Here is a 72,089-nt window from a genome sequence, read left to right as displayed (position 1 = left end):
GGGGGCTGACACGGGTGCCCGTGTCAGCAAGGGATGAAGTTTGGAAGTTTACAGAGGGCCAACACAGGCAGCCGTGTCACCTGACATGGCCCTTGTTGGCCATTTCGCCCAGTTTGTTGATTTTTCGTGTATTGACCCATGTGTACATCCGGAGGGCAGTTTGGGTATTTTGCGATGCTTTTAGTTGATTGGAAGCTATTTAGTCTGGATTTTGGCATAGAGAAAAGAACTTTTTGATCGTACAAGAAAAGAGACAGAAAGAAGAAGAGAGCGTGCAAGGTGTTTAGAGGATAAGAGATCTTCAAGATCGGAAGAGATTAAAGATCAACCTTCATCCACAACAAATTGTAATGTCTCTAATTTGTAATTTACTGTCTTTGAATATTATGAGAAGCTAAAACCCCCCAATGCTATGGGGTGTCCCTGAATTGCTACTGTATGAATACTTTTTCTATGTTTTTATGATCATCGATGTTTTCTTCATTCAAATTATTATACAACGTTCTTAATGCTTTATTTTATCGAACAAATGAAATTCTGATCTCTGGTTAAGGTTTAGGTCGGACAAACCGCCTTATCGCTTGTTGTATAATAAAACTTCGGTTTAATCACTTAGGAATGAGGATCAAACTGTAGTAACCGTTAATTCTTGATTAATTACATATTTCGTAACGTCAATTTGAATAACTAAGGAATTAGGATTGAAATTGGCTCTTAATGGTTTTTGACTAAGGAATTAGAGAAAACAATTCTTGAGAATCGGTTTTGAATATTTACAACGTATATGTTATATAATATGGAAGAAGTGTATTATAAAGCAACTCACACATCTGGCCCTAGCATGCTTTCTCATATCGGTTAAACAGTTTTTATACGCTTAATATTTGTATTTCTAGTTCTTATTATTTTTGAAAACACTCATCAAACCCCCTATGATCTTTTGTTCAATTGAATTATTATAAAGATTGGTACTTATTACGTAGTCCTCGAGATCGATACTCGAGATAACTCCCATTTTATTACTACATTGGTGCAAATAGTACAGTTGCTATTTTACCGATCAGGCCCCTAGTGCAATTGTTCTCCCAAGCCAATGAGAGAACCTAAGCTAACCTAATAACGATCTAAGTTTCTCCAAGCAAGATCTTCAATGTTGTCCTCCTTTTATATTGAATTCTTCTCTTTCTTCATAACATTACGTTACATAAAAGAAACTCGTTTTACATACGAGGGAGTGAGATGAGAAAAGAAGTTACATTAAGAGATTAAAAGAGAGGCACAACACGCAGGTCGTATTTTAAAAACCCAAAAAAAAATAAAGGAAAACTAAGGCCATAACCGATCACTACAAGATAATAATAATAAACACATTATTATTATTAATTTTAATTCTTTTAATTAATTAAAACCAAATTAAATTTCGGCGACCGATCACACTATGCAGAGTTAGCCGGGGTCCGCTCCTCGGTCACAAAACAGAAAAATAGAGAATACAGAGTTTGTGAATGTGACAACCGTCACAAAGCATGTCACGATCGTCATGTCCAGCTTGTCACGACCGTCACAGGCCCATGACGAATGTCACGCGGCCAAAATCAACGCTTTGAAACAGTCAACAGACGTGATCCAACAAGCCCTCAATTCATAACTCTTTGACAGCACAACCCTTGTGCCGTCACTAACCCTAATGCACAAATTTCAGACCGTCAAACACACCTCGATTTTTGATTCAGTATGATTGATCAACAGGTCATTGCTTCACCATACTAATGTCAGATCAAGGAGCAAACGACCATTGATCGCTCAAAGGAAAACAACCATTAAGTGTTTGAATGAACGAAATAGTAACAGTATATCATATATACCGTATTTTGCATCAGGATTACTTATATCATATGGATGATTGATGTATAGCTGTATCACTGCTTTACCTATGGACGATCGATGTATCGCTGCTTCACCATACTAATGTCGGATTTCGAAGCATTGTCAACATCAATCATCCAAATGGTACACACATGATGCCAAATTTAATTACTCGTTTATTCTTTGATTCATTCTGTCTTTTAATCATATTAATACAGAAAATAAAAAACTATCAGATGCATGGTTTCGTAAGTGGCTCTGATACCACTAAAGGAGAATAGCGATCCAAAACACAGCGGAATTTAAAATTTTCTCCTTTAGTGATCCTTACGAATGGGCATGATCAGTGATAGAATCGTTACCTCTTGTGACGATTGAAACCTTTGATGAAGATCTACGGAGCGATCACGAACGTTGAACGATGACAACGCCTCTACTCAGTCCACACGAACGGATTCCTTCAATCTCAGTGCTAGCTGCTACGAATGAAGGCTTTGAGTGAGAGAAAGAGAAACGAAATTACAACTGCACAAAATGCTTCTGCACAAGGGTTCTATTTATAAAACCACTTGTGTGTGCTGCAAGCTAAAAAGCCCACTTAAGTGTATGTGGCCCATATCTTATAATATGTCAAAATCACTTAAGTGTGTGGTACCTTACCATATTTCGTATTCTACTTAAGTACATCATATCTTACGATGTTCTACAATTCACTTAAGTGCATTGTACCTTATGGTGTTCCTTAGTTACTCTATCTCTCATCAATCCGTCCTTTTGTGTGTGACCCTGTAGGTTTTCGCGGCATTGGCAATTATATTAAATCACGTATTTAACATAACAAACAGTAAGCGGTATCTAGCAACACATCACTGCCACCCAAGACACGAAAATGTCATGTGATCTGACAAATCTTTTTGTGATAATACTTATGTGTACAATTACCCTTTTGCCCTTATGTCTATATTGAACACAAGGCATAGACCGTGTCATCCTTGTCCAGTTCAATATTGGGCCCATAGACATTTATCCTGTTACACAGGATGGGCAAATTCCATCTAGGTCACTCATGTCCCCTAGCATGCTTCGTGGAGTACCTATCAACTGTCTTTATGGTTATCCAGTTACCGACAATGTTTGATCAGCAATAAGGCATTCGACTCTACATCTAGGGTCCATAGTGGTTTTAGGTCGAAGGGTGGTATACACCATTATCACCATGAGAATAACTTATGACACTTTGCATAACATTCTATATAGTATTCTCATAGCGGGTCAATCCAGTATAAATATTACTCTTAATATTCATACCTATGTTTAAGACTTGATAACTCTTTATCCATAATCCATGAGATGTGATCATCAGTCTATATACATAATAGTCTTAATGCTTTAATGTTATCCCACTTCATAATAAAGGTTGACTATGGATACTTTAAGAATAATGTCCTTATGTTTAATGTGATCTCACGATTAAGTCACACTTGATACATTAAACGGACTAGCTATTCTAGGGACTTTATTAAACAAACATAATAAACAAAAAGCCTTTTATTAATAATAAATCATTCGATACAAGTACCAAAATTATTGGCCTTTAGGGCTTACACCAACACTTATGAGTGAGGTAAACCTAGGTGAATACTAGGTAAATGACTTAGAAAGATAACTTAAGTCATGAAATGAGTTAGATAGTGATGCTTGGATGTAATTGTACTGTGGTGTGTACAACTGACAAGTAGCCACAAGAATGATACATTAACCTGCTTTGTATGGAACATGTGTGATTTATGTAATGAGAATGGATCATGTTATGATGTCATGAGAATTGATATGATGACATGGGAATTGAGTTGATATTTTTGGTGAGGAACCTTTGTTCCAAAAGTCCTATTTTTGGTGAGGAACCTTTGTTCCAAAAGTCCTATTTGTTATTGAGAACTAATCACGTATTCAGAATTACTTATGATTGTGCACATACCATTTGAGAGGCTTATGTAAAGCATAAAATGGTGATGTGGCACCAATGATTCGTGCCTCAATTGGGTTAGAGTCCCATACGGTGAAAGATACTCAAAGTGGGTTTGAGTCCCATACGAGTGATGGTTCTTAAAAGTGGGTTTGAGTCACATAGGGGAAACTGATATCCATCGTGAAAGTCGAATCATACGGGCATGCGAGAACCAAGCCTTGGCCTAGACGTAGGTCCGGTAGGGGATCGATGTTGTGTGAATCCGAATAGTGATTTATTGAGTTACGTGAACTCAAGTGACATGTTTCCATACATTGCAAATATCCCTTAGTTGCTCAAGTACTAGTTACATTATGTGACATGATGCACAAGTAACGAAAGGTGAATACTTGAGTTAGAAATCAGGTAGCAACCCTGTAGAGTTGAGCGGACCCATAGGATAGGGGAACTCACTGATATTATCATCTCATCCCATTATTGTTGTTATTTTTCACGTATTCCTTGCAGGTTGAATTCAAGAGAGGTTGTCTACTGATGTTTCAAGAGATACAGTTATTGTGATCTTCCGCTGTGGAGTTGTGTACAGTGAAGATATTGTACAGAGTTCTTAGATTTTTATTTTTAGGTTTTATTATATGACATGTGTGATTCATATTTTTAGTTTGGACATGTGTATATAATGATGCCAATAGGCACTTATGATTGTGTCAATACCAAATAATGACACTTGTATGATATTATTCTAGATATATATTATACGGGTTGTTACACTTATCACACTTACTACATAACATTATTTTTTAAAAATTGTTATTTTTGATGTAATCCTTCATATTCTCATGCTACTTTTTTTTAGGAGAGTCGATCTAAAATCCTGATAAAATAAGATGGTTGTGTTAGATATTTGATAGTTGATAGTTGATGTAAAATTTGGTCAAATTTCTATAACATAGATCAATTACGAACTAATGTGAATGCTAGGTCGTTTTCTATATGAACTGTGCTGTATAGCTCGAGTATAGTGTCAAAAGATTAATGATCACTACATCGGGTGCTTGAATAGCAGACAAGGAGAAAGATCGATCTCATGTGCCTACGAGATACTAAGTAGACAGGCGAAAAGGCGAAAAAATTAGATAATTTGGGATTTCAATTGTGGTACACCAAAAAAATAGATCAAGAAATATGGTGGAGTTATTATGGACAATGAGTGGAAGAAGAATATTGTGGATGTAAAAAGAGTAGAAGATCAAATCACAATCTTATAATTTATAATGGAATAAGATATCTTTAATGTTATTAGTGCTTACGCACCTCAGGTTGGGTTAGCATAACACTTTAAGGTAAAATATTGGGAGAAATAAGAAGACTTACTTCAGAATATACCCTAAGGATATAAGTTTTTTCTATGAGGGGATCTAAATGGACATGTCGGGAGCGTAGCAAGAGGTCTTAAGGGTGTGCATGAGGGTATGGTTTCGAATGTGGAAGGTAAGTCCATCTTAGAGTTTTTTCCAGTTGTATATCTTACTATAATTAATACCTGGTTTAGAAAAATAGATGAGCATTTTATCACATATAAGACTAGGATGACATGTTCTCAAATAGATTTCTTTCTTATTAGGAAGTCAGATAGAAAAAATTGACGGGATTGTAAAGTTATTCCGTGAGAAAGCTTGACCATCCAACATAGAGTATTGGTTATGGATGTAAGAGTTAAGAGGGGAGCAAAAAGAAAAAGTCACATGGTATCACCACATATAAAATGGTGACATTTGAAAGGTGAAAAATAAAGAAGTTTTCAACACAAGATCTTGGAGGGAGGATTTGGAGGACCACTAGGAATTGCAAATGGTATGTGAAATAAAATGATTTGAAAGACTAGAAAATTAGTAAAAGAGACATTGGGAAAATCAAGAGGTTTTGGACCTAGCAATAAAGAATCCTGGTGATGGAATGAAAGTGTTCAGAGCAAAGTTAGAACAAAAATATTTGTTTTAAAGAATGGTCTATGTGTAAAAATGTCGAAACTTGGGAAAAATACAAGAAAGGTAAGAAAAAGACAAAAAAGCGGTGAATGAAACAAAAACCCAAGCTTTTGACGAATTATATCAATCTTTAGGAACTAAGAAGGGAGAAAAGTCTATATATAAGCTTGTTAAAGGAAGAGAAAGAAAGAAAAGAGATTTGGATCGAGTGAAGTGTGTCAAAGATGAACACTGTGAAGTCTTGGTTCAAGAAAAGGATATAAGTGATATGTGAAAGACGTATTTCTACAATTTATTTAATGAATGATATGATATCTCATCAGACTGTAGCATGCTCAACATTATAGAAGAGGATCGAAACTATAATTACTACCGTCGAATTAAAAAACAATAGGTAAAAAAAGCTTTAAAAATGATGAGTATTGAAGGTGTGAAAAACACAAGAAAGGGGGGGTTTGAATTGGGTTTTACAAGCAAAAACTTTTTCCAAAATAAAAAAACCACTAACAAGTTTAACAATGAAGAGATAAAAACACAGAGATTTTTATCCTGACTCACTTGAAACTCAGAGCTAATCCAGTCCACCCGCCAAGGTGATTTGCCTTATACACAAGGACTTAATCCACTATAATCAACATATTATAATAAACATAAAGAATAACCTTCTTTGTCTTCTCAAGGATCCAACTAAACCTTAGTCTCCTTAATGACTCACAAAGAACAACTTTCTTTGTCTTCTCAAGGATAACCTCCTTAAGGATTCAAACAAATCGTTTGAAGAATATTTAGTGTGTTACAAGATGCTTCTGCACAAACAGATTTTACATAAATAAATAACAAATACTTAAAGAACATTGTATACAAAAGATGATAACTTTTTACAAAGAAAAATAGCTTGTCAAAATACTTGTGTAGATCGACGTTTTCTTCAAGTCTCCAATGCATGCTTATATAGAGAAGCATGTGGCCGTTGGAGGGCAAAATAGGGAAAGCTCATGGAGCGGCTATCCACTGTTGGATGAGAAAGGAATGATACCATGTACTTGTTGGTGTAAGCCCTAGAGGCCAATACTTTTGGTACTTGTATCGATTATTTATTAATAATAAAAGGCTTTTTCTTTATTATGTTTGTTTAATAAAGTCCCTAGAGTAGCTAGTCCGTTTAATGTATCAAGTATGACTTAATCATGAGATCACATTAAACATAAGGACACTATTCTTAAAGTATCCGTAGTCAAGCTTTATTATGAAGTGGGATAACATTAAAGCATGAAGACTATTATGTTTATAGACTGATGATCACATCTCATGGATCATGGATAAAGAGTTATCAAGTCTTAAACATATGTATGAATATTAAGAGTAATATTTATACTGGATTGACCCTCTATGAGAATACTATATAGAATGTTATGCAAAGTGTCATAAGTTATTCTCATGGTGATAATGGTGTATACCACCCTTCGACCTGAAACCACTATGGACCCTAGATGTAGAGTCGAGTGCCTTATTGTTGATCAAACGTTGTTCGTAATTGGATGACCATAAAGACAGTTGATGGGTACTCCACAAAGCATGCTAAGGGACATGAGTGACCTAGATGAAATTTTCCCAGCCTGCATAACAGGATAAATGTTTATGGGCCCAATATTGAACTGGACAAGGATGACACGGTCTATGCCTTGTGTTCACTATAGACATAAGGGCAAAAGGGTAATTATACACATAATTATTATCACAGAAGGATTTGTCAGATCACATGACATTTTCGTGTCTTGGGTAGCAGTGATGTGTTGCTAGATACCGCTCACTGTTTAATACAATTGTCAATGCCGCGGAAACCTATAGAGTCACACACAAAGGACGGATTGATGAGAGATAGAGTAATTAAGGAATACCGTAATGTATGGTGCCCTTAAGTGAATTATAGAACATCGTAAGGTACGGTATACTTAAGTAGAATATGAAATATGGTAAGGTACCACGCGCTTAAGTGATTTTGGCATATTATAATTATGGGCCATATACACTTGAGTGGGCTTTTTAGCTTGCAGCCCACACAAGTGGTTCTATAAATAGAACCCTTGTGTAGAAGCATTGTGGCAGTTGCAATTTCGTTTCTCTCTCTCTCTCTCACTCACTCAAAGCCTTCATTCGTAGCAGCTAGCACTGAGATTGAAGGAATCCGTTCGTGTGGACTGAGTAGAGGCGTTGTCATTGTTCAACATTCGTGATCGCTCCGTAGGTCTGCATCAAAGGTTATAATCGCCACAAGAGGTAACGATTCTATCACTGATCATGCCCATTCTTAAGGATCATTAAAGGAGAAATTTTAAATTCCGTTGCGTTTTGGATCGCTCTTCTCCTTCAGTGGTATCAGAGCCACTTACGAAACCATGCATCTGATAGCTGTTTATTTTCTGTATTAATACGATTAAAAGACAAAATGAATCAAAGAATAAACGAGTAATTAAATTGAGATCGATCAAGTTATATATATGATATAAGTAATCCTGATGCAAAATACGGTATATATGATATACTGTTTCTGTTTCATTCATTCAAACATTTAATGGTTGTTTTCCTTTGAACGATCAATGGTCGTTTGCTTCTTGATGCGGCATTAGTATGGTGAAGCAATGACGTGTTGATAAATCATACTGAATCAACAATCGAGATGTGTTTGACGGTCTGAAATTGGTGCATTAGGGTTAATGACGGCACAAGGGTTGTGTTGTCAAAGAGTTATGCATTAGGATTAATGACGGCACAAGGGTTGTGTTGTCAAAGAGTTATGCGATTAGGGTTGTGACTGCGCAAGAGTTGTACTTTAAAGTATCAAGTGTTGATGCGAAAAATGACGTCGATTTCAAATGAATTGTTCATTAAAATTTTTGGCCAGGGGCGTTGCCCCTACAACCCCGCAAGGGGCGCTGCCCCCTTGACCCCCGTCCGCTGACCGGGCAGCGGACCCCCGGCTAACTCTGCGTAGTGTGATCGGTCGCCAAAATTTAATTTGGTTTTAATTAATTAAAAGAAATTAAAATTAATAATAATAATAATAATGTGTTTATTATTATTGTCTTGTGGTGATCGGTTTATGGCCTTAGTTTTCCTTTATTTTGTTTTGGGTTTTAAAATACGACCTGCGTGTCGTGCCTCTCTTTTAATCTTTTAATGTAACTTCTTTTCTCATCTCACTCCCTCGTATGTAAAACGAGTTTCTTTTATGTAATTTAATGTTATGAAGAAAGAGAAGAATTCAATATCAAAGGAGGACAACCTTGAAGATCTTGCTTGGAGAAGCTTAGATCGTTATTAGGTTAACTTACGTTCTCTCATTGGCTTGGGAGAACAATTGCGCTAGGGGCCATAACTGTTTCATTATGTATGTATGTTGATGCTTGTGACTGCATGTTGGTGCATGTGAGAGACGATTTATATGATAAATAAGCCTGTGAGATCAGAATAATTGCAAATTCTCTCAAATTAAATATTAAGTTTATGCTTTCCAAGTTTTAGCACTCATCAAGACTAGTATCGGATAATGTAGGTTTCGCCTACATGAGGTGCATGTCCTATATTAGTAAGGTGCGATGGGATAATTGTAATATCCAATTGTTAAAACAATGGGTCAAACTTAACTAAACAAATTATAATAAGATTATATATGTTTAGAAGCAAGAGTTGGAAATGATCCATGTGATGGATTGGAATAAGGAGTTATTCACCCAACTAAAATATTCGAGAGTTGTATTAGATACAATTGAAAGGAGTTCCTACATAAATAACCTAGTTTTGTGTAATCCGCCTACGCGGACTTAAAACAAAGTGAAATATGGATCTCGACCCACTAGAAAATCTTCCAACGGGATTTTCCGAATCAAATGGTGAGGGTCATTTGTTTTGAGTAAAATAGTGGGAGCATATTTAATTAAAGGCCTAATTAAATATGTTATTAATACTTAAATTTTCATTATTTTCATATAGATTACCATGACAACAAACACCTCTAACAACATTTTGCGATCAATCCTTGACAAGGAAAAATTGTCCGGGACAAATTTTATGGATTGACACTGAAATCTGAGGATTGTCCTTAAACATGATAGAAAGTTGTACGTCTTGGAGAAACCTGTTCCTGAAGAGGAACCTCCTAGTTCTGCACCTAAGGCAGAAAGAGATGCTTATAAGAAGCATGTCGATGATGCCAATGAAATTGCTTGTCTCATGCTAGCTACCATGAACTCAGAGTGGCAAAAGCAACATGAGAACATGCCAGCGTTCGATATGATCGAACACCTGAAGATGATCTATGAAGAGCAAGCAAGGCATGAAAGGTTTGAGGTTTTAAAAGCCCTTTTTCAAGGCAAGTTAGCTGAGGGAGCCCCTGTAGGTCCCCATGTGCTCAAGATGATTGGGTATGTGGAAAACCTTGAGAGGTTGGGTTTTCCCCTCGGAAAGGAACTTGCGACATATTTGATCTTGCAATCGTTGCCAGATACATTCAGTCAATTTGTCCTAAATTTCAATGTGAATGATATGGACAAATCTCTTCCTGAACTGCTAGCCATGTTAAGAACTGCTGAGCAGAATCTGAAGTCAAAAGGGAAGTCCATTCTGATGATCGGAAATGGAAAGAGACAGAATAAAAGGCCCACCAAGTAGGGTGATAAAGGGAAAGGCAAGGAAGTTGCCAAACCCAAACCCACTGTTGCTGCTTTGAAGCCTAGTTGAGGCATAGCAAAAGAAGGCACCTGCTTCCATTGCGGTAAGACCGGACACTGGAAGAGAAATTGCCCAAAGTACCTGGAAGAAAAGAAGAATGGAGTAGAGACTTCAACTTCAGGTATTTTTGTTATTGAAATTAATTTATCTACTTCTGCATCATGGGTATTAGATACAGGATGCGGTTCTCACATTTGTACCAATGTGCAGGGACTAAAAAGGAGTAGAGATTTGGCAAAAGGTGAAGTCGACCTACGAGTTGGCAATGGAGCAAAGGTTGTTGCTTTAGCCGTAGGAACTTATGTATTGACTTTACCTAGTGGTTTAATAATTCAGTTAGAGAACTGTTATTATGTACCTACAATTAGCAGGAATATTATTTCCCTTTCTTGTTTGGACAAGTTAGGTTTTTCATTTATAATAAAGAACAATTGTTGCTCAATTTATTTGAATGATATATTCTATGCTACTGCACAAATGAACAATGGACTATATGTCCTTGATCTTAAAATGCCTATTTATAACATTAATACTAAAAGGATGAAACCTAATGAGTTAAATCCAACTTATCTTTGGCATTGTCGATTAGGCCACATAAATGAGAAACACATTTCCAAACTCCATAAAGATGAACTGTTGGACTCTTTTGATTATGAATCATATGAGACATGCAGATCTTGTTTAATTGGAAAGATGACAAAGTCTCCATTCACAGGAAAAGGTGAAAGAGCTAATGATCTTTTGGCCCTCATACATACTGATGTATGTGGACCACTGAACATACCAGCCAGAGGAGGTTTTCAGTACTTCATCACATTTATTGATGATTTCAGTAGATATGGTTATGTGTATTTAATAAGACACAAATCAAAGTCCTTTGAAAAGTTCAAGGAATTCAAGAATAAAGTACAAAACCAACTAGGAAAGAATATTAAAACTCTTCGATCAGATCGAGGTGGTGAGTATTTAAGCCTAGAGTTTGATGACCATCTGAAAGAGTGTGGGATCATATCCCAACTTACTCCTCCTGGAACACCCCAATGGAATGGTGTATCTGAGAGAAGGAATCGAACCCTGTCAGACATGGTCTGATCCATGACGAGTCACGCTGACCTTCCAAACTCCTTTTAGGGACATAAACTATTGACAGAAGCTTACACACTTAACCGTGTTCCATCCAAAAAGGTTGAGAAGACACCATATGAGATATGGAGTGGTAAGAAACCACATATGTCTTACATGAAGATTTGGGGTTGCGAAGTTTATGTGAAACGACAAATTTCAACTAAGCTTGAGCCCAAATCTGACAAAGGCTTATTTGTGGGGTATCCTAAAGAAACAAGAGGGTATTACTTCTACAATCCTTCTGAGGGTAAAGTGTTTGTCGTTCAAACTGGAGTTTTCCTAGAAAAGGATTTTATTTCCAAAGGAATCAGTGGGAGGAAATTAGAGCTTGAAGAAATTCAAGAATCACAAAGCATCAATACACCTATGGAGAAATTAGAGCAGGAAACACAAGTAGTTGTGGAAGAGAAACCTGCTCAAGTAGAACAAGACCAGCGTAGGTCAAGCAGGATATGTCACCAACCTGAGAGATATGGATATCTCATAACTGATCAAGGTGATGTATTACTCATGGATCAAGATGAGCCTGTGACCTACCAAGAGGCCATAACTGGTCCCGAGTCTGAGAAGTGACTAGAAAACATGAAATCTGAAATGGATTCCATGTACACAAACCAAGTTTGGACCTTGGTAGAGCCTCCTGTAGGAGTCAACCTTATAGGATGCAAGTGGGTCTTCAAAAAGAAGACTGACATGGATGGTAAGGTACATACCTATAAGGCAAGACTGGTTGCAAAAGGATATAAACAAATTCATGGGGTTTGATAACATGAAATAATATCACATTCTAGGACTCGATTTAATTAAATTATATTATTATTCACTTCAATTTATTTCATTTTATTCGATACTACTTGGTATTTTGCTTTCTATTTATCTCAGGTAGTCTATTTGAAGCACAAGTGAAAAAGGAAGAAAAGGAGGTGCAAAAAGAAATGAAAAAAGCAAATTCCACCAAGCCAAAGCCCAGCCCAAAAGCACAGGCGCTACGCCTGTGACGAGCGCCACACAAGGTGTGACGAGCGTCACGCCCTGCTGCCTTGTGTTACGAACGTAACACATGGTGTGACGGACGTCACACCATTCTCCTATATTTTTGGCTTCAGAAGCGCAACAGAGGCACGTTGAAGCCTATTGTTACGCTTGACTATTGGAACGTGAAGATTTTTACACACGGAAAGCTTTTGGAAACGGTTGCAAAAAGTGAGTAATATAAATAGTGGCTTTTGGTAAACCCTGGAGCTCTCTCTCCCCCGTCTCTCTGCTTCGTTCAATTTTTCTCTTCCAGCCGTGCAAGCATACCTTACAGCATTATTTTTACAGTTTTTACTTTTATTTGCAATTGTTATTTTTCCTTTCCAGCAATTCCTTTAAGCACTTAATTAATTTTTCACACAATAGTTTCTACACCGGAAATTATTGTGTACCTTTTACTAGATCTAACCTTACGTTAGATCCTAGATTTTTATTCCTTCACTTTTTATTTTCCTGTCCGATTGAAGAATTCAAGAACAAATCCAACCGGTCTGTGGTGGAGTGTTCAAGACTGCTATTAATTACTCAGGTTCTTTAATTATTGTTTGAATTTATATATGCCCTGCTTTATTGTTTATTTATATTATTTGCCTGAGATGGATTTATTTAAGCATTGTTTAGGTCTGTTTAACATGTCCGGCTAATTTATTTAGGTATCGGTATGTAAAGTAAGCGGAATGAAGGAATCAAAACTAAGTTGGTTAAATTACGTTTAAAAATAAAGTCACTCTTTTTATGGTCTCAATTTACAGGTTTAATAACAAAGTTTTTGTACGAGAGTAAAAGACATAAAGAAGTTAAATTCAATAGAACGAGAGTTTGAGTTTTTAACTGGACATAGTAAATTGAGCATTAATTCTAAATCAGGGCGAAAGCAATTTTTAGAGTTAATTAAATTCTAATCTTTTTCAAAAAGTATTTTTAAAAGTTAAATGTGAGGACGAGAGTTAAGCATTTGAAATTAATTATATAATCTAAGTCAACAGAGCGAGAGTTTGAGACGAGGGTGTTTAAACGATTAGTGTTTTCTTAAAAAGAGTTTCTATAGATTCTGTTGTTTTCAAAAAGTGATTTTGGACTTAACCAATAAGTGACAACTGCGTTAATATAAAGTCATAGTCTATTCAACAGAGCGAGAGTTTGAGAAAAGACTTTTAAGCAATAGTATTTACTGAAAAGATTTATTTTAAAAAACCAAGAAACCAACGAAGATTTGATTCCCTAATTACGACGAACTACATACCGATATCCGCTTAATTGATATTTAATCTAGATCTTATTTTAGTTTTAATTTTTCCCCCGAACAATCAAAGTATCATCCGCCTTAGCTTTACGAAGTAACCTTAGAAAACGGTATATCGATTCATAAGTCCCTGTGGGATCGATATCTTTTAAAACTACACGATAGAACTGTGCACTTGCAGTTTGTACCCCAAATTCGACTCATAAAGTCGTGATCAAGTTTTTGGCGCCGTTGCCGGGGACTTTTATTTAGTCGATATCGTAACTCTTCTGTTATGCTGTAGAGACTAAGGCTTATTTTTATTTTTATTTCTTTCATTGATTTGTATGCCACACACTCGCTCACAAGGCGAGCCGTTCTACTTACGAATCAACGACATCGAACTATATCTCCGAGACTTACGACGAATTCGGGAATATCGTGCTGCAAACAATCTCCCTCCAATCGAAATTCCTGATCTCAAAAATCTTCTTCCTTCACCGATACCCGAGATGGCAGAACCAGCTCGTGCTCTTTGAGATTACGCTGCTCCATCGCAAGATGAGCCGCATTCGAGTATTGCTCCACCCGCAATCGAAGCAAACAACTTCGAACTTAAACCTTCACTGTTGCAGGCAGTGCAACAGAACCAATTCTCTGGAAATCCTACCGAGGATCCAAACCTTCATTTATCCGTATTTGTCCAATACGCTGATACTGTTAAAGCTAATGGTGTCACTTCAGAGGAAATTCGACTTCGTCTCTTTCCTTTCTCGTTACGAGATAGCGCTAGAAGATGGCTTCAGTCTCTTCCTTCCAACTCAGTCACCACATGGAACGAGTTGAAGAAAGTCTTTCTTGCCCGATATTTTCCGCCGAGCAAAACAACTATGTTAAGAGCCCAGATAAATGGATTTAAACAGAAAGATAACGAGTCTCTTTTCGAAGCATGGGAAAGATACAAAGACATGATGAGACTTTGTCCACACCATGGTTTAGAGGACTGGTTAGTGATTCATACCTTCTATAATGGTCTCTTGTACAACACGAGGTTAACAATAGACGCCGCCGCAGGTGGTGCACTTATGAACAAACCTTACGCTGATGCTTATCAACTTATCGAGAGCATGGCCCAAAACCACTATCAGTGGGGAAGCGAAAGAACAATGGTAGAAAAACCTCAGGCGAAAAGTGGCATGTACGAGATAAGTAACCTTGATCATGTTAATGCAAAAGTGGAAGCTTTGGCCCAGAAAATTGAAAGTTTAAATGTATCACCTCCAACCACCGTGGTTGCCATAACTCAGAATTGCGAAGTCTGTGGAATCCAAGGTCACACTCCTGCAGATTGTCAGCTCCTAACAGGAATCCAAGCAGAGCAAGTAAACTATGCTCAAGGAAATCCCTACTCGCATACCTATAACTCCAACTGGAAGAATCATCCTAATTTTTCATATAAGAGTAATAATGCCTTATACGCGCCTAGACAAGCTCCAAATCAAGCCCCAGCTATACCTCCTGGATATCAAAAGTCGATCCCATCTACACCTAACAATAACGTTCCTAGGAAATCCAACTTGGAAATCATGATGGAGAACTTCATAGCTTCTCAACAGCAAACCAATAAAGATTTCTTAAACCCGAATGTACATACTGGCGAACAAATTAAACAACTAGCAAGTAAAGTAGATGCCCTGGCTACCCATAACAAGATGCTGGAAACGCAAATATCACAAGTAGCTCAACAACAAGCGCCTACTGCTGCCCCAACTGGTATATTTCCTGGACAGCCCCAACCTAACCCGAGAAGCCACGCTCATGCAATCATACTAAGAAGTGGAACGGAAGTGGAAGGACCGTCTGATCCAAGGATAGAAAACCAAAACTCTAAAAAGTCAACTGAGGAAGAAAATAAACCTAAGGAAAAGGAAGAGAGTAATAAGGAAACCGTAGAAAAGAAAGAACCTTATGTACCTCCACCACCTTATAAACCACTTATCCCTTACCCTCAAAGGCTTATTAAAACCAAAGATGCGGGCCAATTTAAAAAATTTGTTGACCTACTGAAACAATTAAACGTCACAATTCCTTTTATAGAAGCTATTACGCAGATGCCCTCATATGCTAAGTTCTTAAAAGAAATTCTTTCTAATAAAAGGAAGCTTGAAGAAAGCGAAACCGTTACACTCACTGCTGAATGTAGCGCTATAATCCAGAATATGCCTCCTAAACTTAAAGATCCAGGTAGTTTCTCTATACCCTGTCACATAGGAAAATTTGTCATAGATAAAGCCTTATGCGATTTAGGAGCCGGTATTAGTGTTATGCCTTTATCCATATGCAAGAAACTTGAAATGGGAGAATTAAGACCAACTAAAATGTCTGTGCAACTAGCAGATCGTTTTGTTAGATATCCTGTAGGAATTCTTGAAAACGTTCCCGTGCGCATAGGTCAATTCTACATTCCAACCGATTTTATAATTATGGACATAAGAGAAGATGAAGTTACACCCATTATACTGGGAAGACCGTTCTTAGCAACTGCCGGTGCGATCATAGACGTAAAACGAGGACGACTCACTTTCGAAGTAGGAGAAGAGAAAATTGAGTTCATTCTTTCCCAATTTTTGAAAGCACCTGCAATAGAAGACACATGTTACTTCATGGATATCATCGATGAATGCATAAAAGAAACAGAGTTAGAAAATGACAAATCATCTGACTATCTTGTAGAGGACAAACTTAACCAATGTTTAGCAATAACACCGGACCCTACACAATGCCTTAACAAACCAACCCTAGACCTGAAAACACTTCCCAAAAATCTGAGATATGAATTCCTAGACTTAGAACTTAAACGACCAGTGATAGTTAATGTAGACCTAGGAAAACTCGAAACAGAAAAACTCCTGCATATCTTAAGAAAATATCCAACCGCACTAGGATACAACATCACCGACCTTAAAGGAATAAGTCCTTCTATTTGTATGCACCGCACCATGCTAGAAGAAGACTGTAAAACTTCTAGGGAACACCAGAGGAGACTAAACCCGATCCTGAGTGAGGTAGTGAAGAAGGAAGTAACCAAGTTATTAGAAGCAGGTATCATATATCCTATATCTGATAGCAAATGGGTTAGTCCGGTACACGTAGTACCGAAGAAAGGAGGTATAACAGTTATTGAAAATGAAAAAGGAGAAACTATAACCAAACGAATCGAATCGGGATGGAGAATGTGCATTGACTATTGGAAACTAAACAAAGCAACCCGAAAAGATCATTTCCCTTTACCATTCATTGACCAGATGTTAGAACGATTAGCAAAACATTCTCATTTCTGCTATCTAGACGGTTATTCAGGCTTCTTTCAAATACCAATTCATCATGATGACCAAGAAAAGACAACATTCACGTGTCCTTTTGGTACCTTCGCTTATCGACGAATGCCGTTTGGCTTGTGCAATGCTCCTGCAACCTTCCAAAGGTGCATGATGGCGATATTCGCCGATTTTCTCGAAAACATCATGGAAGTATTTATGGATGATTTCTCCGTATACGAACAAAGCTTTGAAGAATGTATTGAAAACCTAGAAAGAGTTCTAGAGCGATGTGTAAAAGTAAACCTAGTACTTAACTGGGAAAAATGTCACTTTATGGTACAAGAAGGAATTGTTTTAGGACACATCATCTCAAATAGAGGAATTGAAGTAGACAAAGCCAAAATAGAGGTAATCGAAAACCTTCAACCTCCGAAAACTGTGAGAGAAGTGCGAAGCTTCTTAGGACACGCCGGTTTTTACCGACGATTCATTAAAGACTTCTCTAAAATAACTAAACCTTTGACCGGACTATTGATGAAGGATGCTGAATTCATATTCGACAATAAATGTTTAGAAGCATTCCAAACGCTTAAACAAGCATTGATCTCCGCGCCCATAATGCAGACACCAGATTGGAATGAACCATTCGAAATAATGTGTGATGCCAGTGATTACGCTGTAGGTGCTGTTTTAGGACAACGAAAGGATAAAAAGCTTCACGTCATATACTACGCAAGTAGAACTCTAGATGAAGCACAAATGAATTACGCCACAACCGAGAAAGAACTTTTAGCAGTGGTGTTCGCACTAGATAAATTTCGTTCTTACTTGGTCGGAGCCAAAATAATCATTTACACTGACCACACTGCTATCAAGTACCTCTTAACAAAAAAAGATGCTAAACCTAGACTTCTAAGGTGGATCTTGTTGCTACAAGAGTTCGATTTGGAAATCAAAGACAAGAAAGGAACTGAAAACGTAGTAGCAGATCACCTCTCTAGACTCGAAAACCTGGAACCGGAAAGAACATCGATCAACGATGATTTCTCGTACGATAAACTTATAGCTACTTTGGAAGAAAATAAAGTTGATAAACAGGTAGAAACCACCTTAGCTATATCTGTTACACCATGGTACGCTGATCTCGTCAATTATTTAGCTGCCGGAATAGTTCCACCTACATTATCCTACCAGCAAAAGAAACGATTCTTCTATGACCTAAAACGCTATTACTGGGATGACCCTTTACTTTTCAAAAGAGGCCCCGATGGTATTTTCCGTCGGTGTATACCTGAAGAAGAGGTAGAAAATATAATCCAACACTGTCACTCCGCTCCTTATGATGGACATGCAAGTACATCCAAAACCTGTTCCAAAATCCTACAAGTCGGTCTTTATTGGCCAAACATATGGAAGGATGTGCATGCGGCTATTAAGAAATGTGATAGATGTCAACGCACAGGAAACATATCTAGACGTGACGAGATGCTACAAAAAGGCATTTTGGAAGTAGAGATTTTCGACGTGTGGGGAATAGACTTCATGGGACCTTTTCCATCCTCTTTCGGTAACAAATACATACTCATGGCGGTTGACTACGTATCAAAATGGATTGAAGCTATAGCTTCTCCAACAAACGATATGCGAGTAGTAACTAGACTCTTTAAGAATATAATATTTCCAAGATTTGGTGTCCCGAGAATAGTAGTCAGTGATGGTGGATCGCACTTCATATCTAAGATACTCGAAAAACTACTGTTTAAGTATGGTGTGAGACATAGAGTAGCAACACCTTACCATCCTCAAACCAGTGGACAAGTGGAGGTGTCTAACAGAGAAATTAAACAAATATTAGAAAAAACAGTCGCCACCTCAAGGAAAGACTGGTCATCGAAACTACCCGAAGCTTTATGGGCATATCGAACTGCTTACAAAACTCCCATAGGGACAACCCCATTTAAGCTTATTTATGGAAAATCTTGCCACCTCCCGGTAGAATTAGAACATAAGGCCTACTGGGCTATTAAAAATCTAAATTTAAACTATAAGGTCGCTGGTGAAAAGCGAGTTCTTGACATAAACGAATTAGAGGAACTTCGACAAGACGCCTACGAAAATGCCAGAATCTACAAAGAAAGAACGAAGAAATGGCATGATAAACGTATATCGAGAAAAATCTTCAAACAAGGCGATATAGTCCTTTTGTTCAACTCTAGAGTTAAGTTATTCCCAGGAAAACTACGTTCTAGATGGTCAGGCCCTTTCCAAATCACCAAGGTCTTTCCAAGTGGAGCGGTGGAAATTAAAGGAAAATCTATGGAACCATTTACCGTAAACGGGAAACGTCTAAAACATTATCACTATGCAGAAAACAATGAAGATTCGCAAGTCTTGCACTTAGACGTAATGCCTCCAGACTTTATAGATTATATTTGATAGTTTTTATGTCGAGCTTGCGACATTAAATAAAGCGCTTCGTGGAAGACAACCCATAAATTTTTATTTTATTTTTATTTCTTCTTTAATTATTCTTTTTCTTTTAAATTCTATTCAGTATTCATTCTTAATTTACTTTAACTTATAAAAAATTTCTTTCTTTCGGCATTTGGCCAAATCCTGACTAAAACTCTTGTTTTTCTTTTCTCTAGCTAACACTAACCTGATGGGACAAATTGATCGTATGGGTATCAAATTCAGAGGGAAAGCTCAGAAACAAAGGTTTGAGGAACTAGCAGAGAGAGAGATGCTACCTAGTTTGTATGCTGATGATTGGGCAATGACTGCCCTTAGACTAAGAGAGAGTGTCTTGTATTTGCTGAGTCAAATAGGGTAGGAAACCACCCCTATCCGTAGACAATTCGTCACTTATCGGAGACTGACTCTAGAATTCCTTAGTTCTCTGATCTATCTACCCAGCCATGGAAAAGGAATAAGCAGAGGTTTCATTCAGTTCAGAATGTTCAACATGGAGTATCAATTTAACATCCAAGACTTTACCAACCTTTTAGGTTTTCCTACCTCTTTTGATACATTCACAGTGAGCCAAGAAGACCTTTTTGAATATAGAGAACTTGAACTTTTTTGGGGAAGCTTGACTGAAAATGACGATCCCGAGGAACATGAATTTCTTTCTGGAAACATACATAACCCGGCCTTTCGTTATTTCCATAAGATCCTGGCCCACACCCTTTTCGGGAAGAAGTCAAACAGTACCTCAGTTTCACGTGATGAACTCTTCATCATATTTTGCGCTTCCCAGAACCGTCCAGTAAACGGTGCCACTTTTATGTTGGCAAATTTTGACCACCTTATCCAAGATGAACGAGCACCAATTCAAATAGGCGGATTGATAACCATGATTGGTAATGCTATCGGATTACGTCAGCCTATGCTTGACTTAAGCCCTTTCTGTGGCATTACGACTATGAGTATACCCTTCCTCTTCAACACTATGTTTATAGCAAACCTAGGGCCTGAAGAGTTTGAGCTTATAATTAACAACCAAGTTCTGTGCCTATTCACCTTGCCTAGTCCGAGGACTAGTGTTCATAACCACAGTAACTGGCTCTACAACCTGAACGGAACACCTTCCCCTGCTAGATCTACTGAATCCATCCAGGACTACGAGATTTGTGACGACCAGATTCCTTATGCTGAATCTGACCCTCAGACACCATCTGGTTATTATGATATTGACCCTCCTCCTCAACCTGTCCCGACCGAAGAATCGGCAATACCCGGTCTTAGACATCATATGCCCGGAGATAATTATAACACCATCATTCAAGCCTTGATGTCAGAACAAGACGCCCTCAGAGAAGTGTTAGCTAACATGGGACAAGAATTTCTGGGATACATGAGCACTATGACAACTCAATTCCACGAGTTGCTAAACCGTGTTAACTCCTTTGCTCCTCCGGCCAGAGATCCCGCAAGTGGCTAGAAGTTGTTTTTCTTAGTTACTTAGTTTTAGTTTAGGCTATTCATTAGTTTTTACATTATTTTTAATATTAGTATTTGTTTCTCTTTCGCATGTTTGCTTTTGTCTTCCAATGTTACATTATGATTATTTTATGAAGCTATTGATTTATTTTACTTTATTATGGCTTATGCAATATCTAGCAATAATGCTCTCTACTGTATGCTACTTACATAACTTTTTAGAGAAAAATATATTTATGCAATATTATGGTAGTAGAATAGCATGCAAGGCAATCTAAAAATATCACAATAGCAGAATAAAATAAACTGAAGCAAAACAAAATAATAAAAATAAATTACTATAAATTATTATGAAGAACGCAAGCAGTGACCGTTGCAGCTTACCGTGTGACGAGCGTCACACACGCCATCACGGTCGTCACACCAAGTGCTTGTGACGCCCGTAACGCCCCTGTCACGAGCGTGACACCTTCAGACTAGGTGAACGTTACCAACCGTTGGAGACACGACCGTTACACCACTTCACCTTTTTACCTTCCCCATTTATTCACATTTACCCACATTTATTTACTTTTCAACCACTCCCTTTCCAACTTCCAAATCTTTTCCTATAAATACCCACCATACCTTTCTTCATACACCACAAACCATTCTATAAAATCAATTACATTTCCCTTCTCCCCTCATTACCTCTTTCAAACCACTTATCGATATGGCGGGCAACCAAGCTTTCGGAAATATCATCTTCCGATCCGAAGATGATAATTATCAAAGGGAGCAGTTCGAGCGTTTCCAACAGCGAGGTGTCATCTCCACCAGGTATCCTGATCTAACTTGTTTACAACAATTATGATTACTTCAAGGTATAGAATGGATGCTCCGCCTTGCTGGTTTAACCTTTCTGTGCACTCACAATCAACCTACCTATCCATCCCTAACCTTAGAATTTTTAAGTTCATATTCGTACAACACTCCCACCGGTGAAGACGAGTACTTAACCGGTACCGCAACCTTCCGTATGTTCAACACCGAGTACTCCCTATCCCAAAACTAATTGAGTACCATGCTACAGTTCCCCGTAGAAGGTCAAGTCCACCCGAGAATCCCTCCGAAATTCCCAGTGGCACATACACGCCTTCGACCTCTTTAGGAAAATATCCGGTGTAGAAACCAACAACTGGGATGTGCTCCTTGCTTCCCATATATATAACCCAACCATCCGGTACTTTATCCGCATCCTACAAAACACAGTTTTTGGAAGACCGAACAACAGCAAAGTAAACGCCAAGGAATTATTCTTCCTCCAATGCGTCTTTGAAAGCGATACTCAGGTAAACGCTGCCTCCTTCCTATTTCATCACATCCGCACCCTATGTGCTAGAGGCCGTCAACCTTTTGTAATAGGTGGATTAATAACCACAATAGCACTTGGCTTAAACCTAGGGGACCGACTCCAAAATTTAGAATCTTTACCTCCCCTATCTATGGATATAAGTTACTGTCGGTCCAGCCGTCTAATCAAAAACAGAGTAGGCGGAGGGTATTACCTTATGGTGAACAACCAGGAAGTCTCAAGCGTTGTTCTACCCAACATTGCCCTAACAGATGTCACCAATCCCAACCGCCACATCTATGATCTGACTGCTCCCGAAGCCACCGTGCCTACACAAGCAAACCCGCCTCCAGACGAGTTTGCAGAAATGGAGCAAGGTGATCAGGTTCCTGCACAACAATCAGTCCCGCTCAACCCTTCCGATAATGCAGCTGGTCCATCCTCACGACGTCGTCGACGAAGAAGGCCAGCAACCAACGACGACATCATGGATGCTATCGATGGTATGCAAGCGCAGAATCTCGAAGTGATGCAGATGATGCGCCAGATGCAACAACAACAGGACGCGAGGAATGCAATAACCGATCAGCGGTTCACTGAGTTGCTCAGCAGGTTTGACGACTTAGACGTCCGTCATCGATCACCCGGTCCAAGAACAAGAGGCGGCAGGCAGCATTGATTTTAGTTCCCTTTTCTTTTTCTATTTCTTTTGTTTACTTTGAACCATTGAGGACAATGTATCATTTAAGTGTGGGGGGGAAAACCTTGTTCTTTAAACTTTCCCTTTTCAAGTACGTTATCCTTCCTTTCAATGTTATTTCCCTTTCTATTATTTATGAAAAAAAAAAATACTTATTATAATATATATTTATTCTAAATTAAGTCCCTAGTGTGAAAAAAAATTCTATTATCTATTCCCTCAAAATTTTCATGAGCCATAACAAAAATTCAACACACTCAATAAGGTTGCCTATTTTATCAAACTTGAGACAAATTAAGACAAAAATTATTACCGCCCCAACACTCTAAACAAACCTCAACATGTTAGATCAGAAAGGCACCTGTTATACAAATCCCTGGACTTTTAACTTTATAGTAACCCCGAGTAGTTTATACAAGAAGTCAGCACCATCTTAATAGCAAACTACATGGAGGGCCGATGAATATAAGTGAATGATTCCCAAAATAAAAATATATATATCAGGAAATGCACTAACTAAGTTAGGTGATCCTTACCAGATCATTTAATCTAAAGGTTGCAGATCATACAAAAACATAATACGAAAGATCCATTATGAATTGGTTCAGCAGGTATCTGGTGCTGAACTTGGTAGGGCGGACTACGGTCCGATCCCCCGCAATTTGCAATGGACCAAGAAACGAAGTTATCCGGCTAATGTACCAGAGCTTCGAGCTAAAAAGGGGATCAGAATCACTAACCGGTCACTCCACTATGTGCGCGAAACGATAAAGGGCTTAATGTGATTTCGCTAGAATGAAAACGGGTGAAATAAGAGTAAAAGAACTAGGCTAGCTATAATGGCATGACTCGAACTGGTTTGCATAAGGTGAGGTTATCTGAGGTTGTAACGGTAGTTGTTGATGTCAAGATTAAACTCAAGTTACTCCTAAACAAAATCTACTTGCAACCTAGTATGAATTGATGTATGTTTTGAAATTTCATCTGGCTAAATTTTTAAACGATTTCTATACTGTATTTTGCTTGAGGACAAGCAAAGGTCTAAGTATGGGGGAGTTTGATAACATGAAATAATATCACATTCTAGGACTCGATTTAATTAAATTATATTATTATTCACTTCAATTTATTTCATTGTATTCGATACTACTTGGTATTTTGCTTTCTATTTATCTCAGATAGTCTATTTGAAGCACAAGTGAAAAAGGAAGGAGGTGCAAAAAGAAATGAAAAGAAGCAAATTCCACCAAGCCAAAGCCCAGCCCAAAAGCACAGGCGATGCGCCTGTGACGAGCGCCACACAAGGTGTGACGAGCGTCACGCCCTGCTGCCTTGTGTTACGAACGTAACACATGGTGTGACGGACGTCACACCATTCTCCTATATTTTTGGCTTCAGAAGCGCAACAGAGGCACGTTGAAGCCTATTGTTACGCTTGACTATTGGAACGTGAAGATTTTTACACACGGAAAGCTTTTGGAAACGGTTGCAAAAAGTGAGTAATATAAATAGTGGCTTTTGGTAAACCCTGGAGCTCTCTCTCCCCCGTCTCTCTGCTTCGTTCAATTTTTCTCTTCCAGCCGTGCAAGCATACCTTACAGCATTATTTTTTCAGTTTTTACTTTTATTTGCAATTGTTATTTTTCCTTTCCAGCAATTCCTTTAAGCACTTAATTAATTTTTCACACAATAGTTTCTACACCGGAAATTATTGTGTACCTTTTACTAGATCTAACCTTACGTTAGATCCTAGATTTTTATTCCTTCACTTTTTATTTTCCTGTCCGATTGAAGAATTCAAGAACAAATCCAACCGGTCTGTGGTGGAGTGTTCAAGACTGCTATTAATTACTCAGGTTCTTTAATTATTGTTTGAATTTATATATGCCCTGCTTTATTGTTTATTTATATTATTTGCCTGAGATGGATTTATTTAAGCATTGTTTAGGTCTGTTTAACATGTCCGGCTAATTTATTTAGGTATCGGTATGTAAAGTAAGCGGAATGAAGGAATCAAAACTAAGTTGGTTAAATTACGTTTAAAAATAAAGTCACTCTTTTTATGGTCTCAATTTACAGGTTTAATAACAAAGTTTTTGTACGAGAGTAAAAGACATAAAGAAGTTAAATTCAATAGAACGAGAGTTTGAGTTTTTAACTGGACATAGTAAATTGAGCATTAATTCTAAATCAGGGCGAAAGCAATTTTTAGAGTTAATTAAATTCTAATCTTTTTCAAAAAGTATTTTTAAAAGTTAAATGTGAGGACGAGAGTTAAGCATTTGAAATTAATTATATAATTTAAGTCAACAGAGCGAGAGTTTGAGACGAGGGTGTTTAAACGATTAGTGTTTTCTTAAAAAGAGTTTCTATAGATTCTGTTGTTTTCAAAAAGTGATTTTGGACTTAACCAATAAGTGACAGCTGCGTTAATATAAAGTCATAGTCTATTCAACAGAGCGAGAGTTTGAGAAAAGACTTTTAAGCAATAGTATTTACTGAAAAGATTTATTTTAAAAAACCAAGAAACCAATGAAGATTTGATTCCCTAATTACGACGAACTACATACCGATATCCGCTTAATTGATATTTAATCTAGATCTTATTTTAGTTTTAACTTTTCCCCCGAACAATCAAAGTATCATCCGCCTTAGCTTTACGAAGTAACCTTAGAAAACGGTATATCGATTCATAAGTCCCTGTGGGATCGATATCTTTTAAAACTACGCGATAGAACTGTGCACTTGCAGTTTGTACCCCAAATTCGACTCATAAAGTCGCGATCAGGGTTGACTATGATGAAACCTTTTCACTAGTTGCAATGCTTAAATCTGTTCGGATTTTACTTGCTATCGCTGCTTATCATGATTATGAAATATGGCAGATGGATGTCAAAACTGCTTTCCTTAATGGGAATCTTCTTGAGGATGTGTACATGGCACAGCCTGAAGGATTTGACATACCAGAAGAAGCTCAAAAGATATGTAAGTTACAAAGATCAATCTATGGATTGAAGCAAGCTTCCAGAAGCTGGAACCTTCGTTTTTATGAAACGGTAAAACAATATGGATTCATCAAGAACGAAGATGAGCCTTGTGTCTACAAGAAGGTTAGTGGGAGCATGATCGTTTTCCTGGTATTATATGTAGATGACATATTACTCATTGGAAACGATGTCCCTACCCTACAACAAGTAAAGTCTTGGTTGGGGAAATGCTTTTCTATGAAGGACCTAGGTGAAGCAGCCTATATATTAGGAATCATAATCTATAGAGATAGATCACAAAAACTGCTTGGCCTAAGTCAGAGTACGTACATAGACAAAGTGCTGAGACGCTTTAATATACATGATTCCAAGAAAGGATTCATACCTATGCAACATGGCCTGTGTCTATCAAAAACAAAATCCCCTTCAACTAAGAAAGAAAGGGATCACATGAATAAGATTCCATATGCATCTGCAATAGGATCTATCATGTATGCCATGTTATGTACTCGACCAGATGTCTCGTATGCTTTAAGTGCAACGAGTAGGTACCAATCTGATCCCGGTGATGCCTATTGGGTAGCTGTCAAGAATATCCTTAAGTATTTGAGAAGGACTAAGGAGTCATTCTTGATATATGGAGGTCAGGAAGAGTTGGTTGTAATTGAATACATCGATGCTAGCTTCTAGACAGATAAGGATGACTTTAGATCGCAATCTGGTTATGTGTTTTGCTTAAACGGTGGCGCTGTGAGCTGGAAAAGTTCAAAGCAAGATACAGTTGCTGATTCTACAACCGAGGCTGAGTATATTGCTGCCTCAAATGCAGCAAAGGAAGTTATTTGGATCAAAAAGTTCATTAGTGAACTTGACATAGTTTCTAGCATTGTGGATCCCATTGGTCTCTATTGTGATAACAATGGTGCTATCGCACAAGCTAAGGAGCCTAGATCTCACCAACGATCCAAACACATACTTAGGCGTTATCACCTCATTTGAGAGATAATAGATAGAGGAGATGTGAAAATATGCAGAGTACCTACACTTGACAATATTGTTGACCCACTAACAAAGCCTCTTGCGCAGCAGAAGCATGATGGCCATACTAGATCTATGGGCATTAGGGGTATGCCTGATTGGCTCTAGTGCAAGTGGGAGATTGTTGGTGTAAGCCCTAGAGGCCAATACTTTTGGTTGTATCGAATTTTTTATTAATAATAAAAGACTTTTTCTTTATTATGTTTATTTAATAAAGTCCCTAGAATAGCTAGTCCGTTTAATGTATCAAGTATGACTTAATCATGAGATCACATTAAACATAAGGACACTATTCTTAAAGTATCCGTAGTCAAGCTTTATTGTGAAGTGGGATAACATTAAAGCATGAAGACTATTATGTTTATAGACTGATGATCACATATCATGGATCATGGATAAATAGTTATCAAGTCTTAAACATAGGTATGAATATTAAGAGTAATATTTATACTGGATTGACCCGCTATGAGAATACTATATAGAATGTTATGCAAAGTGTCATAAGTTATTCTCATGGTGATAATGGTGTATACCACCCTTCGACCTGAAACCACTATGGACCCTAGATGTAGAGTCGAGTGCCTCATTGTTGATCAAACGTTGTCCGTAATTGGATGACCATAAAGACAGTTGATGGGTACTCCACGAAGCATGCTAAGGGACAAGAGTGACTGTAGCGGGGTATTCGTTACCATTAGAGATATTGACTAAATCCAAGGTAAAGCATACAAGTCGAGTCGCCACCGCACTTCTATTTATCCAAAGGAATGGTTAGAAAGCGAACAAAAACCTAAAAGTTTTAACAAAAAAATTAGTAAAAAGAAACAGAGATCTGGGTAAGGGGGTTGGTTATGCAATGGGAAGGTGTTAGGCACCCAAAACATCTTAGGTACTCCTAGGGAGCCCTTTTCACATTTGTTGTAAGGTTGTTGTTTTTTTTTTGTGAAAAAAATTTGTTTGTGCAAACATGATTGAAGGGATGAGAAAAAGAATATACAAGTTTATTTACATTTTGTGTTTGGATGGATAAACCCATTGCCTACGTACCATCTTAAAAAAGATTAGGATCAAAACTTCGTAGTTCGTGGTAAAAATCTCAAAATGAGTTGGTGAATTGATTGATCCAAAAACCTTAAGGTCTTTTGTTATCAAAGGGAGAAAACTCAACCTAAAACCACAAATCCACCATGTGAGGATAGCTTCAACATGCTAGTGAGGGGTTAACCCTATAATAAGCATGGAAGACTCATTGTCCATCACTAAGGATATAGGTGAGTATTACATCTACCACAAAGATAAATCAAACCTAATAGCTAAAGGTTATGGAAAATTTGATTAAGAAAGTGGCCATTGGAACCACAAAAGGACATTTGAATGGGTTATATTTACCAACTAGAAGTATATACAAAAATGGTCAAAGTGGACTTAAAGATTCAATTCAAAATAAGTATTATGAAAAGAAGATTTGAAAATCAAAAGCATAGGGCTTAGGTTTCTAATGTTTAAAAAAACAATGGTTAAATGCTTGCACAAATAGTTTTGGCTTGGGTTAGAGTGGAGGGAAGAAGAATGGCTAAGGTCCTAAGTAAAGCAAAAAGGTGAAGGATAAAGAAACAAAACCACAATGGAGTTCCTCTCTTGAGATCATATTGATGATCCAAGTAGCTCCCATCCTTTGGAATAAGCAATCACAATAATAGTAAGCTCAAGCAATCAAACAAGTCTCTTAAGAGATCCTCAATGTATCTTATGTCTTTCACTTTGGATGAACATGGCAATGGTCCTTCAATTTAAGCTCATAGAATCCCCTAGCACAAAAGCACACACATCAAAAGTTTCATGAAGTAAATCAAGAATGTACAAGAGTGAGTTTAGAGATTTGGTCCTTCTAATCCATCTTCATCATTAAGGTCCTTTTACTCCAATTTTGCATAGGGAATGTCCTAGAAACTAAGTCCATTTTGTCCAATTCTTTGCATTTGGTTCAAAACAAAACACAATCACAGTAGTATATACACAATTATGTGCTCAAGTGAGCAAAAAGCAAATGGCATTAACATAACCATGTGCTCAAGTGAGCAAAGAGAAAAGCAAATGGATATATGTGCAAGAATAGTAAATTGCATAAAAGTAAAGAGCAAAAAGTAAACGTTAATCGTTAATGGTTAGTGTTAGTAGTTAGTGTGCCATAAGGCAAATTTAGCGCTATGTTAAGCAATCGTAATTGGACTTATGTAGAAGTCACAACTATCTGAGGCTGGTCAATAATAATGTAGGCAACAACACAAGTTAGAAGTCTTGATTAGTGAACCAAGTTCCAACAACTTGCCATGCCAAAAAGGAAAAGAGAATTGATCTTGTATTGGTTTAAGCCTTTTACATGATTTAGAAAACAACTTATCCTTAATGCAAAGCCGTTTACTTGATCAATTCATCAAGATGAATTAGATTTGAATCAAGGAAGATTAAATCTCCCTAATCAATGCTAACTTATCAACCTTCAACTTATTGATCAAAAGAAAGAAGAAGAAGAAGAAGGAGATGAAGAATGGATAAGGAAAATGGAAAGATCAAAAATGCATAAGATGAAATAAGATGTACCAATCCATATGTATTGACCAAATGACATTTGAAAGACAAAGTCAAACAAATAAGAAATCAGAAATGGGATGAAGATTGGAGATCCAACAATAAGCAAGATATTTTTAGCATTTTTTAATATTAAAATTAACTTGAATTAAAAATAAAAGAAAGGTCAAACTTCAAAATCACTTCAAATCAACCTTGAGAGGTCCAAGTGATTTATCCCAAGTTCAACAAGGTCAAACTAAGTTTGACAATTTTTTTTAGCATTTTTAAAAGTCAGAAACTATTTTTAATCAATTAAAAACGAATAAAAATAACCTAATTGAACTAAAATCTCAAATAAATCTCAAATTAATTAAAAAATTGATGAGAATATTTTTCATAGATCCATCATCATTCAAATAGGTTAGGAAACTATTTTTGTATTTTTTGAATATCAAAAACTATTTAAAATGAATTAAAAACAACCAGAAAAGAGAAAATTCACAAAAAATATCAAATGATGAAATAAAAAAAATAAAACTCAGAATTAGAAACTAGAAATTATTTGGAGAAGAATGCAATTGGTCCCATATTTTTTGGATTTAAAATGAAGAAGATATGAATTTTTGAAAATAATGGAAATAAAAGAAATTAAATCAGAAAATCAAAAATAGCAAAAATCAGGGAGCGTTGGATCACATTCATTAATTGACGTGGCCAATCTAATGGTCCTGAAGCGCGCGCGTACTAAAGGCTTGAGTCAAACGTGTCACATGCTGAATTAAAAAAAGTCATATCATGCAATGGCCAAGATTAGATCTGGAAAATGAATTCAGCGATCCAGATTGGATCTGGCAATGGGACGGCCACCGGAGCCACCTTCTTCTCCGGTGAGCATGAAGATTCTGGCCAGAAATGCAGGTTTTAAAAGCTTAACAAAAATACACGATCTATACACCGTTGGAAAGCTGGGATGATGTACATCATCCCTGTATCACTCAATTCCACTCTAGATCTCTATATTGAGAGAAATCAGAGATGGAAATTCTGTGATGTTCATAAGAACTTGATGGATTTCAAAAATTAAATGCACAGTAATGATGCCTCCATTGAGAGGACTTCAGCCAACACAAGATCCAGGCAAATAGATCAATAGATGATGAGTTTCGAAGAAAAAATCAGTTGAAGAACAACCTTGGATTCTGGAGATTTGAGCTTGATTCCTTGCTTTCTTTATCAAAACAGAAGATCAATGAACCAAAGGATGAAGGCTTAGAAGCTTTAGATCCAAAGATTCAACCAGATGTAGCTGAATTTTGGATCTGAAAAATTTGAAGAAAAGTGAAATAGCTTCTTTGGTGAGGTTAGGTTTTCAGTTCTGCAGCATTTCAGGTTGATTCATGGATCATTTTTTAATGGAATAGAGCTTCTATTTATAGAGGAAATGGCAAGGAGATGGTGATTCAATCTGTGTGCATGAAGTTGGACATTCCTTGCATGGGCTTGCATGATCATGCACAAGGCCCAAAACCAAAGCCAAGTGCAATCTGAAATCATACCAAAGTGAAATGGACGTGTAATTTGAATGGTAATTGCTTGTGCATGGAATATTGAGGTGTTATGCATAATTGAACCAAAAGCTTCTCCTCTTCGAAAATACCATTTGCCAAATCCAATGAGCATGTGAGTAATGGTTGGAAAGGTTTTGATGTAAGGAACAATTGTTATGCTGGGAAAAAATCCATTTGAAGTGTGGAAATTGGTGAAATTGGAGTTTAAAGTGCAAGGTGCAAAACATGAAAAGGCAAAGTTTCTAAATTTGGCCAATGTTCAAGCCCTTCTGTTTTGATGATGCAAGCCCCAAATGAAAAAACCTCCAACGTCACAGTTGTAGATCTTTTCAAGACAATCCAAATGGACTTAAATTTTGCATCATTTGGATTTTTGGTGAAAGAGTTATGGGCACTTGAAGTTGGACTTTTTTGCCTTTCAATGCCATTGGCCCAAAATGACCTATAATGTTTTGCATTATCACATGTATTTCCTTTGAGATTTTGAAATTTTTTTCAACATAACATTTGAATTAGACATCTTATACTTTCCAATTCATTTGATCCCACCTTAAAATCATAAAAAATAAATGAGTTATATCCTTGGGAAGTTGACCCAAAATTAGGGTTTCAGTCAAAATGACCTATAATGTATTGGAATGGGAGATGACCTTCCAAGCTTCAAATCAATTTTTGATGAACATGAAAGTTGTTCATATTATCCTTAAGAACATTTATTCTTTTGGAATCATCTCCATTTGACCAACACATAAAAAGTTAGGTCTCAATGCATTTCGAAATAGTCAAATGAATTGACTGATCAACTTCTCAAGTCTATGACTCATATCTTGATGAATTGATGATTAAGGATACTCAAATAAGTTCAAATATGCATGAAATGAAGAATTAAAGAACTTCCCTTGATTGTATTTGACCATGGGCTGAGGTTGCTTCATGAGCAAGGCATTGTGGTGCACAGTTGAATTAGGATTTCTTTGGGGAACAAACCTCAAACCCTTTGACTAGCTTTGATCAAAATGATGAATTGAGATGCTAGGAAGACATATTTGATGGATGAGAGCTTTGGGAACCATTACCATGCTTGCTTTCATCTCCTCTTGGCCATATCTTTGTACCAAGGATCTCCTTGAAGCTTTGGACCTTGTGATTGCTTAAGCTACAAACAAAAGGTGTTAGTGACATACTTTTGTGCTTTTGGTTAGTAAACAACATAAGAAAAGCAATGATATACAATTCAAGCATGCTTGGTGATCTCAAACCACTCACAAGAGGTCCCACCCAAAGGCAAAGGGAACCAAGATGTAATGATCCTTGAGGCTTTGTAAATGCAATGTTATGATGCCATGAGGGATCTTAGGGACAAAATTAGGGACTTATAGATGCCCCTATTTAAGGTCATTCTAGTCGGAGAAGTGAAGGTTAAAATCTTCGTCTCGACGGGGTAGAATGGGCTTAAATAATAACAAAGAGACGAATTTTTGGTCCCTAAGAGACCTCATGATGCATATGCATGTAAATGGTAAAACTCTTGTGGGGATATGTGTCCACAAAGGTAATGATCAGGAGGAAGCTGGCGATCCCTATGAATAAATCATTCTATGGGACAGAGACTCTACCGGGGAGTAAAAGGATAGAAATGCGTGAGCAGATCACGACTTAAAACTTGCCGAGAGACACGGAGAGAATCCAAGAAATAAATCAATGGAAGGACTCGAGCTGACTCAAAGATGCATGTATTGGGGAATATGCCAATACAACAAAAATTATCCACAACGGATGCTTCGGATAAAATCCGGACTCAGGTGGGGATGTCCACTAAGGACCCAGCTGAGGAAAACAAATGAGGTATTACCAGTTACTGAGTAATAAGCTCGAAAAGAGGTCATGTGATCCCACCGGCATAAGGGTGAGGGGAAAACATGCTCCGGGAGAGTGAATATCTAAGACCGGTATAAGGGTGAGAGATATCAATCAACCAAATTATCTGAGAAAGACCCAAAAAGGTATATCTCCACTCAGGAACATCTGACTCCACAGGGGACAAAAGTCATAATAGGGAGCAGAAGGAGGGAACACCAGGGATGCCGGTTACTGGGCATATAATAGGTGACCAACCAAAACGCGAACTGGGGAATGTTCCCAGGACACTCATCATCCAAAAGAGGGTACAAAAGCCAACTCGATCATGGGATGGACATTCGATTCCAAAAAGGGATACGAATCTTACTCGAATAGGGAAAAACAAAAGGCTTCGACCAAAGAGTGCATGAGATATATTATCTATTACCGTCAGAACGTAGATAATATACTCGCATGGAAGATTATCCACAACCGGTTACTGGGTTAATAAAGGATAAATCGACCGACAAAGAAAGGCATCGGGATACCGAAACTAGGTATATAATGATGACCATTCAAGGGGAGCAACAAACATTACCGGCAATCGGTATATGAAAGATGACTTACTAGGGATAAATTGCCTAATCAGAGCAATTATCCGAGAGAATGAGGGAATATCAACACCGAGTATTGGATAATGATAACCGTCAAGGAGGGGATTACATCTACCGGATACTGGGTAGAAAACCACGGAAGAGTAACCGTCACCAATTAGGATGAACAAAAGGTTAACTCTGCAAAGGGGAGAAAATAGGGTTTATAACTACCGGTATAAGGGTAGAAAACCACAGACTCCGCCGAGGATAAGATGAATGATTACTAATTACTGAGCAATTATTCATTTATACCACGGGGAAGCATAGGAAACAGTCAGAAGAGGCCAATTTAGGATCAAACCAAAGAGGCCAACTGAATCAAGACTCGTCCTAATGAGGATATAACTCAATAGGGAATCCCATCCCAGAATATGTGTTGGGAGGAAGCAAAAACAACCGTCGTCCACGAGGATATAACTCGGTGGGGAATATGGAAAGAAAGACAAACACTTTCTGCTTAAGGGGATGACTCTACATGGGGAGATCAGACACCGACATCTGCTTGGGAAATGTATTACCAACTAGCAGGGGATAACAAACAAAGATATATGGCAAAGAATGCAATCATGAATATCTGAATGTTTGAAAATTATATGCACACATGCGTGGTTTATGTATGATGAATGCTGACAAACAGACATTTCTAACACAAACAGCTCCAAGGAATAAGCACACAAACATTCGGTACTACATCTCAAGAGAGAAAGCCAGGTTCACCGGAGAGTATCCAATATGATGAGGGCAAGAGAAACCAGGAAGCAAAGATTCCTGCAGGGGATGCACATCAGTCATTCCAGCTGGGGACAGGAGTTATTGCACAGATAAAAATCTGCCGCATAAGCAACTCTACTGGGGAATCTATCCAAGGGATAAAGGGATTCTAGGGACCAGCCACCAAGTACCGTGCTCGCCAAAGAGATCACTTCTGCTGAGGAGGAAAGAACGCTACTCTGATGAAGGGAAGAGTGGTGAATATCTCACCGAACACTCCACCCAGTAGAAAGACCACAAAGGGGTCCGGAGGAAGAAGATACAGTCATGTCAGGAATATGAACAAATGTCTTACCCTGTTGGAGATCATACCATCCTTGGGAGAGCACTGAGGATCTCCTAAGTATCTTTTCGTCATTGTGAATGTTCACTTTGTTTAAAAATAGGTTATAAAAAATTTGATTATTCAAAACAATGATATTTTCTCAATTAAAGCATGCAAAACATTTGTTGAATAGAAACAAATAAGAGTGCAAATAATTGGATAAAAGGCTCAAACTTATTTGATGGAATGGTAGTCCGTAAATGGCAAGACTCTATAGATCTTTTACAAGTTTGAAATTGGTGATATATATTGGAAGAGGGCTACATTGAACATAATGACCATTTCTCCACCAATTCTGAATCCGATGTATTTGAAGCTTCGGTTGATGACGAATGAGCAAGAATCTCTGACGAACGACAGTTGTAGAACAAAGACTTGTCAGGATGCAGTTACTTGCCAAATCCCTAATTTTTGCCTAGATTGCCCCAGGATGAGGTACTCAATCTAGCGGGATACATATATTCATTCTTTTATGTCTCTACCTTTTGCCTGGACCGCCCTTTCGGGTTTTCAATCCACCGAGACGCTCATTTTTGCCTAAGCCGCTCTTTCGGGTTTTCAACTTAGCGAGCTATTCTGTTTTTATTTTTAGGCGAAGTATTTCTTGAATGCATCTGAATTCACAGGACGAGTGAGATCCTCCCCATCCATAGTTGTCAGTATCAAAGCACCGCCTGAAAAGGCTCTCTTGATAACATATGGACCTTCATAGTTTGGAGTCCACTTGCCCCTGGAATCGGGCGCGAAAGACAAGACTTTCTTGAGAACAAGGTCACCTTCTCGGAATACATGAGGCTTGACCTTCTTATCAAAAGCTTTCTTCATTCTTTGCTGATACAATTGACCATGGCACATGGTAGTCAATCTCTTCTCTTCTATCAAGTTCAATTGATCATAACGACTCTGAACCCATTCAGCGTCAGTCAACTTGGCTTCCATCAAGACTCTCATTGATGGGATCTCCACCTCTACTGGGAGTACGACCTCCATGCCATAAACAAGAGAGAAAAGGGTTGCCCCTGTTAAAGTGCGAACAGATGTGCGATATCCATGTAAAGCAAATGGTAGCATCTCATGCCAATCCTTATACGTGACAACTATCTTTTGGATAATCTTCTTGATATTCTTATTAGCAGCTTCAACAGCCCCATTCATCTTGGGTCTATAGGGAGAAGAGTTATGATGTGAAATCTTGAACTCACTACACAGTTCTTTCATCATTTTGTTGTTCAGGTTAGATCCATTATCAGTAATGATCTTATCCGGTACACCATAATGGCATATGAGTTGATTCTTGATAAACTTCATGACCACCTGCCTGGTCACATTTGCATATGAGACCGCTTCAACCCACTTGGTGAAGTAATCAATTGCTATGAGAATGAATCTGTGTCCATTGGACGTTTTCGGTTCTATCATGCCAATCATGTCAATTCCCCACATGGAGAAAGACCATGGTGATGAGATCATATTCAGAAGTGTCGGAAGAATATGAATCTTATCTGCATAAATCTGACACTTATGACATTTCTTCACATATTTGCAGCAGTCAGACTCCATTGTCAGTCAATAGTAGCCTGCTCTTAACATCTTTCTAGCCATGGCATGTCCATTGGAATGAGTACCAAACGAACCCTCATGGACCTCAGTCATCAACAGGTCTGCTTCGTGTCTATCCACGCATCTGAGCAGGACCATGTAAAAATTTCTCTTGTAAAGCACATTACCATTGAGGTAGAAACTTCCTGATAATCTCCTCAGAGTCTTCCTGTCTTTCACAGATGCCCCAGGCGGATAAACCTGGTTCTGAAGGAAACACTTGATGTAGTAATACCATGGCTTATCATCGTTCGCTTCTTCTACTGCACACACATGAGCTGGTCTGTCCAAGCGCATCACGGTGATATTGGGGACTTCATTCCATTGTTTTACCACAATCATTGAAGCAAGTGTAGCAAGAGCATCCGCCATCCGATTCTCATCTCGAGGAATATGATGGAAGTCAACCTTAGTAAAGAACATTGAAATCCTCCTCGCATAATCTCTATATGGGATGAGGCCAGGCTGATTTGTTTCCATTCACCCTTAATCTGATTAACAACGAGGGCCGAATCACCATACACATCAAGATGCTTGATCCTAAGATCAATGCATTCCTCCAATCCCATAATACAGGCCTCATACTCAGCCATATTATTCGTGCATTTGAAAGTTAGCCTTGCTGTAAAAGGAAAATGTGTGCCCTGAGGAGCAATAATCACTGCCCCAATACCATTTCCATACTGATTTACAGCGCCATCAAATACCATACTCCATATGGAACCAGGCTCTGGCCCTTCATCGAGTGTAGGCTCATCACAATCTTTCATTTTCAAATACAGAATCTCCTCATCTGGGAAGTCATATTGAACTGACTGATAATCCTCAATCGGCTGATGTGCCAAGTGGTCAGCCAAGATACTACCTTTAATAGCCTTCTGAGCTCGATACTCAATATCATACTCAGATAACAACATCTGCCAACGGGAAATCCTCTCTGTTAAAGCGGGTTTCTCGAAGATATACTTGATTGGATCCATTCTGGATATCAACCAAGTCGTATGATTCAACATATACTGGCGTAAGCGCTTAGCAGCCCAAGCCAAAGCACAGCATGTCTTTTCAAGCATTGAATATCGAGACTCACAATCGGTGAACTTCTTGCTCAGGTAGTAAATGACATATTCTTTCTTCCCTGATTCGTCTTGCTGACCAAGGACACAACCCATTGAGTCTTCAAGAACAGCTAGATACATAATCAAAGGTCTTCCTTCTACAGGCGGATATAGGATCGGAGGCTCAGACAGATACTCTTTAATACTGTTGAAAGCTTTCTGGCAATCTTCGGTCCAATCATGGGACTGATCTTTCCAGAGGAGCTTGAATATCGGCGCACATGTGGCAGTCATGTGGGATATGAATCTGGAAATATAATTCAAGCGGCCAAGAAAACCTCGGACTTGCTTCTCAGTTTTGGGCGCAGGCATCTCTTGTATTGCTTTGACCTTTGCAGGATCAACCTCAATACCTCTTTCGCTAACAATAAAGCCCAATAACTTTCCGGAACGGACTCCAAATGTACACTTGTTCGGATTCAGGCGGAGTTCGTACTTCCTCAAACGCCGAAAAAGCTTTAACAAGTGCTCTACATGTTCAACTTCTGTTCTTGACTTAGCAATCATATCATCAACATATACCTCGATTTCCTTGTGCATCATATCATGAAACAAGGTGGTCATAGCTCGTTGATACGTGGCTCCGGCGTTCTTCAAACCGAAGGGCATCACTCGATAACAGAATGTTCCCCAAGGTGTGATGAATGTTGTCTTCTCCATATCCTCGGGTGCCATCTTAATCTGATTATATCCGGAAAATTTGTCGATAAATGAGAAGACATTGAATTTAGCTGTATTGTCTACCAACATATCAATATGTGGTAGAGGAAAATCATCTTTTGGACTAGCTTTATTCAAGTCCCTATAGTCCACACACATTCGGACTTTTCCATCTTTCTTAGGCACGGGCACAATATTGGCCACCCATTGAGGATATGTAGAAGTCACCAGAAACCCCGCATCAATTTGCTTATGAACTTCTTCTTTGATCTTCACTGCCATATCTGGACGAGTTCTTCTGAGCTTCTGCTTCACAGGCACACACTCAGGTTTCAAAGGTAGGAAATGTTGCACAATATATGTATCTAGACCAGGCATGTCTTCATATGACCAGGCAAAGACATCAACATATTCTCGTAGCAATTCGATCAACCCCTTCTTAACAGACTCCTCCAGGAGTGCCCCAATCTTCACTTCTCGCACACAATCTTCAGACCCCAAGTTGACTGTTTCCAGGTTCTCAAGATGCGGCTGAATGATTTTCTCTTCATGCTCAAGTAGACGGGTAATCTCGTCAGGAATCTCTTCAACATCATCTTCTTCCGCCTCAAATACAGGGAATTCAAAGTTGGGAGATGGTGTTGGGTATTTATGTTCAATGTGTTTGATCAACCTGCATAATGATTTTGGATATGAAAAGCTTTAGAATTCAAACAAGGCAAATCGTTATGCAGATGAAAAGATTGATTTTATTTTTTAGGTTTTATGTGATCACCAATTTCATGCAAAAAGCGAAAAGGGAAAATAATTGGAAAAACAAACATTTAACATGAATCTATTGAATGAAAACATCATTATATTTATGCGCCAACAATGTCATTACTCCTCCTTTTGGCATGGGAGGAGGGTTTTTAAACACAATGAACATTACTTTGGCTTCTGGATAACTGTTGGAATATCCACAGCGACCCAATTATTGCAGATTCCCCCAGGGATGACGAAGTTGCCAGAATCCTCTTCGTCTTCTTCCAAGATGGCAACAGCCTCTTCGCCTTGACTGGTGTGGATGAACCCTCCACTCTTGAACAGCCCTTGCGTGTTGGAAACCCCAGACGAATAACCTATGCCAGCTCGAGACTTGTTGTCTTCTAGCTCAATCATTTTCCCTAAACCAGCGGTTGCACCACGCTCAATGGCCAACTTTGCATCTTTGTAGGAAGCAAATGAAGGAGTTATCTTTTCAATAGATTCAGCAATAGATAAATCTTGGAAAGGAGTTCCAACTTCATCCTCAGCATCTATATAGGAGAAGGAAGACAAATGGCTAACCAGGAGAGCCTTTTCTCCCCCTACCACCACCAGCTTCTTATTCTTCACAAATTTCAGTTTCTGATGTAGGGTGGATGTCACGGCGCCTGCCTCGTGAATCCATGGTCTGCCTAGGAGACAGCTATACGATGGGTGAATGTCCATAACCTAGAAGGTAATCTGGAAATCACTTGGTCCGATCTTGATTGGGAGATCAACTTCCCCAATCACAGTTTTGCGAGACCCATCGAAAGCCTTCACAACTACTCCGCTCTGCCTCATGGGAGGCCCTTGATATGACAATTTTGATAGAGTGGAATTCGGTAATACGTTCAGTGATGACCCAGTGTCCACCAGCACATTGGACATGGCGTCGTCTTTGCAACCCATAGATATGTGTAATGTCAGGTTGTGGTCTCTTCCCTCCTCGGGGAGATCAGAGTCACAAAAACTCAAGTTGTTACAAGCAGTAATGTTTGCAACAATGCTATCGAATTGTTCTATCGTGACATTGTGATCCATATATGCCACATCCAAAACCTTCTACAGAGCCTCTCGGTGTGGTTCTGAATTCAAAAGCAATGATAACACCGATATTTTGGATGGCGTTTGTAGAAGCTGGTCTACAACATTGTACTCGTTCCTTTTGATGAGCTTCAGCATCTCATCGCAGTCTTCTTTCATATTGCCACTTGGGCCAACAGAGGCAGAAGTTTTCAATGTAGAGGCGGGTTTAACAACAAGTGTCGGATTCAGAGTGCTCACAGCATTTCCAATCGGGCGTTCAACAGAATCAGTACTAGTTTGAGGCTTTGAAGGCGCTGAAAATACACGACCGCTATGGGTCAGACCGCTAACATCAGCAATGTTGACAACAGATGAAGATGGCAAGAACACCTCTTTCCCATTTTCTACTGCGACAGCGTTGTAGCGATAAGGGACCGCTTTCTCAGAAGAGTATGGTACTGGTCCGGCTGGCTTGATGGTTAATGCGGGAGAAACCTTCTGCTTGCTACCATCATACTTGATGATAACAGGCTCGGGGATCCAAAATACTGGAGAAATTACGTTGACCTCATCAGCATCTTCGTCAACATTTCTGTTTTGAAGGATCTCAATAACTCCTTCATCCAGCATTTCTTGGACATCTTTGCGCACCTGGCGACAACCTCTTTGATTGACAGAACAGACTCGGCATCTATCGTGGTCATGCTCATAATGACTATAATCACATAGCAAACGGTGCATCTCGACCAGAGACTGTCGAATATGACTGACATATTTGACTTTGTACTTGCCAGGGTAGCACTGGACCATGTTGACAGACTTCCCATGCTCGGGCAATGGGTTCTTCTTCACGTTAGGACCTACGTTCTCGAAACACAAAATGCCACACCTCACAAGGTCTTGAACCTTGGTCTTTAAAGGGTAACAATTCTCCACGTTGTGGCCGGGAGCACCAGAATGGTAAACACAGTGTAATTCGGGCTTATACCACCACTGGGGGTTAGCAGGTATAGCTGGTGGGTCTTGCGGAGTAATCAACTTTCTCTCTATCAAAGAGGGATATAACTCTGCATACATCATCGGAATAGGATCAAAGGTGACCCTTTTCCTCTCGTAACTCGTGCTGGTTTGATTACTGTTTCGAGGCTGGTAGGCCTGCTGTTGCGGACGATGTTGTTGATGTTGATATTGTGGATGCGGTTGCTGATTGTTGTTATGTTGCTGGTACTGCTGATTATCTCTGAAGACAGGTGCTACATGAGCCACCTGGTGCTGGTTACCGGCAGGACGCACGGTCCTTCTCCTCACAGAGGGTCTTCTTGGTTTCATATGAGAAGTCACAGCATGTGCCTCTCCTTCTTTCTTCTTCGCAAACGACCCATAACGTTTGACAGAAGAGCCTTCTTCTCTGGTTAGACGTCCTTCTCTAACCCCTTCTTCTAGACGCATCCCCATATTCACCATCTCGGTGAAGTCAGAAGGAGTGCTAGCGATCATCCGCTCATAATAAAAAGAACTTAAGGTTTTCAAAAAGATCTTAGTCATCTCTTTCTCTTCTAGCGGAGGCACGATCTGTGCTGCTAACTCTCGCCACCTTTGGGCGTACTCTTTGAATGTTTCCTTGTCCTTCTGGGACATGGCCCTCAATTGATCCCTATCGGGAGCCATATCCACATTGTACTTGTACTGCTTGACGAAGGCCTCGCCAAGATCGTTGAAGGATCGGATGTTCGCACTGTCTAAACCCATGTACCAACGCAGAGCAGCACCGGACAGGCTGTCCTGAAAGTAGTGGATGAGCAATTGATCATTGTCGGTATGAGTTGACATTTTCCTGGCATACATGACCAGGTGGCTGAGAGGGCAAGCATTCCCCTTGTACTTCTCAAAGTCAGGGACTTTGAATTTCACGGGGATTTTCACATTAGGTACCAAGCAGAGTTCGGCAGCAGACTTGCCAAAAAGATCCTTTCCTCTGAGAGTTTTCAATTCCTTGCGAAGCTCAATAAATTGATCGTTCATAGCATCCATCTTCTCATAGACATTTGGGCCTTCAGACGGCTTAGAATGATATATGGTGTCGTCTACTTTGGGCATAGTATGCACGACAGGAGGAGGAACAACAAGGACCGGGCTAGATGTCGGCATAGAAGCAAAGGTGGGAGCAGGACCCTCGGGCATGAAATTGGGAGGCATCCCCCACGGGAATCCGGTTGGCATGGCCGTTGGAGCAAAGTGTGCACTGGCTGCAGGCACGGTCGAGGAGACAATCTCAAAGATGACTGTCCTCTGGGGAGGAGTTAAAGGTGTCGGAGAAGACTGGCTCTGAGCAGCCATGAATGATTCCATCAAGGCACTTAATCTGGCCACTTCCTTTTTCAGCTCGCGGTTCTCTTGTTCCAGATGATCCATCAGTCTTGAAATGTTGGCTCTGGTATAGTACCGGTGAGTCAGCTTGTCTTCAAAATAAATGAAGGGCACAAAGTTAGACCATAGGACAAGAAGCCGGGAACAAAACCTGCTTATGTACATGATGTATTCAATGCTTGTGCACATGATTTATTTTTATTTCAAAGGAACTTTCAGGGTTCTATTTGCAAATTTGGAAATATTAAACACTTTCATATTGAAACATAATATCTGGGAAACATTTTACACCAAGTACAGCATTGGTAACCATATACAAGAGAAAAGGAAAATAATCATCCTATGGATCCCTAGAAACAATCATCTAAAGCCCGGGACACAGGAAGATAAGATGCACGAAGTCTCTTCACCTCCCTCTCGTAGGCTGCCTCCATATCCGCCTTCTCCTTGGCGAGTCGATCATACTTCCTCTTCCAAAACTTGGAAGACTGAGGAAGTAGATAAGTCCATGCATCATTAGGATCATCAATAACCCGATGCTCAAGGAACTCAATCAAAGTATCCTTCTCCTTGATCTGCTGAAGCAACTCTTCTCGTTCACGGATCCAAGCACGTGAACGGTCTTCGTCTCTCAACTCCTCTACTCCTTGGCCAGAGAGGGTTGACGGCCCATCCTCAACCAAAGGTGTAGGTCTCGGATATTCGTAAGGCATGAGGTACTCAGAAGCTCTCCTTCTAACCCAAGCAGTGTAAGGCTCCAAAGCGACACAATTCTTAGGACCCAACTCCTTCCTTCCTTTCCTATGAATCTTGCGCCAAGCGCGGACCATTCTGCCCTTCAAGCCTTGGGGATCTTTACCCTCCTGAAAGAACACACCTTCTAATAGAATGTTATTGGGTTTATCCTTTAGGAGGAACCCATGCTGCCGACGTGCCAAAACAGGGTTGTAATTAATCCCACCACATGTACCAAGAAGAGGTACATTGGAGAATTCACCACAAGAGTCGATAATCTGCACACCATCATACACACGGTTGTACCAAGAGATATCATCATTAGTGAGAGACATGAGTCTCGTGGACCACCGTAGACATCCCTTGTTCTCCTTGAAGGCGACCGTCTGCGGTAAGTGAAAATAAACCACTTATACAACAGGGGCAAACAACACACACTGGCACCACCACCCTTTGCATTCCTCATATGCAAAGAGAAATAGGTATCACCCAACAGAGTCGGAACGGGATTAAGAGTAGAGAAGATCCTAATAGCGTTCACATCCACAAACTTGTCGATGTTGGGGAACAACACTAACCCATAAATGAGAAGTACAAATATGGCTTCAAAGGCATCCTCACTCATGGCCTTCCCATACATAGTAGCTTGAGCAATGAGGAACTCAGAAGGGAGACCTTGAATTCCACCTTTGGTAGTCATATGAGCACCAACCAGAGATTCGTCTATGTGCAACATGTCAGCTATCTCTTGAGAAGTAGGAATACTCTCCAATCCACTGAACGGCAATTGGTCTAGAATAGGTATACCCACAAGGTAGGCATACTCCTCAAGTGTAGGCAAAAGCTGAAAGTCCGAAAATGTGAAGCAGCGGTACAAGGGATCATAAAACTGCACCAATACACTCATCAACCCTTCGTCCACCTGAGTAGTCAGAAGAGGAAGAAGCTTCCCAAAATGAGTCTTGAAACCCAAGGGATCTAGTACATGGGATGTCAGATTCCTTAACTCTTTCAAATCTGGTTGTCTGAAACTGTACTTCTTTGTATTCCTTCTTTGTCTTTCCATGTCTGAAAATTTTGCAAATAAACCCCTTAAGTTCCTTGAAAATTTTCTTATTTATTGATGATATGGATGCAAATGGGTGCATGAATGGATGAATGCAACAATCACACTCAAGGATCAAGCAAAGCACACCAAACAAAGGTCATGGGATGGATCATATTATCCTTAATATCAATCATCCATTTTGGTGGATTATGGTTTACACCTTATCAACACCCAAGTTCCATTGATATTAAGGATACAGGAACGGATCAACCATGAATCAAGGGTTTGTTGCAAGTCACGAGCATGGAGTCTCGGTTAAGAACCACCCAAAGGGAGTGTACTAGGGTTTAAACCTGCCAAACATGTTCTACAAGAGGTTCCCATAGTCATCATCCCATCTTTCGAATATTATCGGATAAACGACTACTCGTATTCCAAAAATATTCTCAAGAGAGACTCTTATGAGTGTAGTATCGCGTAACAATCGTATCAAATCTTACATTTGAACGACTTTCGCACTACATCCTAAGAATAGGCCAAGATGGGCTTGGTAAACTAAGGTCCTTGGCTTCTAAGGTCTATATTGGAAAGAGTAATGTCTAACCACAACTTACTTGTGTGACATTATTGATCCCAACATAACCTCCACCAAGTGAATGGACTTGCAAGTCGACTTGCTAAGGAATAACTCCACACAAGTCAACAAGACTATGCCATTCTCCTATCCTAAGTGCACTCGAGTCCGGGTATAAAACTCATCTCACAAAGATCACCAAGCATACAAGAAATTAAAATTCAAGCAATTCAATCATTACATACAATACAGTAATCCCAAATTGCACAAAATATGTCACAAAACAATATAATACAATACAACAAGTATGAAAAATAGGCAAAACCCACTAGGCAAACGTTCCCCAGCAGAGTCGCCACTTTTTTGTAGCGGGGTATTCGTTACCATTAGAGATATTGACTAAATCCAAGGTAAACCATACAAGTCGAGTCGCCACCGCACTTCTATTTATCCAAAGGAATGGTTAGAAAGCGAACAAAAACCTAAAAGTTTTAACAAAAAAACTAGTAAAAAGAAACAGAGATCTGGGTAAGGGGGTTGGTTATGCAATGGGAAGGTGTTAGGCACCCAAAACATCCTAGGTACTCCTAGGGAGCCCTTTTCACATTTGTTGTAAGGTTGTTGTTTTTTTTGTGAAAAAAATTTGTTTGTGCAAACATGATTGAAGGGATAAGAAAAAGAATATGCAAGTTTATTTACATTTTGTGTTTGGATGGATAAACCCATTGCCTACGTACCATTTTAAAAAAGATTAGGATCAAAACCTCGTAGTTCGGGGTAAAAATCTCAAAATGAGTTGGTGAATTGATTGATCCAAAAGCCTTAAGGTCTTTTGTTATCAAAGGGAGAAAACTCAACCTAAAACCACAAATCCACCATGTGAGGATAGCTTCAACATGCTAGTGCGGGGTTAACCCTATAATAAGCATGGAAGACTCATTGTCCATCACTAAGGATATAGGTGAGTATTACATCTACCACAAAGATAACTCAAACCTAATAGCTAAAGGTTATGGAAAATTTGATTAAGAAAGTGGCCATTAGAACCACAAAAGGACATTTGAATGGGTTATATTTACCAACTAGAAGTATATACAAAAATGGTCAAAGTGGACTTAAAGATTCAATTCAAAATAAGTATTATGAAAAGAAGATTTGAAAATCAAAAGCATATGGCTTAGATTTCTAATGTTTAAAAAAACAATGGTTAAATGCTTGCACAAATAGTTTTGGCTTGGGTTAGAGTGGAGGGAAGAAGAATGGCTAAGGTCCTAAGTAAAGCAAAAAGGTGAGGGACAAAGAAACAAAACCACAATGGAGTTCCTCTCTTGAGATCATATTGATGATCCAAGTAGCTCCCATCCTTTGGAATAATCAATCACAATAATAGTAAGCTCAAGCATTCAAATAAGTCTCTTAAGAGATCCCCAATGTATCTTATGTCTTTCACTTTGGATGAACATGGCAATGGTCCTTCAATTTAAGCTCATAGAATCCCCTAGCACAAAAGCACACACATCAAAAGTTTCATGAAGTAAATCAAGAATGGACAATAGTGAGTTTAGAGATTTGGTACTTCTAATCCATCTTCATCATTAAGGTCCTTTTACTCCAATTTTGCATAGGGAATGTCCTAGAAACTAAGTCCATTTTGTCCAATTCTTTGCATTTGGTTCAAAACAAAACACAAGCACAATAGTATATACACAATTATGTGCTCAAGTGAGCAAAAAACAAATGGCATTAACATAAACATGTGCTCAAGTGAGCAAAGAGAAAAGCAAATGGATATATGTGCAAGAATAGTAAATTGCATAAAAGTAAAGAGCAAAAAGTAAATGTTAATCGTTAATGGTTAGTGTTAGTAGTTAGTGTGCCATAAGGCAAATTTAGCGCTATGTTAAGCAATCGTAATTGGACTTATGTAGAAGTCACAACTATCTGAGGCCGGTCAATAATAATGTAGGCAACAACACAACTTAGAAGTCTTGATTAGTGAACCAAGTTCCAACAACTTGCCATGCCAAAAAGGAAAAGAGAATTGATCTTGTATTGGTTTAAGCCTTTTGCATGATTTAGAAAACAACATATCCTTAATGCAAAGCCATTCACTTGATCAATTGATCAAGATGAATTAGATTTGAATCAAGAAAGATTAAATCTCCCTAATCAATGCTAACTTATCAACCTTCAACTCATTGATCAAAAGAAAGAAGAAGAAGAAGAAGAAGGAGATGAAGAATGGATAAGGAAAATGGAAAGATCAAAAATGCATAAGATGAAATAAGATGTATCAATCCATATGTATTGACCAAATGACATTTGAAAGTCATAGTCAAACAAATAAGAAATCAGAAATGGGATGAAGATTGGAGATCCAACAATAAGCAAGATATTTTTAGCATTTTTTAATATTAAAATTAACTTGAATTAAAAATAAAAGAAAGGTCAAACTTCAAAATCACTTCAAATCAACCTTGAGAGGTCCAAGTGATTTATCCCAAGTTAAACAAGGTCAAACTAAGTTTGACAAAAAATTTTAGCATTTTTAAAAGTCAGAAACTATTTTTAATCAATTAAAAATGAATAAAAATAACCTAATTGAACTAAAATCTCAAATAAATCTCAAATCAATTAAAAAATTGATGAGAATATTTTTCATAGATCCATCATCATTCAAATAGGTTAGGAAAATATTTTTGTATTTTTTGAATATCAAAAACTATTTAAAATGAATTAAAAACAACCAGAAAAGAGAAAATTCACAAAAAATATCAAATGATGAAATAAAAAAAATTAAAAATCAGAATTAGAAACTAGAAATTATTTGGAGAAGAATGAAATTGGTCCCATATTTTTTGGATTTAAAATGAAGAAGATATGAATTTTTGAAAATAATGGAAATAAAAGAAATTAAATCAGAAAATCAAAAATAGCAAAAATCAGGGAGCGTTGGATCATATTCATTAATTGACGTGGCCAATCTGATGGTCCTGAAGCGCGCGCGTACCAAAGGCTTGAGTCAAACGCGTCACATGCTAAATTAAAAAAAGTCATATCATGCAATGACCAAGATTAGATCTGGAAAATGAATCCAAAGATCCAGATTGGATCTGGCAATGGGACGGCCACCGGAGCCACCTTCTTCTCCGGTGAGCATGAAGATTCCGGCCAGAAATGCAGGTTTTAAAAGCTTAACAAAAATACACGATCTATACACCGTTGGAAAGCTGGGATGATGTACATCATCCCTGTATCACTCAATTCCACTCTAGATCTCTATATTGAGAGAAATCAAAGATGGAAATTCTGTGATGTTCGTAAGAACTTGATGGATTTCAAAAATTAAATGCACAGTAATGATGCCTCCATTGAGAGGACTTCAGCCAACACAAGATCCAAGCAAATAGGTCAATAGATGATGAGTTTCGAAGAAAAAATCAGTTGAAGAACAACCTTGGATTCTGGAGATTTGAGCTTGATTCCTTACTTTCTTTATCAAAACAGAAGATCAATGAACCAAAGGATGAAGACTTAGAAGCTTTAGATCCAAAGATTCAACCAGATGTAGCTGAATTTTGGATCTGAAAAATTTGAAGAAAAGTGAAATAGCTTCTTTGGTGAGGTTAGGTTTTCAGTTCTGCAGCATTTCAGGTTGATTCATGGATCATTTTTGAATGGAATAGAGCTTCTATTTATAGAGGAAATGGCAAGGAGAGGGTGATTCAATTCGTGTGCATGAAGTTGGACATTCCTTGCATGGGCTTGCATGATCATGCACAAGGCCCAAAACTAAAGCCAAATGCAATCTGAAATCATACCAAAGTGAAATGGACGTGTAATTTGAATGGTAATTGCTTGTGCATGGAATATTGAGGTGTTATGCATAATTGAACCAAAAGCTTCTCCTCTTCGAAAATACCATTCGCCAAATCCAAACATGAGCATGTGAGTAATGGTTGGAAAGGTTTTGATGTAAGGAACAATTGTTATGTTGGGAAAAAATCCATTTGAAGTGTAGAAATTGGTGAAATTGGAGTTTAAAGTGCAAGGTGCAAAACATGAAAAGGCAAAGTTTCTAAATTTGGCCAATGTTCAAGCCCTTCTGTTTTGATGATGCAAGCCCCAAATGAGAAAACTTCCAACATCAACGTTGTATATCGTTTCAAGACAATCAAAATGGACTTAAATTTTGCATCATTTGGAGTTTTGGTGAAAGAGTTATGGGCACTTGAAGTTGGACTTTTTTGCCTTTCAATGCCTTTGGCCCAAAATGACCTATAATGTTTTACATTATCACTTGGATTTCCTTTGAGATTTTGAAATTTTGTTCAACATAACATTTGAATTAGACATCTTAGACTTTCTAATTCATTTGATCCCACCTCAAAATCATAAAAAATGAATGAGTTATATCCTTGGGAAGTTGACCCAAAATTAGGATTTCAGTCAAAATGACCTATAATGTATTGGAATAGGAGATGACCTTCCAAGCTTCAAATAAATTTTTGATGAACATGAAAGTTGTTCATATTGTCCTTAAGAACATTGTTTCTTTTGGAATTATCTCCATTTGATCAACACATAAAAAGTTAGGTCTCAGTGCATTTCAAAATAGTCAGATGAATTGAATGATCAACTTCTCAAGTCTATGTCTCATATATTGATGAATTGATGATTAAGGATACTCAAATAAGTTCAAATATGCATGAAATGAAGAATTAAATAACTTCCCTTGATTGTATTTGACCATGGGCTGAGGTTGCTTCATGAGCAAGGCATTGTGGTGCACAGTTGAATTAGGATTTCTTTGGGGAACAAACCTCAAACCCTTTGACTAGCTTTGATCAAAATGATGAATTGAGATGCTAGGAAGGCATATTTGATGTATCAGAGCTTTGGGAACCATTACCATGCTTGCTTTCATCTCCTCTTGGCCATATCTTTGTACCAAGGATCTCCTTGAAGCTTTGGACCTTGTGATTGCTTAAGCTACAAACAAAAGGTGTTAGTGACATGCTTTTGTGCTTTTGGTTAGTAAACAACATAAGAAAAGCAATGATATACAATTCAAGCATGCTTGGTGATCTCAAACCACTCACAAGAGGTCCCACCCAAAGGTAAAGGGAACCAAGATGCTAATGATCCTTAAGGCTTTACAAATGCAATGTTATGATGCCATGAGGGATCTTAGGGACAAAATTAGGGTCTTACAGAGACCTAGATGGAATTGGACCATCCTGCGTAACAGGATAAATGTCTATGGGCCCAATATTGAACTGGACAAGGATGACATGGTCTATGCCTTGTGTTCAATATAGACATAAGGGTAAAAGGGTAATTATACACATAATTATTATCACAGAAGGATTTGTCAAATCACATGACATTTTCGTGTCTTGGGTAGGAGTGATGTGTTGCTAGATACCGCTCATTGTTTATTATGTTAAATATGTGATTTAATATAATTGTCAATGCCGCAAAAACCTATAGGGTCACACACAAAGGACGGATTGATTAGAGATAGAATAATTAAGGAATACCGTAATGTATGGTACCCTTAAGTGAATTATAGAACATCGTAAGGTACGGTGTACTTAAGTAGAATACAAAATATGGTAAGGTACCACGCGCTTAAGTGATTTTGGCATATTATAAGATATGGGCCATATACACTTGAGTGGGCTTTTTAGTTTGTAGCCCACACAAGTGGTTCTATAAATAGAACCCTCGTGTAGAAGCATTGTGGATGTTGCAATTTCGTTTCTCTCTCTCTCTCTCTCTCTCTCTCTCTCTCTCTCTCTCTCTCTCTCTCTCTCTCTCTCTCTCTCACACACACACACACACACACACACACTCAAAGCCTTCATTCGTAGCAGCTAGCACTGAGATTGAAGGAATCCGTTCATGTGGACTGAGTAGAGGCGTTGTCATTGTTCAACGTTCGTGATCGCTCCGTAGATCTGCATCAAATGTTATAATCGCCACAAGAGGTAACAATTCTATCACTGATCATGCCCATTCGTAAGGATCACTAAAGGAGAAATTTTAAATTCCGCTGCGTTTTGGATCGCCTTTCTCCTTCAGTACTGTCCTTTCTCCCACAAATTCAATGAAAGATGTGATGAATAGTACAGTCCTTGCCCATGAAATCAGGTAGTGAAAAGGTTGTTCGATTTGTACTATGTACTATTTGATCATATTCCCATTTGATCTTATCTTCAGATTCATTGGCTTCTGATAAAAGATGGTTGAAGCATGAAGTGAAGAAGTAGAGAGTTAGATTCAGAAACTTTAGAACCTTAGGTCAGAACCTTGACAACATCAGTAGTCTGGCTTGAGTTATTCAGTATCTTCAGAGTCTTCAGAATCCTCAGTCAGAACCTTGATAACTTCAATCTCCTGTCTTGAGATCTTCAGAATCTTCAGCTACATAACACAACTTCAAAAGCTTGTCATTCTTCAGAAGTTTGGTGATCAGACTCACGTCCAGAAGAAAGAACTGAGAGAAAATTGTAGCAGTAATATAGAGTCTCATCAAAAGCTTGTGATGGGTGAAATAACACAAAAGCAAAAAAGAACATTGCAACAACAATATTGACGACTTTCAGAACTTCTAATTACAGCACAAAAGCGGATTTGGAACACAAATTTTAGAAACTGATGATATTGCACATCATATGATCAGAATCAGAACTGGTTGTTAAAGCTACACAATAACAAACCATTAGGTACCAAAACTGTTCTCACATAAATACAACATTGTTATCATCAAAACTCAAGGTATAGATACAAAGCTCCCCCTGAGATGTATAGTCCTATAAAGATAAACTCAGAATGAAATAACACTTTCCTGATTTACCTTTTGAAGTACCAGAATGAATATTTAGTCAGAATCTGGTTTATCTTCAGAAGTTAGTTGATGTTGTCCGGAGCACAAGTTAATAACATGATTCTTCAGAAATTTCATTTCCTTGAAGGATGATTCTTCAGAAGCATGATTTTTAGAAGTAGCATCTTCAGAACCATTTTGATTCTTGAGAATTAATAGAAGCATGATTTTCAGAAGTAGCATCTTCAGAACCATTCTGATTCTTGAGAATTAATAGGAGCATGATTTTCAGAAGTAGCATCTTCAAAACCATTTTGATTCTTGATAATTAACCCTGCAAAAAACACTTAATAAACTTTTCTCGAAGTATTTGTTAACAGAAATATTCAAGCAATGTTTGAGTCTTTTACTTAGGAAATTAGATATAAAAATAAACACTTAATTCTTCCCCTTTAAAATGTTATGTTTTCTCCCCCTTTATCATCAATCAAAAAGATAAAAGACAAAAAAATCATTGATTAAAAATGCCAACAGGCAGTATATAGTACAACGAAAAGAAACAAAGGGAAAATTGGAAAAAGTTAAAGTAAAATTTAGGGGTTCTGGGGAGGAGGTGGAGGAGGAGGAAGTCTTGACAGAATCAGCTGAAACATCAGATCTTGCTTATCTAGACGCTCGTTGACCTTTGCATTATCAGCCTTAATATGTTCGATTATTCTCATATGAGAAACTGGAATAGGCTGAGAAGTAGAAGCTTTTGAGACGAATATCTGGTTTGGAGATTATTGCATAGCAGAGTCTTAAGGTTCTAGAGCAGAAGGTTCTGGAGCAGCATATTCAATGTGTTGAACAATTTCTGTTTCCGGAGCTTCTTCTTCTTCTTCCATAGCTTCTGGAGAGGCTTCCTTGATTTCAGGTGCAGGAAGGCATAATTGGGAATTCCTCAGCTTCCACAATTCCATTAAGGACACGAACCTATAACGAAATTTGCTTTCAGCAAGAGTGTACCCAAGATCCTTCATCTTGGAAATCTCATAGTTCATCCAGCTTCTATAAGTTTCCCAAGCTGAGTCACTAGCAGTAAGGTTTGCAGAAGAATGACTAACTTTGATTGCCTTTTCCAAACGCTTCTTAGATTCTGATTTAAAATCCGTTAGAACCTTACCAAGGTCAAGGGAGGATTTTGTTGGTAATTTTGTGTATTTTATGGTGAGTTTGATTTCGGACTCATTAAAGTCAGGACCAAAGACGGAAGGATGTGTTGGTTGAATAATGGGGGGTGATTTTGGTGAGGTGATTTCTGCTTCGAAGTCAAACATTCCTTCAGGAGTGTCTTCAGAAACATGTCCATCAGGAACACTTCTTGCAGGAGATGCTCTAAGTGTTTTGAATTTTGGATTAGTTGGTTAGGGAGCAGAAACAGTTGGTGGTGGTGAGATGCGTGAATTTGGTAACTGTGGAGGATATGATGGTGGTGGTATTGATTGTTGTTCTAAGACAGGAGCAGAAACTAATGGAGTTTTTGTGATTGGACTTTCTATTATGGGGGTTGATATTGGTGGTGGAATTTTTATGATAGGTGTTGATATTTGTGGATTTGTTTTTGGTGGGATTGACTCCGGTGGGTTTGATTCTGGTGGTGGAGTTGGAATTGGTTCAAAAATGGTAGATTGGATGGAGGAGGACTTGGTAAGATTCTAGAGGACATAGAGACGGAATCTAAAGAAGTGTCAGCAGGAGGAAACTAACTAGAAACTCTTGAAGACTGAACGAACCCGGATGTATCCTTCAGAATCATGGCCTTCTGGAGCTCACTTAGAGGCACCTCATCTTCATCCTGAAAGATAGCAATCTTCTTCTTCTTTTGAGCCCTAGAAGATCCTTCACCTCTGAATTTTTTCTTCCTTTTTCCATCGACATCTGGGTAAGTTTCTAGAAAGTTAAAAGGATCCACCAATAAGTCAATTCCATCCTTCAGAGAACTTTCCAGATAAGACATCAGAACACGTGGAGGATCAACTTTGGTGAATATAGGGTAGTCATCAATTGGATTTCTTGTACGACAAATATCATCCTTGGTCAGAATGATTTGTGGTCTTCGAAATTTGGAGATAAGACCCATACTCTTTAGATTCTTTCCCCATAAGACTTTCCCAACATCCTTTACCAATTCTTCTGTTAAGCCATTGATCAGAAGATCATCTACCAAGCTGCTTTCCACCAGAATATCTGAAATCAGTCTTCCATTGGGAATGAACCTGCTTCTGGCCTTCTTGGATGATCCACCAGTTCTGGATTTTCTGATAGAATCCCTTATGAACTTGAGCATAAGTGATGGTAGTCCCAGCTTAACACCCATTTCCAGAAGAAATATCATGATTCTCTGACCTGTGTTAATGTAGTCAGAACTGTTTGTACTTGGTCTGTGATTGATGCACCCCAAAATGATCTTGAACCACACCCTTAAGTTACTTATTAAGTCCTTGGCACTAGGACCCTTTTCATCAGCAAAGTTTGTCCCTTCTTTGAATATGACATGAGAGATATCATCATCTCTCTTAGTAGTGATGGTTGCACTATGAACCCTTTTTTCTTTGCCATCATGACCAGTAAGGTCCGCAATGGACTTCTAAGTGAATCCAGAGTATCTGAGTGCTACATCCAAAAGCTGCAATGTATCCAGTTTCGACCGTTGAACACAATTGTTGACTATCTCTTGCTAGACCATGAGATCAAGTTATCTCCTAGAAATTGGCAACTTCCAGAGTACTTTTTCTTTCAATTCTATCTCCAGCATAGTCACTGTCACAATAGCCTACTAATTTATACTCACTTGATTTTCTATAAAATAAACCAAGATTAGTAGTACCTTTCAGATACATAAAGATTCTCTTAACAATAGTTAAGTGAGTTTCCCTAGGATCTGATTAGAAGCGAGCACATAAGCAGACACTAAATAAGATATCAGGTATAGAAGCTGTTAGATATAGAAGAAAACCTATCATACCTCTGAGAAGCTTCTGATTTACCTTACTGCTTACCTCTTCTTTCTCCATAATGCATGTAGGATGCATTTGAATCTTTGTTAGCTTACATTCTGATAAGTTGAATTTGTTCAGAAATTCCTTTGTATATTTTCTTTGATGAATATTCGTGCCTTCTGGTCTTTGATCAATTTGGATTTCCAGAAAGAACTTTAGCTCTCCCATCAGACTCATTTCGATTCTGCCTGCATAGACTTAGAAAAATCCTTGCACAACGATGCATTAGCAGAATCAAAAATAATATCATTGACATATATTTGCACAACCAGAATGTCATTCTTGAAGGTTTTGAAAAAGAGATTTATGTCCACTTTCCATCTGGTAAAATCATTTTCCAACAAAAGGTTCCTTAGTCTATCATACCAAGCGTCGTTTCTGGTGAATTGATTCAGTTCACCTTGCATGGCCATAGTCCATTCATTACCATAAGAGCTTCATCAATGGTTGTAGGTTCTATCAGAGACACCAAACCTAGAAGAGTCTCTTCAGAAGGTATGAATGAAGATCTAGTTCTGACTGGAGCATTCTTGTCTCCAGAATCAATTCTTCAGAATGAGAAGTTATTGATCTACTCTTCTTCTGACGAGTTGGATCAATAATTTCTTCTAGTTGAGTCGTTTCTTCAGATTCTTTGGCTTTGCCTTCTGAGTCTTTTTCTCTAGAGACAATATCTTTGGATTCTGAAAGGTTGATCTTCAGATCTGCAAATTTCTCAACTAGCTTTGACTTTTCAGGGTCAAGCTTATCATTGAATCTAACATGAATTGATTCCTCAATAATTCGTGTTTATGTATTAAAGATTCTGTAGCCTTTAGAGCGTTCAAAATATCCTAACAATAAACACTTTTGTGCCTTAGATCAAACTTGTCAAGATTCTCTTTAGTGTTTAACATAAAGCATTCACATTCAAAAGGATGAAAGTAAGAAATGTTGGGCTTTCTGTTCTTCCACATAATAGGTTAGATAGAAATCATGTTCTGAATATAACACGTTGTATTAACTTCTTTTGTCCAGAAATGCTTAGCCATATCAGTTTCTTGGATCATGGTGCAGACCATTTCTTGCAATATACTATTCTTCGTTTCTACAACTCCATTTTGCTGTGGAGTTCTAGAACAGGCGAAATCATGGGAAATTCCATTTGAATCAAAAAGATTTTCAAAATTTTTATTTTCAAATTCGCCGCCATGATCACTTTTGACTTTGACTATTTTGTAATTCATTTCTGCTTGCACTAGTGAGCAGAAGGTAGAAAGCACAGAGTGTGACTCATCCTTGTGTTTTAAGAACTTTACCCATGTCCAACGAATGTAGTCATCAAAAATAACTAATCCATACTTCTTTCCATTGATAGAAGCAGTTGCATTGGTCCAAACAAATCAATGTGCATAAGTTCTAACGGTCTAGAGGGAGAAACAACAATTTTAGTTTTGAAAGATGTTTTAGAAAACTTGCCTTTATGACATGCTTCACAAAGAGCATCTGAAGCGAACTTCAGTTTGGATAGACCTTTGACTAATTCAAGATTATTTAGCTGAGAAATCCCTCTCATGCTGACATGACCCAAACGTCTATGCCAGACCCATTGCTCCTCATTAAAAAACATTAGACATTTTAGATCAAGATCAGAAAGTCTAATTTTATAAATGTTGTTTTTCCTCTTTTCGTTAAAAAGGATTATGCCATCTTTCTGACTAACAGCCTTATAAGACTTTTGATTAAAGATGATATCATAACCATTGTCACTAAGTTGGCTAATAGACAATAGATTATGCATCATACTATCAACTAAAAGAACATTAGTAATAGAAGGAAGTTTACTATTACCAATGGTTCCAGAGCCAATGATCTTCCCCTTCTGGTTTTCTCCGAAACCAACAAAGCCTTCAGGCTTAAGTTCCAAATCCTGGAACATAGACCTTCTTCCTGTCATGTGTCGCGAGCATCCACTGTCTAGGTACCATGACTAGTGTCTTAGCTGAGCTGTTAAGGATGTCTGCAACAAAAATTATTTTATCCTAAGGTATCCACTTTCTGGGTCCTCTTTTGTTAGTTTTCCAGAGTTTCTTACAGCTTTAGGTCTTTTAGCAGAAGGATAATCATAAGAGATTTGTGCATGATACTTAGGTTTCAGAATAGAGTTCTTATCCTTAGTATGCTTTTGTGTATGTGCAGAAGTATCAAGCTCAGTGCCAGCAATCACGAAATGCACATAGAGTGGTTTTGGTTTGGCCTTAGGACTTTCATCAGGTTTTATAGATTATGTTCAACCCAAACCTTTCTTTCCATTTATGCTAACTCCATAGATCAAGGAAGCCATTTTTCTTCTACATATGCTTTTAGCCAGAAAGTACTGAAATGTTTTGTCATATCTGATGATGCAATCAATACCAGAAGCTTCTGAAGTTATTTCCTCATCTAGTTTTGAAATTTTGATTTTCAAAGCAAAGCTATTACTTTCTAAAGAAAATATTTTTTCGTTTAGAGAGGAAATATCTTTCTCAAGCTCTTTTTGAGTTTCATAAGCAATTACTTGGACTTGTTTTAAGGTCCTTGTATTTTTACTTTAAAGACTTTGGTACTTTTACAGCATTTTAGAAAGACAAATTCCAATATCAGAACGAGATAGATTAGAGAATACCTCTAATTCTTATAAAACCTTGTCTTCTGGTTCCTCAGAGCTAGTGGGATCCTCAGTAGTTGCCACTAGTGCAACATTGGCTTTTTCTTTGTCAGAATCTTCTTCTTCAGATTCTGAGTCATCACAGGTAGCCATCAGCCCCTTCTTGACTTTGGAGAAGTTCTTCTTGGGCCTTCTGTCCTTCTTCAGTTTATGACAGTCATTCTTGTAGTGGTCTGGCTCCTTACACTCGAAACAGATAACTTCTTTTCCAGAAGTTTGCTTCTTTTGACCAGATGAGGACTCGAAGTGACCATCAGTCCTTCTGACTCCTTTGAATTTCCCTTGACCACTTTGCCTATGTTTCCAGAGTCTACTAACTCTCTTTGAGATTAGAGACAACTCATCATCATCTTTTGAGTCTTCATCAGATCCTTCTGATTCTTCTTCATCTTGATATGCTTTAGTCTTCTCAGGCTTGGATTTTAGAGCTATGAATTTACCTCTCTTTTGAAGTCCATCTTCTTCTAGCTCAATCTTGTGACTTCTTAAAGAACTATCAGGTTCTTCAATACTAATGTTATTGAGATATTTAGCCAGTTTTAATGCAGTTACCATAGGTCTCCAATTTTTGGGAAGACTTCTAATAATTTTCTTGACATGATCAGTTGTAGAGTACCCTTTGTCCAGAACCTTAAGCCCTGCAACAAGCATCTGAAACCTTGAGAACATAATCTTAACTTTTTCATAATCTTCCATCTTGAAAGCTTCATATTTCTGGATTAAGGTCAACACCTTTGTCTCCTTTACTTGAGTGTTTCCCTCATGAGTCATTCTCAGAGAGTCAAAAATGGACTTGGTAAAATCTTTGTTTGTTATCTTCTCATACTCCGTATAAGAGATATCATTAAGCAATATGGTTCTTGCCTTATGATGATTTTTGAAGTCTTTCTTCTATTGATCAAACATAACACTTCTTGCTAAAGTATTTCCTTCAGCATTTACTGGATGAACGTAGCATTCAACTACAAGATCCCAGATATCAACATTGTAACCAAGAAAGAAACTTTATATTCTGTCTTTCCAGTAGTCAAAATCTTCACCATCAAAAATAGGTGGTTTAGCACTGTCATGATCTCTATTATTATTATTAACAATGTTAGCAGTGTTAGTGGCAACCATTGTTTCTCACACAACTGGATTGGTACTGAACACTGTGAGGTGTTGATAAAACTATTATCACAATCAGAACCAGAGCTCTGATGTCAATTGAAGGTGTGAAAAACACAAGAAAATGGGGGTTTTTGAATTGGGTTTTACAAGCAAAAGATTTTTCTAAAACAAAAACACCACTAACAAGTTTAACAATGAAGAGATAAAAACACTGAGATTTTTATCCTGGTTCGCTTGAAACTCAAAGCTAATCCAGTCCACCCGTCAAGGTGATTTGTCTTATACACAAGGACGTAATCCACTATAATCAACAAATTACAATAAACATAAAAAGTAACCTTCTTTGTCTTCTCAAGGATCCAACTAAACCTTAGTCTCCTTAAGGACTCACAAAGAACAACTTTCTTTGTCTTCTCAAGGATAACCTCCTTAAGGATTAAATCAAATAGTTTGAAGAATATTTAGTGTGTTACAATATGCTTCTACACAAGCAAATTTTATACAAATAAATAACAAATACTTAAAGAATACTGTATACAAAAGATGATAGCTTTTCACAAAGAAAAATAACTTGTCAAAATACTTGTGTAGATCAACGTTTTCTTCAAGTCTCCAATGCATGCTTATATAGAGAAGCATGTGACCGTTGGAGGAGAAAATGGGGAAAGCTCCTTGAGCGGTTGTACACTGTTGGATGAGAAAGGAATGATACCATGTACTGTCCTTTCGCCCACAAATTCAGTGACAGGTGTGATGAATTGTACAGTCCTTACCCACGAAATCAAGTGGAAAGGTTGTTTGATTTGTACTATGTACTATTTGATCACGTTCCCATTTGATCTTATCTTGATATTCATTGGCTTCTGATAAAAGATAATTGAAGCATGAAGTGAAGAAGTAGAGAGCTAGATTCAGAAACTTCAGAACCTTGGGTCAGAACCTTGACAGCGTCAGTAGTCTGTCTTGATTTCTTCAGTATCTTCAGAATCTTCAGAGTCTTCAAAATCCTCAGTCAGAACCTTAATAACTCCAATCGTCTGTCTTGAGATCTTCAGAATCTTCAGCTACATAACACAACTTCAGAAGCTTGTCATTCTTCAGAAGTTTTGTGATCAGAGTCACGTCCAGAATCAAGAACTAAGAGAACATTGCAACAACAATATAGAGTCTCCTCAGAAGCTTCTGATGGGTGAAATAACACAAAAGCAGAAAGAACATTGCAGTAGTAATATTGACGTCTTTCAGAACTTCTAATTGCAGCGCAGAAGCGTATTTGGAACATAAATTTTAGAAATTGATGATGTTGCACATTATATGATCAGAATCATAACTGGTTGTTAAAGCTACACAATAACAAACCATTAGGGTACCAAAATTGTTCTCACACAAATACAACATTGTTATCATCAAAACTCAAGATATAGAGGCAGAATCAAATCTTGTTCTAACAAGTAGTAGTGAGACGGTGGGGCCAAAAGACATACATATTAAAGTGTGGAAAATTATTGAAAATAGAGTTATTGAGGGGCTCACGAAACTCTTTTACAAAATTATAAGGTCAAAACAAATTTCGAATAAAAGGAGAATAAGCACTTTATTTCCAATTTATAATAACAATGAGGATATACAAAATTGTACAAGTTATAGGGGGTTAATCTAATGATTCATACCATGAAATTATGAGAAAGAGTGATTGAAGGAGACTAAGAAAAGAGAGTAAAATCATTGAGAATCAATTTAATTTTATGCTTTGGAGGTCGACCATGGAAGCCAACTATTTTTTACGGTGTGTGATTGAGCAGTACCGGATGAACCAACAAGACTTGCACTTAATTTTTATTGACTTGGAAGAGATGTATGATAGAGTTTCTAGATAGATTTTGTGAAAACCCTAGAGAAGAAAGGGGTTAGGGTTGCATATATTTGAGTTATCCAATAGATGTATGATGGAATATCGACTAGTGTGTAGACACATGATGAAGAGGCGAACCATTTCCCCATTATAATAGGTTTGCATCAAGTTTTAACTCTAAGCATCTACCTTTTTATTTTAATTTTGGATGTACTCATGAAACACATTCAAAAGCTATCACCGAGATGTATACTTTTTTACAAATGATATAGTTCTACTTGGAGAGTTGAATGGGGATCTAAATAAAAGATTTGAGACATTGAGACGAGCTTTAGAAATGTATGACTTTCGCCTAAGCATAAGTAAGATAGAGTATATGGAATATAATTTCAACAAAAGGAGAAGCGTTTTTAATTTATAATTGAAAGTTTGAGACCATATCATCTCATAAGTCATGCGATTTAAATATTTTAAATCTCTAATATGAAAAATAGAAGAGCGTGTAATCATCGAATTTAAGCTAAATGGATGAAATGAAAAATGACTTCATGAGTTCTATTTTCCACAATGATTGGAAATAGAATGTTTAAAGAGTTTATATACAATGATATCTATCACTTTCCAAATTGATTTGATAGAAATAAATTAGACCAAACTTTAATTATAATATGCAATCAGAGCCTATTAATTAAACCATGAGACAATCACTCTTTATATTTCAAAGTTATTCAAACTCTAATTTTAATAAGTTGAATTGGTAAATATGAGTTGATTTACCACCACCCACCCACAAATCACACGTGTTATTATAATTTATTTTGCATTTATTGTAAAGAAAATACACCAATAATTATAATGAATAATGTAAAAAAATTATCATATATTTCAATGTTATATTAAAATACAATAGTTAGTATGTTGAAGTAGAGAATATTTTATATCTAACAGAAGTTTGCTTAGCTTGTTATATGTTTAACATCTATAATAATATGGTTATTTTAAATTTTGTTATTTGAAATAGTTAGTATATTGAAGTAGAGAAAATTTTATATCTAATCGGAAGTTTTGTTTAACTTGTTATATGTTTAACATCTCCAACAATATGATTATTTTAAATTTTGTTATTTGAAATATATGTTGAACTAGAGAAAATTTTATATTTTACGGTGAATTTGGATTAACTTGTTATATGTTTAACATTTGCAACAATATGGTTATTTTAAAATTTGCAATTTGAAATAATTAGTATGTTGAAGTAGAGAAATTTTATGTTTAACAGGAGTTTGTTTTTCTGAATTTGTTATATGTTTAACATATGCATCAATATGATTATTTTAAATTTTGTTATTTAAAATAGTGATGTATCTTACAAAAGGTTAACGAGACACATCACATTATGTCTGGCTATTAAACAAGCTAATATATAGAGTGTTTTAGGAAGACATTTATGAAAAAGAACCACGAAACCATGATAGTCGAGACACAAAATATTTTATGGTACAGAAGGTAGAGGAGGAATCGGAGGGTCAGATATACTCAACAATTAACTTTGTTTTTTGTATTTTGTGAATAATATATGATATGTATTTTGATTGAATTAATAAGTGTATAATATTTTGACTTAATGTTTACATTTTATCAAGTATATCTAATTTTTAATAAAAATTCTTCCCATGAGAAAAAAATATTATTCTAAATATTAATACAAAAGGTAACTTTCATAATATCTACTAAATATTAAAATAAATGTACTATTATGAATTTAAAATGTGTCTTATCGATTAATTTAAAATTTAATATACGAATTCACCCTTTTATTAATACAAATGTTAGCTTCCATAAAATAAAAATTGCTCATTGAGAAATTATTTTGATGTGTACCAGGAAACTCAGGAAATTAATTTTGTATTATTCCAGATATTTATAGATTTTTTTAAGAAAAAACAATCCCCAAACTCATTCAACTTGAGGTAGGGCCGACACTACATATATCTATATTAGGGATATAAAATGGGTATGTCCTGTCCCGTCTTAAATCCGCCAAAAAAGGAGACGGGACGGGCAAGCCCGCCAAATGAAATTTAATTTAAAAATCTTGTCGTCCCACCAAGGTAGCGGGTTGACGGACGACGGATTTGCCTATCTATTTTTTTTTAATAAATTAATAGGCTTATTTTTATATTTCAATTAGATTTTTCAAAATAAGAATAATTTTTTATAAAATATCTTTTTAATAAATTTTACTTAAAAAAATATTACATATATTCATAAATAAATATATAAAATAGAATCATCAATAAATATCTCAAAACTATAATTCAAGTATTAATCTTCAATCAACCAAAATAAATATTTTGAGTGTTTGATAATTAGGTTGACAGACTAGCGGGTCAATCTGCCCATTATTTTGACGGATTTAAGGCAATGCAAGTGTAAATTGAGGCGGGGTGAACGGGTAGACGGACGCAAAATTCTAATCCAACCCACCATTTTTAACGGATGTGTGAACCGAACCAACATGCCACAATCCATTTTATCACCCTTAACCTATACCATACCAATAGCGCATAATTAAAAACAACAATGAAAAATCATAAACCGGCATGCCACAACCCATTTTATCATCTTTAACAAAATCATAAACCGGCATGCCACAACCCATTTTATCATCCTTAACAAAATCATAAACCGACATACCACAACTCATTTTATCATCCTTAACTTATACCATACCAATAGCGCATAAGTAAAAACAACAATGAAAAATCCTTAACCTATACCATACCAATAGCACATAAGTAAAAACAACAATGAAAAATCATAAAATATTGTAACATATAAGAAGAAAAGATGGATCGTAGACAATAATCCACAAACAAAGTGGGAATGTGAAACATTTAGGTGAAGTGTATAGAAATTTCGATTCATATACAAAATATTCAAAGCATAAAATGCCATAGGTTAGCTTTTATTAAATGACAATTATACCGTGACAATTTAGACAAAATCCTTTTTAAGTTACATTTTTTTATAAGTTTTTTAAAAAATTTTTGGTAATAATTTAGTCTTTTAAAGTGATTTCACATCATTTATTTTATATTTTAAAATATATAATTGTTATATCTTTTATTATATTTTTTCATTTTCGTATCATTCAAAATAATTACGTTCATAATTTACATTTTTCCTCTGTTATAATAGAATAACACTGCAACATTTGATAACTTAGAAACCTAAATCGTTACAAAAGAATTTTAAAACAATTTTTAAAAAAAAAAAACCAAACTGTTAAAAAAATAATTTAAAGGACCGTAATTTTACCGACAATTTATTATTGGACCGCCTGGATAGGGTACCTTACCCAACCAATGATACCTAAGAATTTATAAAAATGAGGCACACAACATTAAAAAATAGTATAAAAAAGAGGTTACGAAGAATATTTCCATCCACAAGTTTGCAGTTCTAATTTGATGAGGCATTATAAAGATAGATCGACAAACACAAGATAGTCTCCATGCATTACATGGTTAGTAGAACAATAAGTGGAAAAAGCGATTACAACAAGACAAAAAGGACAATCCTTTTGGTGTAAATCAAACTACCCCAACGGGCCGGTGAATTTTTGACTGGAGAGGGTCATGTGAAACTCAACACCATTCAATAATTTTTTAATTAATTTTTATATATGTACTTGAAGGACAATCCTCTTCTAATAAATATTTTTTCTATATACACCACAATGGATCAAACGTCCAACTAAATGGTAATAATAAGACCCAAATATGTACTAATTGCAGCACCATTTTGGTTCAAGGAGAACCTTGTATACGTATATTTGACAACCTAACCATTATTAAATCATCCCCTATGGTATACAAAACGTGTAATAAGTTACTGAGATTTGGTGTTACATCTTGACAATATGCCTCAAAGGCTCAAAATCTCATGTCTTCTTTCCTCTCCTCTTAACCATTAAGCTTTCGCCTTTTGGTTAATGCGGAAAACTACAGCACAAATATTTTCTATGCCTGCTCAACTTCTTTGGTTTATTTGAAGACATACCTTGATTTAGAACGGCGTTGGTTTTTTTCTTCATTCTGGACTTGCCTTTGTCATCTGAAGAGATGCCTTGAACCAAATCAGTGTTTAGTTGCTTGTTGCTGCGGCGTGTTGATTGGTCCAGAATTCCTCCATTTTCCAAAGAATATGAACTAACACTAACCTCATTTTGATCACAAGGTTTAACCGTTTTTATGGAAAACGAATCAACTCGCCCATATTTTTTCATGCAAGGTGACTCTTCATTGGCAAAGCTAGAAGTCACAATCGGGGAACGTAACCGGTATTCCCTAACCATTGAAATGGCCTTGTCTAATGTTTCTAGAGCCTGTTCGACCTCCGAGCGGATATATACACCCCTCTTACCATTTTGTGCAACTCCACCAACTTTGTCATTTGGAATGTCATTTGCTTTCACATTGTTCTCCACACTTTCTACAATCTCTTCCTTACCTAATTCTACAATCTCACCAAACGTTTCACTATTTTCTAGTACTGTTGCATTCGTTGCTGATGGCACGACATTATTTGCAACTTTTACTTCACCCTTCTTACTTTCAACAAGATCTTCAGCAGGGTGAATTCTTGCAACTTGCGGAAGCTCCCCGCTACTCGTACTATATAAAGCCTCGCGAATTCTAGCATATAACGGATCCCCCAAGGCCTTGCTGAATTCTTCTTTATCTTGGCTCATCACAGAAGCCACAACCTATAATATTATCATAATAGATTAATTTCGAAAGATGATAGAAAACAGTACCAAATAGTAATTCAAGCGTAAAAGAAGTTGAATGTCAAAGTATAACCGAAAAGGAACTGCAACCTTCTGATAAAGCCTGAAACCGTTGCCAATGAGTTGCCTTGAAATAAAGTTTATCAAAGAAGGAGGAACAAAATCCACCTTTACATCCATATTTGCTATTGTCCTACAAAATTTTAACTATTGAATTAGGATTTCATATTAAAAATCGTTTTCGTTGTGGTACCGTTCCATTTCAGTTAAACCATAATTGTTATGCTAAACTACACCTAAAAGTAAAACTCACCGAAAGTAACTTCTTTCCGGTGTACACTTTTGCAAAGCAAACCCTCCCACTAAATCAATTCTCACGACATCGTTTGCTTCAGGAATTGCTTCATCATTGAAACTAGAAAGAGTCTCCGCGACACTCTTTGAATCAGGAACCTGAGAACAAGTTAAGCACAAATTTATTGAAAACCTCAATCTAGTCTATAATTAACTTTCTCTAAAAAAATACTTTTAGAAGAAAATAAAAAGCTTCTCTAGAATTAAAAAGTAATGAAAGGCCCAGATGATTACCGAATTCGTAAGAACAACAACTAAGTCCTCTTGAAAGTACTCAAACAGATAATAGTGCACTACAGCTTCCCTCATAGACAGAGGCCACGAAACCTTCATCCTTTCTTACAAAATTCAGAGCAAAATCGGAATTTAGAAATGAAAACCGTCAAAGGGGGATCGAAAAGTGATAGTTTTAGTTAATGCTGGCATCACATACCTCACTAGTGATATCTGTTCCCCAATCTGGACCTTCTGTAAACATTCACTGGATAAGATTTTGAAAGTAGGGATAGTAGATTGAGGCCACCTAAATGAGCATTGTTTAAAGGGTGTCAGATTGAAGTATGAATTCATGTAGCACCGGCACTATAGATTCAAATCGTGTCCGGTGTTGGGTTTCAATGCTTCATAGTATCAAGAAAATAACTGAGACATAACCTCTGTAGCACCGGCACCTCTGAAAAAAAGCGTGTCTGTTTCCGACACAACATCGACACTGGTGATTATGTTCAATTTTGTTCATTTTCTAAAATTATTACCGGTGTCTATATGTCGGTGTGTGTCCGGTGCCTATGTCTGTGCTTCATAGCATATAACACAAAATAGTTCTCACCATTTTTTGTAAAGAGAGGTCTGCCATGAGATACATAAACCTGCAATGATGAAAATAACTCGTTCAGATTTTCGCGTTGATATCAATAATATGGTTTTTGAAGTTTGTCAAAAAAGGCCGATGATAAAACTTTTCGTTTGCCCCGGTGTGACTTACAAACATCAACAGGTCCATCCACAAAGCCTTCCACTAGCATTGTATGAAAGGGAGTTCCCTCCAGTCCTTGACGATACATAACACGAAACTCGTCACTATCCTGTTTTAACTATTGGAAGAAGTAAAATTATCAACTGCGACTTGTTAACTTGATTACAAAATATCAAGGGCCTGTTTGATTTGGTTTTGTAAAACTGTTTTTAGTTTTTAAAATTTGAAAATAATAAAATTTGTTTGGTAGTTTAATTTTATAAAATTGTTTTTGAAAACTATTCTCTATTTGAGAGTTTTAAAAACTAAAAAACTAAAACAGGTTTTAGAGGTTTTGATTTTTGATTTTCAGTTTTGGAAATTATGAAGAGGAAAAAATAAGGAAAAGTGGTACACTTTTTAAAACGATTTTTAAAAGTAGAATGACCAAACATGTTTTATTTTATTTTTATTTCTTCAAAACTCTTTTAAAATTGATTTACAAAATAGTTTTTAAAAACTATAAATTAAAACTCATTCAAACACACCCCAAGTATCTTCATCCTAAACATTAAAGATTCACGATACAAATGTGACACGAAGATTGCATTAGTCCATTGAATTTTAAACAATAGAGCACTGTTGACAGAAATCACAGAGCCGACATTTCTATGAAAGGAAGTTATCAATTAAACTTAGGCATACAAAACAAAACAATTCGAGATCTAAATGAATGGAAGATCGCATATATAAGGGGAAAAACAGTTTATCATGAAAACAAAGCATAGTGAAACAGCAGAAGCCAGAGAATGAATAACATACTTTCCAATCGTTATGTGGTGTATTAGACAGTCCACCATCATCTGAAGCACTCCTCAACATATCAAGAAAGTTAGATATTTCTGCAGTCTTACGTTCTATTAATTTCTCCTTATATCCTACACAAAACCAAACAAAGCTAAGAAACTAAAATAACTTTTCCACCAAGCTGATACAAGTTCTTCCTAAATGATTTCAAAAGAAAGCGTAAACAGTCATTTTTGTCCTTGAATGTGTGCGACGTTATCACTATAGTCTCCAAGTGTATCGAAAGTACAAAATATTCCCAAATGTATCACTTCTTAGTCAATATAGTCCTAGAGTGTTTCTTTTTTAGTTAGTTTAATCTTTAAATGTGCCTTTTGTATATCAGTTTGGTCAGGACCATCTTCGAGGGCGTGCAAAGCATGCTACCGCTCAGGGCCCATAGTTTGACACGTTTAAACTGTGCCTATAAAGGGCCTCATAAAATATTTTTCACGATTAAACCATGATAAAATAGGCCCCTATATGATTTGCAATAACACTTCAGCTGTGGTTAACCTACACAGCACATCCAAAAACTTAAGACAGTCCAGAGACCTGAGTTTGGTCCATAAATTACTACTATCAAAAGGCAACCGGGGGACATTCCAAACTACATTGACAACGCCACACACATTTAGGCGTGAAATTAACTATTTACTCCGAAAAAAATTAAAGAATGTTAATCACCTTCATCTTCTAGCTCTGATGAAGGTAGGAGTTGACTTTTTACAAGCTTTTTGAGTATCTCAACATTTGTAAGATCATCAGAGGCAAGAGTCCTATCCAGCCTCTCCCTATACTGCATAATCTTTCGTTTCTTCTCCATTTTCGTGTATATTTGAGAAACCTTTTCTCAAAAATTCATATCAGGCAAAGATTCCAACCATTCATATTATTCCCAAACTCATCCAAAATTGACCACAACATATGGTTAAACAAGATAACAAATCAGGCATAATATAGTTCTCGTCACATCATTCATAGTAAAATACAACAAATTGCTAACAAACAAAGATTGAATAAGTTTCCAACAAACCAGAAAAAGTCAAAACAAAAACCTAATTCCATATTGAAGTCAACATGCACATGAAAATCAAATTCAATACCAAAAGATGAAGCAGCAGCAGCTGAAGTAGTGATGATGGTGTGAGGAGAAGAATCTAGAATAAGGAAAAGGAAGATCTAAAACGGAGATCCAATATTCAAGACAGATTCAGTTGATGCGATGGAACAACAAATCGGATACACAGCCAAAAGGTTTATGTGACTTTTGTTGAGTTCATATAAGAAAAGTCGAACTTTCCCAACGACCTTTTTCTTCGGAAGGAAAATGAAAAATTCTGTTCATTGTCTTAACTAACAAAAAATAATAATAATTAAGGGTACAATTTAAAAATTCCACAAATAAAAATTTCCTATTGAAAAAACAATAAAAATATTAATTATAAAGTTGTATTAAATTTAAGACATAATTTTCAATAACTTTTTGCTATATTTATCTCTTAACTTATGCCTTCTATGTTATATATAATTTACAATGGGAAAGATGAATCATTTTCTAGTATAGAAAAATATTAATTTTTACTATTGAAATAATAGTAAAAAATATGAACGGTTTAGATTTGATATTGTTTATCTAAAGGTAATTGAATAATTTTTTTAAAATGTTTTGCAGTTGCCACCAATATATTAATAAAATATTAAAAAATTGTATGGATTGGATTAATATTAAGTGGGTTAAAAAAAATTATTGTTGAGTCATTAGTTTTTTAATGTATTAATAAGACACCACGATAAAAATATAAAATGTTTCTAGTTGTTGGAAATGTTGTCTAGGGGGTTAACGGGGTATCTATGTGTGTTAGATTGTCGAAATTTTTTATTTTCTATAGAACTAAGGAGTAACTACAACTTGTTCCAGCTAGACAATTTCTAAAAGCCTTTGATGAATTTTCAGTAATACTCAGCCAAACCAAGAAAATTTATAATCTCACTAACAGACTTCAGAGTTTCTCATTCAACACTGCATCTTTCTTCGATGGATCCACGACGATACCACCACTAGATATCACATGACCAAACAAAACTCACTTCCTTCAACCAAAACTACACTTGGATAACTTCGCATACAACTTCTTCTCTTTCAAGGTTTGCAACACCACTCTCAGATGATATGCATGCTCTTCATCAAACTTCGAATATATCCAAATATTATCGTTGAGTACAACCACAAATCGATCTAGATAAGGATGAAATATCTTATTCATATATTCCATAAACACTCAAGACACATTAGACACACCAAACGAAATCACATAATACTCATAGTAACCATATCTCATCCTGAATGCAGTCTTCGGAACATTGTCTGACTTCACACAAATCTGATGATTATCCGAACATAAAATAATCTTTCTAAGCATGCAAAAACCAACCAACTGATCCATCAGATCATCAATTCTGGGAAGCGGATACTTATTCTTGATAGTAACCTTATTCAATTGTCGATAGTCAACACACAATCTCATGTTACCATATTTCTTCTTAATTAATAGCATCAACGCTCCCCGCGGTGAAACACTTGGTTGAACAAACTTCTCCTCAAGCAAATCCTCTAACTATTGTTGGTGTAAGCCCTAGAGGCCAATACTTTTGGTACTTGTATCGAATTATTTAAAGGCATTTTCTTTATTATGGTTGATTAATAAAGTCCCTGGAATAGATAGTCCGTTTAATGTATTAAGTGTGACTTAATCATGAGAACACATTAAACATAAGGACAATATTCTTAAAGTATCTGTAGTCGAGCTTTAGTGTGAAGTGGGATAACATTAAAGCATTAAGACTATTATATTTGTAGACTGATGATCACATCTCATGGATCATGGATAAAGAGTTATCAAGTCTTAAACATAGGTATGAATATTAGGAGTAATATTTATACCGGATTGACCCGCTATGAGAATACTATATAGAAAGTTATGCAAAGTGTCATAAGTTATTCTCATGGTGATAATAGTGTATACCACTCTTCGACTTGAAACCACTATGGATCCTAGATGTAGAGTCGAGTGCTTTGTTGCTGATCCAACGTTGTCCGTAACTGGATAACCATAAAGACAGTTGATGGGTACTCCACAAAGCATGCTGAGGGACATGAGTGTCCTAGATGGAATTTGCCCATCCTGCGTAACAGGATAAATGTCTATGGGCCCAATATTGAACTGGACAAGGATGACACGGTCTATACCTTGTGTTCAATATAGACATAAGGGCAAAGGGGTAATTATACACATAATTATTATCACAGGAGGTTTTGTCAGATCACATGACATTTTCGTGACTTGGGTAGCAGTGATGTGTTGCTAGATACCGCTCACTGTTTATTATGTTAAATGCGTGATTTAATATAATTGTCAACGCCGCGAAAACCTATAGGGTCACACACAAAGCACGGATTGATGAGAGATAGAGTAACTAAGGAACACCGTAAGGTACGGTGCACTTAAGTGGGAGACGAAATATGGTAAGGTACCAAATACTTAAGTGATTTTGGGCATATTATAAGATATGGGCCAAAATACACTTAAGTGGGCTTTTTAGCTTGAAGCCCACACAAGTGGTTCTATAAATAGAACCCCTTGGGTAGAAGCATTGACACTCCACTCCACTCAGACTGAAATTCAAGTAGAGACTTGGAATTTTGTTTCCCTCTTTCTCTCACTCAAAGCCTTCATTCGTAACAGCTAGCACTGCGATTGAAGGAATCTGTTCGTGTGGACTGAGTAGAGACGTTGTCATCGTTCAACGTTCGTGATCGTCCCGTGGATCTGTATCAAAGGTTTTGATCATTATCAGAGATCTGCACCAAAGGTTTGAATCGCCACAAGAGGTAACGATTCTATCACTGATCATGCCCATTCGTAAGGATCACTAAATGGAGAAATTTTTAAATTCCGCTGCGCCTTGGATGGCAATTCTCCTACAACTATTTCTTCAGCTCAGAAGAATACATCCTATACAGCGCCGTCGATACATGACTAGTACTAGGTACTAAGTCTATGGAACTTAACTTCGCGCTCCAGCGGAAAATCACTAATTTCATTTGGGAACACCTTAGGAAACTCACACATAATAGGTAGATTTGTAATCATTCTCTTGCTTCCCCTTCTCAAGGACGCGAACACCATGAACACTTGATCACTCTTTCTCTCAACGACATCCCTACCGCTATCGCTGTCATGAAACTCGACTTCGTATATCCTCAGATTCAAGGAACTTTAACGATTTATCAAAACAATTGATAAACACTTGGTTGAACTCCAACTCATTCATTACAAGAATAACATCGAGTTGACTTAGAGGCAAACAAACCAAGTCAATCCCAAAATCTATATCATAAATTATCAAAGGATAATTCAAACACACCAACAAAGTAGTCACTGAACCATTAGCGGGGGTATCAATGACTATGTTACCACTCATAGCAGACACTTCCAAATTCAATCTTGACACACACTCAACAGATAAAAACGAACGTGTTGCATCTGTATCAATAATAGTAATAAATTGAATATTATTAATAAAACATGTACCTCGAATCAAATCAGATATTAGCACCCCGCGACATCCGTTGTAATCAACGAAAATCGTTTAATTAGTTTAGCGAATAAGAGCGTTAGACTATGGTATTTTTGAATTTTTCTAATTATTACGACATAT

The 72,089-nt window shown here is 37.2% G+C and overlaps 1 protein-coding gene and 1 non-coding gene across 4 annotated transcripts; both read right to left on the bottom strand.

Moving 5' to 3' along the window:
• Nucleotides 1-14,823: 14,823 nt before the first annotated feature.
• Nucleotides 14,824-14,930, bottom strand: LOC127099808 (small nucleolar RNA R71). The gene has a single exon (XR_007794276.1). It is a non-coding gene; the product is annotated as a small nucleolar RNA R71 (small nucleolar RNA).
• A 49,151-nt stretch (nucleotides 14,931-64,081) lies between these two features.
• Nucleotides 64,082-68,714, bottom strand: LOC127092379 (uncharacterized). 3 transcript variants are annotated; one of them, XM_051031241.1, is made up of 10 exons: nucleotides 68,474-68,714; nucleotides 68,055-68,214; nucleotides 67,344-67,459; nucleotides 66,552-66,660; nucleotides 66,396-66,435; nucleotides 66,000-66,089; nucleotides 65,801-65,900; nucleotides 65,526-65,665; nucleotides 65,303-65,405; nucleotides 64,082-65,188 (listed from the first exon to the last, which is right to left on the bottom strand). In XM_051031241.1, the coding sequence occupies exons 2-10, from the start codon at nucleotides 68,191-68,193 to the stop codon at nucleotides 64,412-64,414; spliced, it is 1,614 nt and encodes a 537-aa protein (XP_050887198.1). In that variant the 5' UTR covers nucleotides 68,194-68,214; nucleotides 68,474-68,714; the 3' UTR covers nucleotides 64,082-64,411. The 3 variants fall into 3 exon arrangements, with proteins under 3 accessions (XP_050887198.1, XP_050887197.1, XP_050887199.1); XM_051031240.1 differs by having other exon boundaries at nucleotides 68,055-68,714; XM_051031242.1 differs by lacking the exon at nucleotides 68,055-68,214 and having other exon boundaries at nucleotides 68,474-68,713.
• Nucleotides 68,715-72,089: the final 3,375 nt, after the last annotated feature.

This window comes from Lathyrus oleraceus, chromosome 6 (assembly GCF_024323335.1).
Source record: "Lathyrus oleraceus cultivar Zhongwan6 chromosome 6, CAAS_Psat_ZW6_1.0, whole genome shotgun sequence".
Taxonomy (NCBI): domain Eukaryota; kingdom Viridiplantae; phylum Streptophyta; class Magnoliopsida; order Fabales; family Fabaceae; genus Lathyrus; species Lathyrus oleraceus.
The sequence above is the reverse complement of the archived record's forward strand: the minus strand, read 5'-3'. Positions and strand labels throughout refer to the sequence as shown.

Bases quoted from the DNA above. Each gene is read 5' to 3' on its own strand.
- LOC127092379 (XM_051031240.1), bottom strand. From the start codon at position 68,193: ATGGAGAAGAAACGAAAGATTATGCAGTATAGGGAGAGGCTGGATAGG. The intron at 66,436-66,551 runs GTAAGTCACACC...TCATCATTGCAG, and splicing joins GGATGGACCTGTTGATGTTT to GTTTATGTATCTCATGGCAG. The intron at 65,189-65,302 runs GTTGCAGTTCCT...ATAATATTATAG, and splicing joins GTTTCAGGCTTTATCAGAAG to GTTGTGGCTTCTGTGATGAG.